The 72,089-nt window shown below is 34.6% G+C and overlaps 1 protein-coding gene, 1 long non-coding RNA gene and 1 other non-coding gene across 7 annotated transcripts; 1 reads left to right on the top strand and 2 right to left on the bottom strand.

The window, feature by feature from the left end:
- Positions 1–11,078: 11,078 nt before the first annotated feature.
- Positions 11,079–11,186, bottom strand: LOC113740506 (small nucleolar RNA R71). Its single transcript, XR_003460501.1, has one exon. It is a non-coding gene; the product is annotated as a small nucleolar RNA R71 (small nucleolar RNA).
- A 22,901-nt stretch (positions 11,187–34,087) lies between these two features.
- On the top strand, positions 34,088–36,870 carry LOC113739376 (uncharacterized). 5 transcript variants are annotated; one of them, XR_011813082.1, is made up of 5 exons: positions 34,089–34,285; positions 34,531–34,664; positions 34,786–36,130; positions 36,242–36,329; positions 36,415–36,868. It is a non-coding gene; the product is annotated as an uncharacterized lncRNA (long non-coding RNA). The 5 variants fall into 5 exon arrangements; XR_011813084.1 differs by having other exon boundaries at positions 36,233–36,329; XR_011813083.1 differs by having other exon boundaries at positions 34,091–34,285; positions 34,786–34,951; positions 35,252–36,329; positions 36,415–36,864.
- A 204-nt stretch (positions 36,871–37,074) lies between these two features.
- Positions 37,075–41,214, bottom strand: LOC113739375 (putative disease resistance protein At1g50180). Its single transcript, XM_027266591.2, has 2 exons — positions 38,188–41,214; positions 37,075–37,339 (listed from the first exon to the last, which is right to left on the bottom strand). The coding sequence occupies exon 1, from the start codon at positions 40,979–40,981 to the stop codon at positions 38,213–38,215; it is 2,769 nt and encodes a 922-aa protein (XP_027122392.1). The 5' UTR covers positions 40,982–41,214; the 3' UTR covers positions 37,075–37,339; positions 38,188–38,212.
- Positions 41,215–72,089: the final 30,875 nt, after the last annotated feature.

Here is a 72,089-nt window from a genome sequence, read left to right as displayed (position 1 = left end):
GAAATCCAGAGTGCTAGGACAGACAATAAGTTTGTGGTGAATGGACACCGTTTCAAACATTATTATGAAAGTTTTCCAAATGGAGAGGTGGAGACGATAAGTCTAGATGCACCGCCGTGTCTCAATTAATGACACTTTGCCATGTCTAACCAAAGACAATAAAGAAAGACGCTCATTGGGAGGCAACCCAATTTCTTTTATTTGTTTATTCGATTTTGTTCGATAGTTTAAATGTGTTTTCCTTGAGTTTGACTGATTTTTGGATTCAATTCTCATTTTTGATTATTTGTAGGTGTCTCTATGACATGACGTGCCCGCGTCAAATCATACAGAGAGCTCACGGTCAGAAGGGTTTTCACCCTTATGATGCGCCTGCGTTATGTTATATGGAGAGTTCATGGTCAGAAGGGTTCTTGCCCTTTTGATGCGCCCACGTCACGTTCGCGGGAAAGGTAAATATTCAAAAAACTCAAGAACGGTTATCGAATTTTTTTTATTAACCTCTAATTTTGAATTTCGGAAATAAATTTTATTCATATAAAAATAAAATAAATTATAAAAAAAATAAATAAATAAATAAATATAAATAAATCATAATAATAATAAACAATTGTTATAAAAAACAAAAAAAAAATTACTTTCGTTTGAACCGTGGCTTGGACTTTCAATTTCAAATCTTTAATTAAAAAAAACACTATTTTTTCCTTTTTCTTTTTTTTTTCTTTCTTCCTTTCCTTTTTTTTTCTTTCTTCCTCTTTTCTTCCTTTCTTCTCCACTGTTACTTCGTTCCCCTCTTGGCCGCATCTCAAACACAAGCCACCGCCCCCCCATCGAAGCCGCCGCCAACTCCTCTACCTTACTCGACGCAGCTGCCCATCTCGCGTTCTCCCTCAGCTCCGCCAGCGCTGACGGCCATCGGCAACCAGCAACGCCTCATAGCGCCATGCAGTCGCGCCGTCTCTTGCTGCAGCACCCCATCACGGCGCGCCACCACCATTAGCTCACGAAGCCCAAGCTCCGTGCGTCGCCACTCGCACATCACTGCCGGCGCAGAAGCACCGCGTGCCGTCCATCACGCGCGAGCCACCCTAGCAGCTCTTTTGTGGCTTCTTTCGCTCTCTGCCAGTGCCCACAACTCCGCCGCATGCCACCGCCACCACCACCGGCCGCTTGCGTTTCTCCCTCTCTCATTCCTCTCACGGCCGCTGTCCTCCCCAGTCCCGCAACTCTGCCTGCTGCTCTGTCCGCCGCCTGACGTGGTATTGGTGGAGGTATTTGGAATTTGTCCCCTAATTTCTAATATTGATTGGTGCTGTTTGGGTTTATCCATAATTGGTATTGTTGGCCGTTGGGGTTTATTTCTCCGATTATGTGGTAAACCAGTGGTACTGGTTATGGTATTTGCCTAGATTTTGTTGATTACTAGTTTGCCATATTCTTGAGAATATTTGTCGCACTTTTGGGTGGGTTTGAGTTCAATTGGTTTGGGTTTGTTGGGTGTTTGACAGTTTCCCTGCTCTTAGCTTGTTTGATTAGCATATTCGTTGATATTGGATGTGCGCTAACACATTGTTGGACGTCATTTACCTGTTGAGTCGGAGCATTGCCTTGTTTGGGGGATACATTAGTGTGGGTCTGCCATTTAAGTGTTTCAGCAACTATGTGGGTATTTTGGCTACAATTGATTCTTTCTCTCTTATTGGCTGATTAATTGGAAACTGAAAGCTTGGAATTCCTTTGCCACCATCAGAATTTGAATTGTTATTGCTTGAATTGCTAACTTTTTGGAACTTTCGCTACGATTTTGGTTGATTGAGTTGTGTATTCAATTTTCCACCAGTGATACTGGTTGAAGTATTTTTCCTTTGAAGTTGTTAACCCCGTTCGGTTGGATACCTGGTTGTCTGCTGAGGGTCTGTGATTGGGTTGTCATTTTTCAATTTCTGAACTGCTATCATTGGTATTGCCATATTATTGGGGTCTTTGTTACGATTTGACTGTTGGGGGCATTTGTTGAAAGTTTGAAGTGCATTTGTTGAGATTTTAGATGGACACAGCTGGCTGGCTAGCGACTTGACTTGGGTTATCCCTATGTGTCGAATTGCTTTTGCGGATTCCGTATTTGCTAGTTATTCTTGTCTCTGGTTGCCTGGAGTGATATTCGAAAATCATGGTGAGACCACAATCATCCTCTAAGCCTAGAGCTTCTCAATCTCAACCCTCACCCTAACCCTCAATTCCAGTAAATACACCTGCCAACCAACCTTCCTCTTCCGATGTCCGAACCTGCTTAGGCAGGAGTAGGGGTGCTCATGTGAATGCCCCCGCTCACTTTAGGGGGCATTTGAACTTCACTAGAACCGCTGATCAGCAGAGATACACTAAGGTCTGTGAGCAACGTATCATATCCTGCAAGAGTTGTAAGAAACTTACTATGATTGGCCTAGGTATCCGGGAAGAGGTCGATCAGATGTTTACTAACATCGGGTGACGCCCTTATCGTGATATCTTCTGCCATGCCTTTGTCGAGTTGATTAGGAAATTTTACTCTACCTTTGAGTTTGAGTTGCCTACGAGGTATACTGTAGAGACCCCAAATGTCATTCATTTCCGTTTAATGGGTCAGGAGTTCAATTTCGCCATTACCCAGTTTAATCTGGCATTTAGGTTTATTACTCAGGAGTATGCCGAGACTAGAGAGTACGCTGAGAGTGCCTGTGATTATGTAGAACCATTTCTCTCTTCCTACCACAATATTTGGAGGGACATATCTGTCGACAGGCACCGCTATGACCCTTCTAGATCTAGGAGCTTCTTTCTTAAGGATCCTAGTACCCGTTATGTCCAGCGATTTCTAGCCTACAGCTACTCGGATCGAAGGGATAGCTCTGGTATACTCTCCCGACCCGAGTTCTTCTTCATTTGGTGTATGAAGAGCAATGTCAAGGTGAATCTGGGGTGTTGGTTGGCTGCGCAGTTCAAGAACAAACCTCTGATTCATGGGTCTTACATTACACACTTGGCAGTGTAGGTGGGGGTTCTAAATCTACAGGATCACAACTTTCACTTGGCGTTTGAAATGGAATTTCTGGGTGCGGAATGCTTGGGGAAGATGGGAGTCCTCGAGTATGTCGATGGAGGCTACCGATTCAATGATCCAGGACCGTTTCGCGTCCCCCCGCGATCCTCTTTCGCCCGTTCTTACACTGCTGGTGGTGACCCTGACCCGTCTACCTCCTCTTAGGCTCCACCACCCCCAGGAGCTGCTAAATGGAATCAACTTCGGACTCAAGTTCAGAATTTGGAGGCTCGGATGACTAACATTGATGTTAATGTGCATAGCATGGCGCAGAATTTGGCAGCATTCATGCAGCATGCGGACTTTATGCCTCAATTTGGTTATCACCCCCCACTTTGACTCCACTTCAGGAAAGTTTTATTACCCTCTCTCCTACTTTTGATGTTTATTTGCTACATTGAGGGCAATGTACCGTTTAGGTATGGGGGGTTCAGTTGGGGTGTTAGTTTTTCTAATTTTTAGTAGTTTTTTTTTAGTGTTGGGTGTTTTTCCTTTATTTTTACTTTGTTATTGGTTTATTTCTGTTCAGTCTCTTTCTTTCTTTCTAGTGATGAGCTCTCATGTGAATGCCAAAGTTTGATGTTGGATTGTTGACTCTAAATCTACTCTTGCCAAGTTTTAATAATAAAAGTGTATCGAATTAATGTGGTCGAGTCCAAGACACCTCTTTGGTGAATATCAGTGACTGCTTGACTCTTCTGATTTCTTTGTTAACTTAATGACTGTTGGCATTTTCATGTGAATTGGTCCAATATTGACTCTATTTCTTCATGTTTTGCAATATGAGGCTAGCTGCTCCTATTTTTATTTTTAGCGGTGTTATTTTGCATTTTTGTGCTATATGGCTGTGAATATGGTTGACTGTACTCCGTTATTAATTACTACTGAATAACCGGGGGTTTTCACCTAAAGAGTCGATTCTCGCATCAAAAAGTAGCAATTTCTATAAGTACGTGATCGTATAGCGATAGGAGCTAAGTAACCGGGCTCCTTTATCTGAAAAATGTTGGAATTCATCAAAAGGCTTCAATGGCTAGAGATTAAGTCTTTTGTGCTATAAAAAAAATCAAAAAAAGGAAAAAAAAAAAGAAAAAGAATAAATAATAGAAAACGTGAAAAAGTGCAGGTTGTGTTAGTGTGTGTTAGAGGTCAGCTTGGTGATTTATGGACTTAATATGGAGATTTTGGTTAATATTTGGACCATTTGCTGATAAATGTTGTGCGCCATTCTTTCTTCTCGGATTAGTTAACTTGGAATAGAAGGAGTTTGTGGTTTAGAAACTAACCGGGGTGATATTTCTCAAATTTTTATCATTGATGCTTGATTTATGATTTTCTTGGTATCTTGGCAATTTGGTAGATAGAACAATAGCCATTGTCAAATATTGGTGTTTGTTTATTGTTCTTATGCTTGAGCACAAGCATGGTTTAGGTGTGGGGGGAATTGATAAGTTGCGATTTTATCATTTATTTTATTATTAATTTTCCCTATTGCCTGACTCGATGTGGATTAATTGCTGGATTCTACTCACTTTTAGTATTCTATATTTATTTCAGGGAGTAGAACGAAAATATGATAACAGGTGCCAATTTGATAGAAAAGGAGTCCAAATGATAGAGTTTATCCCAGGGACATTTTTGGAAAAGAAAACGTTACGCCCATTTTGGTAATTTCTGTGAAGGCAAGGACGGACGGAGGGTTGGAGTGTTCTTTTTACCTTGGAGGGCCGCCGCACAGAGCATCGAAAGAGGGGGGCTTAGATAGGAAATAAGAATAGCTAGCAGCACTTTAGATTGGGAGCTTTTTGATTTTTCCTTTTTTACCTTTTAGTGGGGGTTTTCCCCACATGTCAGCACGAATGAAGCATCAGCCATTGACTTTTCCGCTTTGTCTTTTTAGTAGTCTTCTTTTGTTTTCCTACTTCGCATGACCAGATGAAGGGAAGACATTAATTCATCCTCTGTAACTTTGCTTTTCTTTATTCTTTCGATCAAATTGAATTTGCCCATTTTCCAATCTATGGTTGCGGCTCTCTCTTTACTTTTGTATGGGTTTTACGCATTAAATATGAACTAATTTCTTCACTCTAGTCAAAGAACAACGGAGGTTTTGGTTCGCCTAAAACTTGTGAGATCGATTTAATTTAATTTTTTTCTTTTATTTATTGGTATTTTCATATTCCTTGATTGCAGTATTTATGATTATTTAATTAATTGATTGTCTTGGATCCGAATAATTAGTTAACTTAATAATCTATTGTCAATTAGAACATTAAATCCGTAATTGTTTAGTTGTAAAACCCATACAAAAGTAAAGATTTAAATCCCCAGTTGGGGGAGGTGTCCCCCGCCCCACCCCCGCTCCATTGCCACCCCTAGTCATTACCTTTTCAGTTGCAGATAATTCGGATCTCTTCCTGCAAGTCAAGAAGAAAAACATATAATCATTGAAACTATAATCGAACAGGTAATGTAAGCCTACAACAATAAAATTTTAAAATTTCCTGTCATTTGATGAATATTCAATTTAATTCCCTATGATTTAGAAATCTACACTATAACTCTCTATGATTGTAGTTAAATTAAAAATTGGATGAAACATATCCAATTTAATAGAAAAAAAGATAGAGCAAAATTGATATATTATGATTAATATATATATATATATATATACATATTTGTTTATTCTTATATATTCATATTTTGTGAAAATCCAAGTTGAAGTATGCGTCTGTCTGAGTTGTGTACCTATGGAACATATGCCATTAATGAACTTGGACTTCGCAAGCAACAGAGGCAAGATTCTGAAACAACCATATCTTGGTTTTACTTTTCAAGGAAATTTCAACGGACTATGATGAACAGTAAGAAATTTGGGCATCATTTGTCTATCAATTTCTACTATTACCTCACGTCTTTAAATTACTTCGTCTTGTCAACTAGGTGATCCCGTATTGATTAACATTATTTTTTTTCCGAGATCGAAAGAAAACACACACACGCACACAGTTAGATTACACTCGGAGACAACAGAGAAACCAACCCGAAAGCAGTTTAAGGGGACCCACAAAGAACTCATGTTCAGCCAATTGGTGACAGAACGAGACCCCTATAAACCTTAAATCCAAAGTAACTACCCCACGATCTTCCGATGTGGGATCGTATTGATTAACATTAGCTTTGACATTTTCTTGCATTTTCCCCATTCACTGACGTGATTCAGGTTTCGTGTCTGCTTTCCCAATTATCTTGACACCCTTTAGTAGCCATTGCAATAATTAGACGGTAACATTTTAGTTTACTCTTGTAGGTTGGTGATTTGTAGGCATGTTAATGGGTTGAGTCTTACCCAAATCTAATCCAAACTTAATATATTTGGGTAGGATTTGGATTTAATTTTTCATATCCAAATCTTTCCCAGATCCAGATCTTGTAAGAGAGTCATAGATCTGAGTAGAGTCTGATTTTCTAGAATTTATATCTAAATTCATATCCATATCAAACCCTACTCAGACCCATGTATATTTAATTAAAATATATATATGTAATAGTAAATTTATAAAATAATCTACTATTCTATGGCCATTGGATCTAATACAGTAGGACTTTATGGTATCAGAATTTGCATTTAGTGTCGGTGGTTGAGTGATTGATAAGACTCATGCCAAATTGCTTCCAAATATAGTTGAAAGTTGAAACATTAGTGACTACTGATAATTGGATTGAATCAAAGAAAAATTAAGTGTTTATAAATATTCTTATTCTGTTATTTATTTGCCATCGATCCTTAGTCAAATGACTTTTATCTGGTTCACTATTTTAGGGATGGATTGCAAGACACCTACCAACATTGAGATTTAAATTAGAAAGAGAGGAACAAAATTACATTTTTTCTAATAAGGCTCAATATTTATATATGTTATGGATGTTTTCTTTCTTTTTTTTTTAAAAAAACTAATTCTAGTTGTTATTATAATTGGTACAAACTTTTTCAGGAAAAGGAGAAAAGGTAAAGGCAAACACGTGAAAGATTGGATGTGAATCTTTGAAAATATATAGTAGTCAATAATAATTCTTTCTTTGAATTCACAATATTGGATTTAACTTGTTTAATGTTAATTTTATTATTTGAAAACAAAAATTGGAAGGTACCAAGTCTCATATTAAAAACCAAATAAAAGAACAAGTCTCATATTAAAAACCAAAAGGTTCCAAGTCTCATATTTAAGAAGCCAACCGCATTATCTTCATCATCATTATCATTGTCAGCTAATTAATTTTTATAATCCAACAAGAAGCCAAGAACTTGACTAATTTAACTAATTGAACTAAAAAAACAAAAACTAAGGAACAAAAAGCACTACAAACTCCTTTACCACCATAGCATCGTTAGCTTAGAAGCAATAAATACCAATAACAAGTTACAAAGGTAGTAGCAGAAATAATCAGAGAAATAGAAAGTGCATATCTACATATGCATTGATTTTTATTGAAAAACAAAATTAAAGGCGAAGTTCACTTGGAATTGGAAATTTTAACTCCACGTGATGAATTGGAGTTGGCTATCACATAAATTGTGGGGTGAGAGGTCAAGAGTTCAAATCTTATCTCTTGTCGATTTGCCACTATATATGTGATTTCTTCTAAATCCATACGGGTGCGTGGTGCACTCGTCTAGTCCGATGGTGATTCAATTTTTGTTGGTTTTCTCGGCTTGATTGGGCCAACCCTCCAGTGAGTAGGTTTATGTTAGACTAGATTAGATGTACCGTTACGCAAAAAGCTTGGATAATGGCACTAATAAGAGCCTCAACTCAACCTTATTTTATTTCCTTGGAGGTAGCAGTCCTTGTCGCCTCCAGACTGTGGAGAGTTAATATGTCAAACCAGGAAGTTTTTACTTTTTATTAGGAAGAGAAAATTATACTGTCTCTGCGTTTGATTACTGAAGCAGTAAATTACAGTAATAATAATTTTATTACTCCCCAAAAAATAAATAAATTAATAACAATTCCATCAGTGCAGGCAAGAGATAAAGCCGTCCCCAGGCAGCTTGGATAGTGGCACTAATAAAAGCCTGAAACATATTTTTACCTTTCTTCGATGGAGAAACGTGTCAAGTGTCAAGCAAGGAATTTTTTAGCAACTAGTAGGAAATTAATTTTCCAGGATGCTGCTGCAATTGAAATTTCTTGCTTTTTTATTTAATCAATATTATTTTAAGTGTTAGGTAGAACTTGATTTTCATCTTCTTGGTCTGTGAAAATAAATTATAGCGCAGGACAAGCATTTTGTACTATTCTTTTATATCTGCTTTGGACGGCTTGGTCACGTCACAGTAGTATTAAAAGAAAAAACCTATATCAACGGGTATAAAAAGTGTAATCAATGTATAAGGCTAATGCTCAATTGCTTGAACCTAAAACATATGTTCCTTCAAAATTAAAATCATGAAATATCAAAATGCTTGCCCCGGGGGTCAGCCAAAAATGCCTTTGAAAACACCTTGAGAGTGCTCAAATTCTTTCAATTTTATTGGTTGCAACTCAAAGTATCAATAACTCAAAGCAAGCATTCAAGTTATCAATAACTTTTCATAATTTCTTATTGTAATATGAGAATTCAAGTTTAGAATTAAAAAGACTTAAAATAAAACAAAATAAGAAGTCAAGAAGAAAGGCCCCCACATCGCGCACTTTGCTAAGCTTATAAAGATGATGCATTCCCCAACAATAGGGCAGCTAGCTAGCTTCAAGGGCTCCGCAAAATAAAAATCGCCAAACTTGGCTGATCTACAGTATTGGGAAATTGATTTAATTTCTTTTAGATAGATTTCTTATTTTACATGGAAGTAACTAGTTTTTTAATTGACTTTAGTTACATGAAGTAGTAGTTAAGAAATTTCCTATTTTGTTTAGAATTAGAAGTTATTTCATATTTTGTACAATTTTAGGAATGAGAATTGGTTTTCTATTGTTATTTGGTATTTTGGTCAAATAATATTCTCTATAAATAGGTGGGTTGATATACTACAAAGAGACATAAAAGGGCACACAAGAAGCGACATTTAGTCTTATACATGGGGTGAGAGAAGATTCTTGGGAAATGAGAGATAGTGTACAAGGTTGGGTTTGGGTTCAAATTGTATTCTTGTATAAAATTTTCCTCTCATAATAAAAACGAGTTTCTCTTCGTGAACGTAGCTCAATGGTGGAGCCGAACTACATTAAATGTTGTGTGCATCTTTCATGCTTTTGGCTTGTTTGCCATTAGGTCTTGTATCATTACTTACATATTAACTACTCTTTCTCCAATTCTCGGATCAATGTGGGATGTAATCTTTTTTACTCATGAACCTAACACAGAAAGTTTGAATAAGGAACTTTTAGATACAATAAGAAAAATTAGGGATGAGATTTAGGTAGATTTAAATTTTAAGAAAAACAAACAACAATAGACTCATATTTTAAGAAAATATGATATATATTTTTGAGTAAATTATTTATTTATGATACGTATGGAACCAAAGGATTATGTAAGTTTTTCAATATAAAATTATTATCTTATTCTTTATCGAAAATATTAATTTAACTTGTTAGTTCAAGTTGGGATCAAAGAAATTATTATTTAATAAAAATTATTAATTTATCAAATATTAATTTATAGAGATTTCACTGTACTCTAATAACGAACCAAAATATAAAAAGAAAATAATAGAGTCACTATTTCTTCTTTGTCTCCTTAGTTTAATTTAATCGAGTAGGTAATCCTTCTCATTCTTGAACAACTATGATCCACTACTTTGCTGCATTTATTTTTTAAAAATTTTATTTCCATCAAAATGCTAAATCCTTGATCAATGGAAAGAAAAATTTAATTTAATCGAGTAGGTAATCCGTCTCATTTTTGGATAGCTATGATCCACTACTTGGCTGCGTTTTTTTTATTTTTATTTTTAATGTAATGACATTTTAGAAAAATATTAGGCTAGATTTAATTTTTGAGTAAAGTTAACAAAATTTTTTTAATGCGTGCGAGAAAAAGTCAAGACTATCAACGTAACACGGAAAGAGCAATTAACTTCCTAGCTGTCCAAGCACGAAAGGGGTTACCCGCTCGGTTCCCAATGGCCTTTGTCCTCTTTCCAACAACTAATCGCGAAGAGCACCAAATAATTAATAATTTTTCATAGCTTTTTGAGGATACAAAAAGTAATAATAAACATTGTAGCTGTCCGAGATGAGCCAGAGATCACCAACTCGATTAAATTAAACTAAAGAGAAAGAAAGCAAATAGCGACTTGAATACCTTTTTTTTTTTTTTTTTAAATAAATTTGTATCGATATAAGAGTACAGAGGAAAACTATATTCGACTCAATTTTGAACTAATCCATTAGCCATTTAAAAAACGTAAATAATATTCTACGATCCACTTGTCATTTAAAAAAACAAATGAAGTTCTGGTACTCTTGGACAGCTATGATCTTTTTTTTTTTTTTTTTTTTTTTGGACATAGGGGTGTCCGGATCAATTCTTACGGGGCCCGACTAATCTCCATGTGACCCGGGCCCGGCGTGCCCAACCCGACCCGAACACGTTAAGTGCGCGGAGGAATCCAGCGGAACGGAGACTCGAATTTGTAATTTCAAGGTTCACTGGTGAGAGACGCTGCCGTTGGACCATTCACGCGGGGCTATAATCTACTACTACCTCTGTGTTATTATTATTATTTTTTTTTTACTTTTATTTCCATCAAAATGCTAAATCCTTTCCAGTGGTCATATTTTAAACGTAAATAAACATGAAATTTGTTCTGTGGTCCAGACTTTTCCTTTCAGTGGTATTTCTGACGATGACTTGCAGATGAGATGCTTCCCACACTGTCTAAAGGACCGTGCAAAATCCTGACTCTTGAATTTTACCACATGGTACTTTGAGAACTTGGAAAGATGTGTATAACATCTTTATGACCAAGTATTGCTCGGCACAAAAGACAATTGACTTGAGAAATAAGATCCGTTCATTTTCTCAGATGGAGGGGAAGCCAATTCACAAAGCATGGGAGAGATTTAAGCTGCTTTTGAGTCCATGCCTTCATCACTCAGTTTTTCTATGACGGGTTGACCTTTACAACCCAAACATGGTCAACTTTGATGCTGGAGGGTATTTCAGGGATAAAACTCTGGAGGAAATGGTTGCTATTTATGAGATGCTATCCAGCAACTTGCAACAAAAAGCAAGTCGGGGTAAAAGAGGAAGTGTGCATGAAGTGTCAACTAATAAAGATATGGGCGCTCAATTGGCTGAGTTAACTCGACAAATGCAACAAATGCAGTCAATGTTAAAGGGTGAATCTTAGTCTCCTAAGCCTTTGCTCCTATTGCAACATGTATGGACACGCTGCCGCTGGTTGTTACAATATATAGAAACGCCCCATCTATGGTGGAGGATGTGAATTTTACGGAAGTTCACGGTGGTCAAAGGATTTAGCAACGGAATGATTCCTTCTCTAACACTTATAATCCAGGGTGGTATAATCACCCTAATTTATCATGGAGGGAGCAACCTGTGGAATCACCAGAATTTCAAGGCTAGCAGCAAAAATCGCAATATCCTCCTCAACTAGTCCAAGAGAAGAGACCTAACATGGAAGAGATGATGTTTCAATACATGCAAAAAATGGATCAAATGGTCTTTTACCCGGTGTGCTTGCAGTAACTCGCAACTTCGCAAATGATAAATTATTACCACGATTGACCCTGTGCGCTTGCAGGAATTCGTCAATCAATTGTAATCAAACAACCTATTCATTTCACAATTGATGTGAGATAAATCTAACAAGTATGCCAGAAAATTCTATGGCCTATGTGCTAAGCAAGACAAAAGGGAAAGCTATGCTAAGCCATATTCACAAAAAGGAAAGCTAAATGAGCCCTCTATGCTAATTAGCTAACTAGAAACTTCTTTTGTTTTTTTCCATCCTCTTATATCGGTACAAAATAATTAAAAAAAAGGGTATTGAAGTCGCTATTGCCCTTCCTTCTCTTTAGTTTAATTTAATTGAGTTGGTGATCTCTGTCCCATTCTTGGACAGCTAGGATGTTTATCATTCTTGGACAGCTGGATCCTTGATCAGCATTTAAAAAATGTGTGGAGTGTTAGATTAATTATTAATTATTATTTATTTGGTGCCCCTTGCGATTAGTAGTTGGACTAGGAGGGTCAACACCGCTCGTTGCGGTGAGATTATAGGAGATTGGCGTGCCCCGCCGAATGAGATTATTCTGATACAAAATAAAAGGAGGAAAACACTAAGAGAAAGCTAAATAATATAAATATTAAAGTAAGTTGCAAATACATGCCAACTTCAATTTCAATAACAATGTTATATTAGCTTATTACATTTGCCTTGATTGTTCACATATTAGGAAAATTTTTATAAGTGATATAATTTACAACATTTTGGAATTAGATAAGATTGAAGAAGACAAATTCTTAAACTGGAGATACAATTCAAAATCCAAGAAGAATTGGTGCTAGAATGTGAATTTAAGGTTGTAATCTATCTTCTTCTTCTTTTTTTTTTTTTACCATAATCTGCCATCTAGTAAATTTAACTAATTGAAATTGCAATAAAAAATGTCATCAGAATGAAAGAATGTGGTAAATTCTAGCTTCAAGCATTCTTCTGTCATTCTTTCCTATCAAGAGATAGTAGCGCTCAAGGAAGGCAAGACCTCTAATAGCAAGGGACTATTAACGATGGAGTCGGAACTCCCTCTTCAATGTTGTATGCAACTATCACAATTGGAGACTTCCTAGTGTCGTTTCAAAATATCCTTGAACTATGCGATGTTTTAGGCAACCAAAAGCAATTGCGAATACAGAGGTTTCCTATCCTAAATACCACACACCAACAGATACAAATATGAAATCCAAAACTCCAATCGTGTTAAGGAGAAAATTTTCCACGATCAAATTCCATCCCCTCTACAGTGCGCAGGCTATTTTCACTATAGATCCATTTTTCACTTCTTATTAATTTACTTCCTACTTTTCAAAAGAGTCAGAAGCACCGTTTCCTATTGCAAAATCATTTCTTGCACTAACAATAGCAACATTTGCAAAGTCATGACCAGCAAACCTACAATCATCAGAAATTTAAAACTTAAAATGATTTTTCTACTTGCAATAGCACAAAGATGGCATATTGCCTCTCTGACGCCAATATCAGTTCTGAAACAAGCGTTTTGGTAGTTTTCTCAAATCCCATGTGTTAAGTTTATGAGTAAAAGGTTATATTCCACATTGGTCCGAGAGATAGAGACAGAGCTGTTAATATGTAATTAAGGGTCCAAAACCTAATAATTTAAGTTTTTGAGTCAGAATTGGGTTATTGACTTACATATTGAACTCTTTGGTGGACTCTTTCGAGGTGTTTCTCCCTATCACCATGTGACTTGACTTATATATTGAACTCTTTGACGGAGTCTTTCGAGATGTTTCTCCCTATCACCATGTGAGAGCTAAATAGGTTTCATCCTGAAAAAAAAATCCAATGAAAAGTGAAAATGGAACATTTTAAATTGCTTTGACATAATAATGGCAATTTTCAAAGCAATTGATAGCGATAGCAAAGTCACCTTTAACTTTGATAAATTTAATTAAAGAGATTAATGTAGACAATAGTAAAAAATAGGTCAAATTAGAGATCGAAAAAACCGTTGCACTGTCCTGCCTCACTCATTTAACTCCCACATACTCCAAAGCGTCCTCCATTCTATTTGTTCTGCGTAAGTAAATTACATGGAGTGCAAATAATAACAAATATAGGAATAAGATAATATTCCTATAACCATTTTGCTTTCCTTTGAGATGATAGATTGCAAATTTGCAAGCACCCTTAAGTCTCAAAAAACTACACCACATACGAAATTATGAATTTTGTTGCATTAGTATGCCAAAAAAATGCACTCTAATGTAGAATGACAGAAAGTACAGATGCAGATGTTGGACTTTAGGCTCAAATCTTCTTTAAAAAGTTCCAAATTATTTATCAAAATCAATTATGATACCTAGAGCATTTTTTATACCTTATTCCCCCTTCTCTTAATCATTATTTGATGGCTTTCCAAATGTAGTATACTTAATGATAATAAATAAATCTAAAAGATTCAGAAGAAAACAACAAGCAAATTGCACCTTCTTCCATTAAAAGTATGAGAATAACTGACAGCCAAATATAAGAAGAAGAAAATTTTTAAAACATCATGTTGTGGGATCTACCATAAGGTCACCTCAAAGTGAAATAAGTAGATTGTTGAGCCGATGCAAACACTATGATTGTTTCTTAGTAAAAAAGCAACAAACTTGCTAGCAATTTCAGCACTAATATTGCTTGTACATAGCAGACACATTGATATACCATGTAAGACTTGTTACTTCTTTAAAACACTTTCAATATCATTAACAATCTTGGGATGCAATTTAATCTGCAACACCAAAATTCTTCCTTTTCGAAGTTACTCCAACTACTTTTGCCACGAAGTCTACACATGCCTACACAATTAACAAGAAAACTTTACTAATCATTCACCACTTAAAAATATTATACAAGAAATAAGTAATAGATGTAAACCAGAAGCTTCTCCAGTGCCGAACCATTATGGTTAAAATAGAATTCTTTAGCCATAGCTATTGTGTTTAGCATAGAACTTAGAGTTTCAATTAAAGCTACAACAATATGGTTCATACATGTACATTGATGGCTTAGGGATAAACAGAACGCCTATGTTTTTTGTTTTGCTTTGTCAACACGAAAGTTTGTTAAAACAAAAAAGAAATCATCTAGTTATATATATGATCAATCCTCGTCAACAACCCTTTTAGAATCAGGGTACAGTTTTTGAGATGACCTTAGAGAAGGCACTTTTTAAAAAATTGATAAACAAGACCTATGAGACAGTGAGATAAAAATATCTTGCACGAAGCCGTTTTTTTTTTTTAAGCATTCATAAGATTATTAGTTGAAAGTTAACAATAATTATACCTATAATTGTGTTCCATATAACATGAATATGCTTGTTACTACCAACTTTTGGAAAACGTAAATCAAGTACGAAAAGCCACAATCAGTTTGAAATATATAACTTGTTTCTGTTCATAGCAGAAAAATGAAAAATGAAAGGGTAAATTACATTTTACCCCCCTGTGGTTTACCCTTTTTTTACATAACCCCCCTATGATTTCAAAAGCTATCCATAACCCCCTCATGGTTTGGATTAAAGTGTCAAAGTAACGGAAATAGTCACTCGTAATGGAACTTCTAAAAATGTCGAAATTATCATTATAAATACATGACACATTAACCCCCTATGATTTTTATATTTTACCATATAACCCCCTTATGGTTTAATACTTTACCATATAACCCCCTTATGATTTTCAAAATATACACATAACCCCCCTTGGTTAATACATAAATTTCAACCTTACATAAGGGTATTTTTGACATTTTAGGTGACGCCGTTACGAGTGACTATTTCCGTTACTTTGACACTTTAATCCAAACCATAAAGGGGTTATGTATAGCTTTTGAAACTATAGGGGGGTTATGTGAAAAATGCTAAATCACAGGGGGGTAAAGTGGAATTTGCCCAAAATGAAATGCAAAGCAGACATAGCAACCTCCTTGGGAACAGAAATAGCTATTTTGTCACATGCAATATTGTCTCCGGCTGTAAGGATAGCAAGCAAAGAAGCTTTGCATGGCATAGAGTGCAAATTAAATCATAATTTGATTTCTTTTCTTTTTGTTTTTTTTGCCGAGTCAAGTACACAATGGGGGAGAAAAGTGGATTTCATTTGGAAAATATACAGTCACCATAAAATAATAAGGGTAAATTCCACTTTACCCCCTTGTGGTTTAGCGTTTTTTCACATAACCCCCCAATGGTTTCAAAAGCTATACATAACCCCTTTATGGTTTGGATTAAAGTGTCAAAGTAACGGAAATTATTATTCGTAACGGTGTCACTTAAAATGTCGAAATTACCCTTATGTAAAGTTAAAAATTATTTATTAACCAAGGGGGGTTATGTGTATATTTTGAAAATCATAAGGGAGTTATATGGTAAAGTACTAAACCATAAGGGGGTTATATGGTAAAATATAAAAAACATACGGGGTTAATGTGTCATGTATTTATAAGGGTAATTTTGACATTTTTAGAAGTTCCGTTACGAGTGACTATTTCCGTCACTTTGACACTTTAATCCAAACCATGAGGGGGTTATGTATAGCTTTTGAAATCATAGGGGGGTTATGTAAAAAAAGGGTAAACCACAAGGGGGTAAAATGTAATTTGCCCAAATAATAATCTGTCCACAAAAGGTCAAGAACGACATAAATCTTCCATGAAAACATAAGTGAATGAGATGGTAATGCTTTCGTAGTACAGAGAGAAAAATGTTGCTAAAGACCAGAATATAGCAATAAAATTTCCTTCAAAGGATATGACCAATCCTCTTAAATATCCCAAATAACAGTAACATCATCTTCAAAATAACCTTCTTAACTTTCCATTTTTTTGCAGGGGCTCATGGAATTCAACATCACTGTAAAAACATCTTTTTTGAAGAATATTTTAGATTGTGATCTTGCAACAAAATTATCACTGACAATCTCTTTTCCAGCTAAAGCAAGGCCAAAAATTTCTTTGAAGATGAATAGAGGCATAAAATTTTGACAAGCTACCTTCCTTGAAAAAAATCAATAGTCATTCCCAAAACTTTGTCTTTTGTGCAAGCAACCTTACAATTTCAATATAGTTTCATTACCAGAAAAGTTTTACACCAATATGGAATAAACCCAATTAAAACAAGAAAAAGTGAATAACTCCGAAGACCCCAAGACCAGCGATGTTTACATTGACTGATTGGAAAGGTCCAATGTCTCAAGCTATTTGGTGATCGGTAAATGAAAGACAATAAACAAATTATACCTTAACATCAACTTCCAAAGGATTGCAGTAGAGTTAATTACTTGGATCCTACAATGAGAACCAAGAAAGCCAAAATAAGTCTTACAAACCAGACAAATGCTAGGAAATACAGTGTTATATTACCAAATTAAAGGTACCTTTGGTGACATCTGGTTGAAGATACAAAGTTGCTCTATCAATTTGCAATCATCAACAAGCCTTATGTGCGTGTTCCTTCCGACGTTAAAATTCATCTCACTCCGTTGGCCAATTAAGTTCCATTCTACGTTTTTCGTCTAACTTGATAACATATTTAGAATTAAAAAGTCACTACAATAAAACTCATCAAGAAAACCCGCCAAGCATAAGTTATATGATACATGCTAGAAAACTTATTATCATTAATTGTTTCCTATATATATATAAAGCGGAGTTGGTGTTTGACTGTTGGTTATTTTTCATCTACCTTTTTTAGGGGCAATTTAGGTAACATGTTGGCATAGCACAACTGATCCTGCTTTGAGTGCAAGCATGCTATACTTATTGCTATGTGAGTTGACAAGCGTACCCTTGGTGGGATGATGATTATATTCTCAAATTCTATGTATGTGGTTGTAGTGACAGTTTTACCTTTTTAACCATCCGTAGATCTATAGTTAACACAAAAAGGTAGTTGGGTGAACTTGGAATTATTGTAAATGATAAGTCAAGCAATTGAACTTGGCAAAGAGTGGGACTAATTAAATTCAATAATCGAAGCATCATTAAGACTATATGAATGTATCAAGATGATGATTAATTGACTACTCCATAGTGGAGGTGTAACTGTAGACGTTTTCCTCTCCTAAACTTCTACATGTGCAATTGAACTCATACAAATAGTGGGTTAATTAGAATGAATAATTATGGCATCTTTAAGATAGGAGTAATGCATGAGAGATGAGGAATCTCTAGGAAAGCATCTTTGAAGTGTAACCGCAAAACTTTTTCCCTTCTATAGCATTTGTTGAGCTGATTTTTGAGGTAGCTACAATAATGGGGGTTGTTCATACAAAACATCATTGGTTCAGTTGGTTATGGTTCATACCATAGGTTGTTCCTCTTTCCCTTTCCTTTCCTTGTGGTTTCCATTTCAATCCTTTGTGAAGGTATGCTTATTTTGCTACCCTCCTCCATCTTATGTTCCTTGATTAGATTTGTTAAAGTTTGTCTTTTGTTATTTAAGTTCTTTGATTCAAAAATCTGATGTTCTTTTTTCCATATTAGCATTGTTATATATGTATGATAAGATATCAATGGATTGTATTTTTTTTTTGGAAGCTACTTTTTTTTAATTGTTCCAGTTTTGGTGGAAGCAGGTTTAACTAATCATTGGATCCTGATGATCCCACTATTAAGGTTTGCTTTTCATATCCTCATATACTTATAATTTATTAAATAGTCTAAATATATATACAATTCTGATCTCCTTTTCATGTCTTACTTCAATTGGCTGTGGGATGATCAAGTCAAAAATTGTCTCTGAATGCTTGAAGGCCATAGTATTTGAGTCATGTGCTTTCATCCTAAATTTCCTATTATAATAATTGGTTCAGCTGATGATATTGTTCCAGGTATGCTGTGCAATGACCTACAGGTAATCTATACATTTGAGAACTCAACTTATTATTATTCACCTTGTGAGAGTGTCAATGCAACTGTTTCAAAAGTTTCATTTCATTCCAAAATAATTTGATGCAAGGGCTTTGTTTGGTATTATTATTATAATACCAATGTGATATCATCACTTTAGTAGCCTTGATCTTCTCTATTTGTTTTTTGGCACTAGGTTCCCTCATTTTTAAGAAAACAATGTTTTTGATTCTATACAAAATCATGCTTTATTTCATAGTGAATTTACCGATTAAAGCACTCACTTGTTATGAATAATGAGTTCTATATATTTAGAGAAACAAATTAGAGTATTACATTTTAACAATTTTCTTTTATTTTGTTCCATGTCCTTTTCAGCTAAATAGTAGAAATTTGTTGATTGTTACTCTAATTACTCATTCACAACACAGGTATTTCCTAGTAATAAGGACATAAAGGAGTATAAATTCCAAATTTCTAGTACTAACTTTTACATATCAGTTATGAAGGTTAATAACATGCGGATTCCTTGAATACATTTGGTCAAACAACTACATGACAATTCGGGGTAGAATTGCTAACATGCACAACTTAAAGTCATATCCGTTTTCTTTCCTGTGAGAAAAATTTCCTCACTCGTAAGTGCTTTAGCAGCCATCATGAGGGAAGAATGATAAAAAAGGTTGAAACAAAAGTGGATCACGCGATAACTTAACAAGTGAAAGCCAGATCAAGTGTTAGGATCCAAGTGCATAATAAACAACTATTGAGATATCAAGTATACAGCAATTTAATGGCAAACAAGCCACAAGCATGAAAGATAAACGATACACAATATTTAACGCTGTTCGACTCCACCATTGAGCCTACGTCCGCAGAGAGAAACCCATTCTTTATTATGAGAGGAAAATCCTATATAAGAATACAATTTGAATCCAAACCCAACCCTTGTATACCATCTCTCATCTCTCAAGAACCCTCTCTCACACCCCATGTATAAGGCTACATGTAAGGATGGCAATTGGATCCAAATCGGGTTGGCGGGTCGGGTTGAGACCCGAGTATAACAGAAAGCCAACCCGAAACAGGTCAGGATACTTGACACAAATCCGAAAATTTCGGGTTGGCAGGTTGACCCGAAATGACCCAAAACTTAATTTTAATTTATTAATTTACCACTGTAATTTCTAATAAAATCGATTTCGCACAAAACTAATTACATAATCAAGTAATAAAATTTTGAATAAATAATCCCAAACCAAATCTAAAATAAATTAAAACAGTATAAAAGTAAAAAATAATATAATACATTATTTGTCCAAATATAATAATTTCAACTTCACACAAGTTAAATAAATTCATTTAGAATTAAGTGATTAATGCCTTTGGAAAAAAAAGAGTAACTTAGTTTAGTTAGATAAAACAATTTTTATGTTTATTAAATTATTTTAATTCGTAAACGGGTCATATCGGGTTACCCACGAGTTGACATGAATTCGACCCATTTTCTTTTCGGATTCATCAGGTTCGACCCGATTCTGACCCGAACCCGCGAAACCTCAACCCAAACCCATTAATTTCGTGTTAAGTTCGTGTCGTGCCGGAATTGCCACCCCTTGCTACATGTTGCCCTTGTGTGCCCTTATATGTACCTTGTGTAGTATGTCAGCCCACCTATTTATAGGGAATATTATTTGGCCAAAACCCAAATAACAATAAGAAACCAATTCTAATTTCTAAATTTGTACAGAATAGGAAATAACTTCTAATCCAAAACTAAATAGATTATTCTTTGACTACTACTAGTAACTAAAACCAATTAGGAAACTAGTTATTTCCACACAAAACAAGAAATCTACCTAAAAGAAATTAAGCCAATTTTCTAACATCAAGAACCAAGAGCGTTGATCATTTCAGAACTAACTAAAACGTAAAAGGAACAAAATAGGAGCTCAAGCAACTAAACAAGAGTTGAACATATTCAGTATTCATTGTCAAAAAATGAAACATAAGATACAAAAATAAAAATAAAAAAGAAATTGGGAACATGAATTAAACAAATAAAAAAATGCAAAGGTAGATGAGAAAAAGAATTGAGTCTTAGAGATGGGAAAAATCATGGAAAACACTCACTCTGATCCGTAGTCATCTTTGAGGAACATTAGAGAAACACACAACCTTCCACCTACAACACCCTAAAAAGTACAATCAAGTAATTAAAAAAAACCTCGCCGATGATGATGATGCCAAGAATTTTTGGGAAGGGGAGTGCTAGCAGTTTAAAAGGAGAAGCAATCTTCATTTTTGTTTCTTTTATGATAGTGGGTAACCCAATTTATCCAAGATTCAGACGACGAGACTAGCAGGGCGGGAGAGGTAGAAGGACTCGGGGAGATGGAAGCGTAGAAGATGGTTGGAGAGAGAGAGAATAGGAGAAAAATTTTTGACGTTTGTCACGAAAATCTTAAGCCCATTCCCATTGCTACTGTCACTAAAAAAGTCAGGAACAAGTGATAGATGTCGAGCCTATGCAATAATTAAAACCTAACTACCACTAAAATCAGTCAACAATCAATCCCAGGTACTGGAGTAGGGACTTTAGATGTGCAATGGGTTATTTGATTCACCATGGCTCCGAAGAGTTTGCTTAATCCGATATACCAGAATTGACTCGCTGACAGAAAATTATTAACTCATATATAGTGGCAAGTAGGGTCGAATCCACAGCGACTGGAGATAATTCGTTTCTTCTAGAGTTCAGAATAAGGGGAATTTTTAGAAAATATAAAATAACTAATTAACTAACTTTTTGTTTTTAGTGTAAGTAAGATGAGTCGAACCCGAGACCTCACGCTTATACTCCCTCCCCCCATACCACCCAACCCATTCCTCCCCCAACTAATTAACCTACTAATAAAACGACTAAGAGAAATAAAGAGGAGTTAATCAATAACCAATACGACTCTAGTCAAAGGTGCAACTTTTCAGACACGGTCCATTCAACTAATCATCGATGCAAAGATAATTCAATTACTCATTAATAGATTAGTTATAGTTGTCATACACGCGATAAACAACCAACATTTCCATACTTTTTCGATAGTCAAGGTACGACCATTAACTATTTCCTTAACCAAGAAATAACCCTAAGTACGACCATAGGATTTAATTTCTTGATTGCAATAAGAATTATAAAAACCCAATTCTAACCAACAAACATGCTACGAGGGTTCATTTAAGTTAGATCATACGTTTCCCTAACATGAAACCAATCACGCTAGTCGCCACTGGTATTAACCAATTGAACAATTATGGATTCAATCAATAAATTTGGCAGTAGATTATTAGGTTAATTCGAATATCGGGCCCTTGACATTCAACTAACATAATAATCATAATAAGTTAAATCAGAAAATGTACAAATACCAATGAATAAAAGAAATAAGTAAAATAATTCGATCTCACAGATGTTTGGAACCGACTCCTCAAATTGACCTTAGACTAGAAAAGGAACTTAGTTACGCATAGCCAATTAAAGCAATTCACACCATTTTTCCAAAGCTAGCCGTATTAGTCTTTGATAAGAGAAAAACTGGAGAGAACAAAAGATTGGCCAAAAAGCCAAATGGCTCTGCCGTCCTCTACTTTGAGACCGACCCTGCAAAGATAACACACGGGATCCTCAGTGCCACTTTTCCAGTTGCAATTCAGTGTCACTTCTATATTTATATCAAGTGTCATGTTTATTTAATTTATCATGTGCTATTTATTTAAATTTCTTCTACCATCACATGATAAGTGGGATTGGCACTGGATTTGGCACCGAATAGTGGAATAGAGGATCCCAATTGCAAAGATAATAAGAATCCCTGAAAACGTTGTTGGCTCCCTCCCAATCACATGGAAATCTGGCTTTCTTTTTCTCCTTAGTTTCCTAATTGAAATCTACTACCAAATAAAACTAGTCTCCTAAATAGAAAAATAAACCTCAAAAGAAAGTATTTCAAGTTTCCTAATTCAACCATGAAACTAAAAATTAGAATTCAAGTCTTCCAAATCTTCCTCTAAGACTGTCCAGAGTTTGAATCGGACTTGGAAACAGGTCCCGAACGTGCCGCCATCAAATTAACTGGAAAATTGCCACTTTTAATCACGTTTGGATCCTTTTTCTATAATCAGCTCCATTAACCAAATATAAGTAGAATCCGACAATTAAAACAATATTTGACTAAAATCAAGGGAAGAATAATTATAAATTTAGCAACAAATTATGACCTATCAACAAGTAACCTAATTCCATATCTAATTTCCCCAATCAAATCAATCAAATCTGTGGTTAAAAAATGACCCCAAATTGCAAGCATCCAGTCATGTGACAACTTTTCAACCAATCCTGAAATGACGCGTCAATGGCAACCACAAACATTTTGACAAGTTTCCCAAACGCTTTGTATATATGTGTTAATAGAGGACAAAAGGGACAAAGGGCACAATGAACCGAGTAGGTAACCACTCGAGTAGGTAACCACTCTCAACCTAGTGGTCACCACCAACCTTTAGGCTAGTGGTCACCACCAAGGCTTTAAAGCTTTGGTGGGGTGGGAGGCAAGGTTCGGCAAGGGTTCGAACATTGCCTCCCACCAATTGCCACAATATGTGGTTCTTCAAAAGCGCATCCGTCTGGTTCGATGGTAGTTCTATCCCCATTAGTCCTCCGTAGGTTCAATTGGATCTCTTCCTAATTAGATTAGGATAGAGTAGGAGTAGAAATGATGATTGGCAAAAAAAAAAAAAAAAGAGTAGGTAACCGCTCTCATGCTTGGACAGCTAGGAAGTTAATTACTCATTCCGTTTTACTTTGATAGTCTTAATTTTTTTCTCACACACAATTTAAAAAAAAATTATTTAACTTTATTGAAAAAGTAAATTTAGCCTAATATTTTTCTAAAATACCATTATATTAATTTTTGGAGTATCACTAATCACTATACCTTTACATTAATTATAATAATAATAATCACAGTATATTGCACCATTCAAGACATATATCAAAGTAATTATTGATGAAAATTTGACTGTATTAAATAAAGTAATCTATATTTAGTAACAACGAAGTATATTAAATAATGAGTATTTTAGAGAAATTAAAAATTAACTATATTCTTGAATTGGAAAGTGAACTTTAATTTGAGACGAATGAAAAAAAAAAAAACAAGACTATTGAAGTCAAACAGAGAGAATAGAATTTTTTCCCCCTCAGCTTTGAGACTAATTCCTTTATTTATTTCCTAAAAAAGAAAAAATCGCAAGAATAATGGTTTGACAGGATCGGAATATAGAACTATGTCTGTCGAGCCTTTTTTTTTTCGGTAGCCAGCTGCTATTACAAATATTGTAAAAAATTGATCTAAACTAAGCAGACGAAGAGACTGTGAGGCATGAAAAAACACTTTTCTTAAGGTGTTATTTGTCTTTATACTAGACAAATTACCTCTAGGATACAACAAAATCTAATAACTTTAAAAAAAAAGTGATATAATTCTGTCAAAGTTTTATTATTTAAAGAATTGAGACACCTATTCAAAACACCATTATATGCAATTCTTATTAAAGAGGTGTATAGCTAGCTAGTTAACCATCTAATAGATGTGTCTATTAAATGTAACTGTCGTTAAGTACATTACCTAACGAAATATAAATTTAAATAACTTTCCTACCAAACTTTCCCTCCAAAGTAATATTTGAAACAAATTTCTTAAGGAAAGAAGACATCAATTTGTTTGTTTGGATACGAGTTTATTTGGATGATTTATTTGAGATAATTACTGCAGCACTTTTTGTGATGTAATGTATGTGAGATAAAAAGGTGAGATGCGGTTGATCCAGTTGACATCCTCAAGATCGTAGTAACTGTAGCCAGAGCTCTTGCTGTATATGGAACCCTTGCCCTAAAAGAGATTATTACAAATTGCATGTCACAGGAGCCTTCCTGGAAGGTAGTAAGATTGGACACATCCCTTGATAAATAGTTTCTCCATGAGATAAATAAAGGAAAGAGCTGAAAAGTTAAATAATATTTATTGCTTGCAAATTTTTTTCCTTTTTTGATGATGGTTGTCTACCTGTGTCAAACCGGTAGCCATCATAATTTTTTTAAAAAAATATTGCAGCTGGGTATGATTAGAAAAAAAAGGCTTGCCTATAGAGCATAATCAGCTCGGCAGGCACAGTTCTATACTTCGATCATGTTAGACCATTTTCTTGCAATTTTTTCTTTTTTGGCAATAAACAAAGGAATTAGCCCAGCTTTGGTCAGAGGGAAGAAATTTGTGGTGCTAGCGTTGGGATAATTATTGGATAAAAAACAAAAAAGCCCCCTGTAGTAAGTCTAATACACAGAAAAGCCCCCTATGGTTTCAAAATATACAATACGACATCTCATGTTTTGAACTAAATTGTAAAGGTGACGGAATCCGTTAAACTTAACAGAAATGATTTATTGGAACCTAAAAAAAATTTTATACCTAATTTTTATCAAATATACCTATTCTACCCCTTAACTCTCAATTCTCTTTATTTAGAGAATAAAACAAATATTTTTTTGAGCTGTCTTTTGTTAATTATATCAGGGCATTTTGGTCATTTCGTCCATTTCCGTTAAGTTTAACGGATTCCATCACCTTTACAATTTAGTTCAAAACATGGAGGGTCATGTTATATATTTTAAAACCATTGGGGGCTTTTCTGTGTATTAGGTTTACCACAGAGGATTTTTTTGTTTTTTACCCATAATTATTTAAGTTTCCCTATGTACATTAAAAATTGTGTCATGCGTACATTGGATGAAGTGTAAATTAGTTTTTTTGACCTTTTGAAGGTACCCTGTCTCGTACTTGGAGTATTGGACAGCCTTGATCAGCGAGAACAAGCTGTGGGTACCTAGTACAGCCCTACAAATATGTAATTTAACACTTAAATTTAATGTATTCAAATTTTAACATGTTCAAATGCATTTGATAATAAAAAATAAAACATCTAAATTAATTAAATAATACTAAATTTTCTAGATAAAATTTATTTTAAAAATAAGTAATAAACAATTCACTTATTTTACGTTTTCAGTAAACACATCATTTATCTCCCTCCTTATCTCACATATAACATCTTTCTACAAAATTTCAGAAAACTACATCATTAGCAATAGCCTGAGATGTGAGAACTGGTGGATGGCATTTAACCTATAAGGATAACTTTTAGCCTATATTATATCCTTTAGTTATATGGATAAAAAAAAAAGGGAATGTTATTAACACTCCGTTTTCGGTGAACCACAGTCCAATTACCTATTTTGTCTCACCAAAGCAACTAATCTATCATCGTCTAACCTTCTTCCATGCCCAGTTTTCTAGGACCATATTAGAATTAGGCAGGATAAAGAATGTCCAGTAGGGACACAATGATCTCTTGGTGAGAAAAAATGGAAAGTAGAAGCATTTTGTTAACAAAAGTGGGAGTGCTCATAATATTTCTCAAAAAAAAAAAAAAAAAAAAAAACCCCACAGCCAGAATATTGCAATTATCCTGTACAGTCCACGTCAGATCACCAAACTAATTACAAGCTATAAACTATCTTCAATTAATGCACATATCACAATTATAAATTCAACTCGATTGCTATTGCTATCATAACTGACCACAAACTTCCCCAAACTAATATCCAAGTTTGTACTTGATTAAACTATTGTCTTATCATTACAAACTAGTAAACTACAAATCATCTTGCCTTTGGATTTTAACTACAAATTCATTAAGTCATTACTTTACTTGCTTGATTCATCGGAAGTCTCCAGTGTGATGGCGTGCATGTTAGTGTTTGATGCAGAAGATTTGTTATCCCAAATGTTATAGCATGTCTTTGTTTGATTAGTTGTTAATCTCACAATGCTCCTATTACTATTTTATGATTCTATGGTCCATTTATAAATTTGATTTTGATCCTAATAGGATCCTATAAGTTGTAAAATTACATTAAATTATTAGAATTTTTTTAGTTTAATTGCATATATATACTAACTAAGAGGTGTCTTAATAATTTTGAAAACAAAGTTTTATATTGGGTAAATTCCACTTTACCCCCTTGTGGTTTAGCGTTTTTTCACATAACCCCCCAATGGTTTCAAAAGCTATACATAACCCCCTTATGGTTTGGATTAAAGTGTCAAAGTAACGGAAATTATCATTCGTAACGGCGTCACCTAAAATGTCAAAATTACCCTTATGTAAAATTAAAAATTATTTATTAACCAAGGGGGGTTATGTGTATATTTTGAAAATCATAAGGAGGTTATATGGTAAAGTACTAAACCATAAGGGGGTTATATGGTAAAATATAAAAAGCATACGGGGTTAATGTGTCATGTATTTATAAGGGTAATTTCGATATTTTTAGAAGTTCCGTTACGAGTGACTATTTCCGTCACTTTGACACTTTAATCCAAACCATGAGGGGGTTATGTATAGCTTTTGAAACCATAGAGGGGTTATGTAAAAAAAGGGTAAACCACAGGGGGGTAAAATGTAATTTGCCCTTTTATATTCAATAATTTTAGATCAATGATATCTATTTTCTTTTAATTTCTAGCAAAAATAATAAATAAATTTCATAGTCATTTAAATTTTTATCTATTAGCACATACTGCTAGTTTTGTACATTTTCATTTTCACTTTTTTTTTTTTTGTTGCCTAGAACGGGATCACAATATACCAATCAACTACTTTAGCGTTAAGCCGATTTATTCAATTTTCATCTTTTCCTTGTTTTGACGCTCTTAATTTATTTTTGGGTAAATTACACTTTAGCCCCTATAGTTTAGTGCATTTTAATATAATTTCCCCCGTAGTTTCAAGAGCTATACATAACCTCTCATAATTTTAATTAAAGTGTTAAAGTGACAAAATTTGCATTCCATAATGGAATCAACTAAAATGTCAAAAGTGTCCTTATGTAAATTTGGAATTTCTTTATTAATCACGGGAGGGTTATGTATCTATTTTGAAAATTGCATGGAGGTTTATATGGTAAAACACTAAATTATAAGAGGATTATATGGTAAAATACAAAATTATAAGGGGTTAAAGTGTCATGCATATTATATTTATATATTTTGGTTACTTCAATCATTTTAGTTTTTAAACAAAGGTAATCTCAACATCTCAATGGGTTCCATTACAGAGGATTATTTTTGCCACTTTGATACTTTAGTTCAAACGACAAACAAGTTATGTATAGATTTTGAAATTATAAAAAGATTATATGAAAAAATATCTAAACTATAGGGAGTAAAATGCATTTGACACTTTATTTTTTCTATTGTCCTTCCTCATGCTACTAGCTACTTCCTTCCTTTTTTGTATTGTTGTTTGTCTACTTCGAATGAATTTCTTTAATTTCTTAACTGATTGTTTTGTATTTGTTAGCATAGAGGATTATGATTGATATTAAAAAGGTTTACCTTCAAATACATGACTCAATCACAAAATCAATATGCCCTAATACAGTCATATTACATGCTTTCTATTCAAGAACAGACAAAAGAAACTGAGGGAATTAAGATAACATAGACATCCTTCATTCACCATGACCGCTGAATCATGACGCGCCAAACTCTAGCTGCCCTATTACTTTTCTTGGTGCAGTGCATGTTGTTCAGGATCGGGACCATTTTCAGCATTGTTTTGCAATCCTAAAGGCTTCCAGAAGACTGTCTTGCTCCACAGTTGTTGGTAGATGTTGATGCAATCTGTCAATCAAAGCCTTGAAGCCCTAGGCGTGGAGCACAAGCATCAACGATGTCCTGAGGATATTCACCAATTTTCATTTCAAAAGCAGCCAAAAAAAAAAAAAAATCCCCTGTGCAGTCCCCCCAGTGGATGCTTTTTCCCGTTAGGATGAGATAACCTGGCCACAGTTAATACAAGTCATTTTGAGAATGCAGCCGGTAGAAGGTTGAAAGGATTATTTGAGGGGAAGTACTCTTGATGACTTCGTCAGAATACTTTATACCAAATTTTTGTTGCTACTTTGACAAAAGCATGAGAATGACTACTACTTGATCCTTTCTTTCGGACTACTCTTCTCAAAATATTGAATCATGACCTGTTTGAGTTCCAGCCAGGGAGTTCCAATACTGCCCCTTGGCAATCGCATAAGGGGAATATGTTTAGGAGTGTACGCCCAAGAGATCAAGCGCACCTTTGAAGCAGAGCGTTAAAAACATACGCCTCACAAATTATCTTACAAAAAGAAAAAAAGATTAACTTCATCAATTAAGTTTTTAACTTTTTAGTATTCAGTTTTGTTACTAATTTACTATCTATTATATCGAGACATTGAGTGAATTTGATATGAATTTATTTGAAATATAAGATATGGTTAGCCAAGAAAGATGAAGGAAAAGAGATTGTTACCCATAGATTGGATCTTATAATGTGACGGAAATTTCAGAACTACCACTATTAGAAGAAAATTACCAAGTGTATATACACTAAATGAAGATGATGACATGGATGATATTGACATTGATGAGTAGTATCATTTTATTTGTCAGTTTGTTTCTAATTATTGGTACTATTCCTTGTTATGTATTATAAGCAATATGGTTGCTAACTTGGTATTTTATTTTTTATACTAGTTAAGTGTGTTTATTGAAACAATTAAACTTTGAAGTTTGTGTTTACTTGAATTTATGTGTTGTGCTTGATAATGTGGTGACTGTTAAGTTGTGACTAGTTTGTTTTTAAGATTGACATTTTTGTAATGTTATTTATTCTTTTTTTTTGTGCAGCTAATATTAATATGTATGTTTCTTAAATTATTAGTCAGAGTTATACAATAACAATTCTTTATCCGTATAAATTTCCATAATTTTATTATGTTTATTTATATCTTCAAATGAATTTTTATAGTATATATCATATATATATATTTAAAAAAATAAAAATTCATAGAGCTTATGCCTCATGCCTTGGGGCTTTCACCCCATTGGGACGGATATTAAACGTCCCGCCAACGCTTTCATCTTTTAAAACATTGGTTCCAACTAGCCATCAGCTTTGTCAGAAAACCACAACATCATTACACATTAATTCTGAAAGATATATAACTCAAACACAAGGAGAATGTGAGCAAACAATGTTGATGAATGTTGCACATTAAAGTGCAAAAATTTACGCAACGAAATATCACTAAAGAAAAAGGGTGCGATGATCTTGAGGCTTGTTGATTACACTATCCTTACAATCAGTAGTTTACTTCTGGATTATGGCAATATAGCTCTAGGATATGACAAGATTAGAGAATGTTTGACAGCAAAATCAAAGTATATTCTCACTAAAAAAATGATCAAATGGCAAAGTTAGTTTAATTTATTTGGCAGTTATTTGTTTATTTATAGGAATACAACTGTAGATTGATTATTTGGGATAATTTATTTACTGTAGATTTATTTATTGTTTGGCAGTTAGTTTAATTTGGGACTATTACAATGTTTCCACAAGTAGTCATAATTGATTAGACATGACTTCAATGCAGAAACAACTTTTGGCTGCAAAATAACCACATTTGAAGTGAGAAAAGATGCCAAGAGAGTTTTGCCAAAAATCTACGTGTTAGCAAAGATCGGGCCCTGGAATCAAGAGATGCGACAAGAGTGTGAAGTGTGAAAAGATTCCAACAGAATCACTGAAACTATAATCGAACAGGTTTAATGAAAGCCTACATCAATAAAATTTTAAATTGATAGGTTAGTAGCATGAAAGAGTTTGGCATATAGAATGAGATTAGAACTAAGCGTTTGTTCAAGGACGAAAATGCAAGCGCAAGAAACAAGTTGATACATGTATTTATCAAGGGTAATTAGCACATCCTTCAAAACTCAGTTGCATATGAATCTACAGCTTCAAAATATGGCACAAAATGACACTTGAAAAAAAAGGAATTGTTAACTCCACTCCTGTGGACAGAATTGATAAAGTGCATGAATGTTGCCAATACAACAGGGCAAACGACTCGAAATCTATAAAGCTGGTTGACCAAACTCCAGAATAACTTGTTCATTATAGTAAGTAATTAATATAGTATAAATTTAGGAAAAAATGTAGTTTTAGTCCTTAATGTTTAGCCTGTGTACCAAACTGGTCTCCAATATTTCAGCCAAAATAAATTTAGTCCTCAAAGTTTTTTACGTCAGGCATATTTAGGACAATTGACCAAAATTCAACATTGACCAATAGTAACAAAAAAGAGAGACTTTGCATTTTTGGTCTCCAATATTTGGAATTTGAATCATTATAGTCGATTAGTCTCATACGATTTAGATAGTGGTATTGATATTTATCGAATGAAACGAGATGCGAATTAGAATAAGTTTATATAAAATGGGTAATAGGAATTTCAATTAAACTTCTTTTTGCTCTTTCTTTATTTTTTATAGCATTTATTTATGCCACTAATTTCTCATATACTTCTTTCTCTTTTGCATAGTTAGTATCAATTTGGTCTAATAGAAGTAATTATTATTTTATACTATTAAATAATTAGTTGATAATGAGTTTAGTCATTTTGATCCATTTATAAAATTGATGTTGATCCTAATAGGATCCTAAAAGTTGTAAAATTATATTAAATTAATAGAATTTTTAGTTTAATTACATATATATACTAACTAAGAGGTGTTTTAATAGTTTCGAAATCAAAGTTTTATATTCAACAACTTTAGATCAATGATATGTATTTTCTTTTAATTTCTAGCAAAAAATAATGAATAAATTTAATAGTCACTTAAACTTTTATCCATTAGCATATTCACTTTTTTTTTTTTTTTTGCTAAAATGGGATCTCAATATACCAATCAAGTATTTTAGCATTAAGGCTATTTATTTTATCCTCATCTTTTCCTTGTTTTAAGGGTAAAATACCAGAAAACTTCCTGTCTTTTGCCAAATATTCAATTTAATTCCCTTTTGTTTGAAAATCTACACTATAACTCCCTATGGTTGCGACTAATTAAATTGAAAATTGGACAGAAAGCATCCAATCTAATGGAAAGAAGATAGAGCAAAATTGATATATTATGATTAATATATATATATATATATATGTATGTATGTATGTACACATATTTGTTTATAGTTATATATATATATATTTTGTGAAAATCCAAGTTGAAGTATGCGTCTGTCTAAGTTGTGTACCTATGGAACACTAGTAAGGCCAAGCTGTGCTACGCACAGCCAATGCCCGCCCTAAAGTGTTTAAGGGTAATAAAATTTGAAGGATTGTTTATAAGTTGAGTGTTATGTGTAAATATATTATAAAGAGCATAGATAGGAAAAGTGTATATTATGTTTGGTGGCAATTCCAGTTGGTTTATATAGGTTTAATTGGTGCTAAATATTTTAAAATAATTTAATGTATTAATGAATAAAAGTGAAAGAGAAGAATGTACAGTGCATTTGGCAGCAATAATAATCTTAGTCTTGTAATAAGTCGGATTCAATTTTAAATATTTTTTTTCTGTTTTTGAAATTACATCCATTTATTTATATGCAATAATATAAAGTTGAGATAATTTAATAAACTTTTCAATTTGTAGATTTTGGAGGGATATAATTCAATTGGAATACCATTTACATGATTATTTCAAGTTATATTTGACAAATTAACTTAAGTTTTAATCGGATTATAATGTTGTTGTTGTTGTTGTTGTTCTTATTATTATTATTATTATTATTATTATTATTTGAATTTATATTTATTTCCACAGTTTCAACGTTCATTGCTAGAGTTTTCAATCATAAGTTACACAGTGTATATAATTCAATAGTAAGCAGGTAGTAATAGTTTACTCATGAAACTTTTGAATATCAATGAAACTTAACCACCATTTTATCAAACATTAAGCATGCTAATTATAAGTGAAGTTACTAACTTGGAGTAAAGTGAAAGGCAAAACAAAAATTTGAGTACTGAAAGTAATGCTGCAAAAGGAAAACACAAAACATGTAAAAGAAAATATATGTTACTATAGCAAGAAATAAATTCATATATTTGCTAAAGTAAAAAGTAATAAAAATTGTATTACCAAACCTGAGAAAACAAGAAAGTGAAGGAAACTCTCTTTGCTATGTGAGAATGAGAAGGAAATGAAGCACAATAAAAGCTGATAGCATACTGCACTATTCAATTAGTTTGTTGATAATAATTTCATCTAAAAAGGTAATCTATGAAAGCTAAACTAAGCTATTACTTTCTCTTTCAATCTAATGGTTATAAACAGATGAAATACAATTGATAATTCATCAAAAGGTTGACTTTTGTGTGAAAGACAACCTAATTTTGAAGAAAAATGTAAGTATCTGATCTAATTAGGCAATTAAGAAAAAGTTGAATAATTGAAGAATGATTACATTATTTGACTTATGACTTATTACAAGCAAAACAGAGGAAAAATATGAGAGTCAAGCAATATGTAAGCTGACTTGTTGAATAATCTAATAATGCAATCAGTTTGGAAAAATGTTTTTCTCTCCAAATTAGAACTTATAATAAATAAGCTTTATTGAATAATTTAATAATTTGAAAGCATTGAAAATAAGGGAAAAAATGCAAATTTAACTGTTACCATGAAAACAACAAAGAGCATTTTAATGAAATATAATAGAGATACACATATTTTTGTCATTTAGACGTTAATGTATTCCTTTGATTAAGAAAGGGAAAATTAACTGTAATAAAAAAACACATATTAATCTATAAATCAATTAAAATAGATTTGATAACAAAAATACATGAACATAAAGTGAAATGCTACCAAATATTTTAATATGAACAAATTAAAATAAACTTGAAACAGAAAAATGCACACTACATTATGCAGCAGTAATAATATTTTTCTTTTATAGTAAGATGAAATTAGTTTTAAATGATCTTTTTCGTTACATTAACAAAATAACAAAATATCAAACAATATAACAATTTGAAAAAAATTCATGCAATTCGATGATTTTTAACAATTGCAACTTAATTTGTCAAATATAACTTTAAATGATAATTTATATTGAAATAAATCTAAATATAAATTCAAATAATAATAATGATAATAACGTTGTAATCCGATTAAAACTTAAGTTAATTTATCAAATATAATTTGAAATAATCATGTAAATGATACTTCAATTGAATTATATCTTTCAAAAATTTACAGTTTGAAAAGTCTATTAAAAGTATTTCAACCTTATAAGCATAAGCGAAGGATCTTATTCCTTTAGTTAACCTTATAAAGCAATACCAAATCTGCAAGGTAATACCAAATCCATAGAGAAAGCAAAAGAGAAAACTCAAAATTCATCCATAGTGCCACGTATCAGCAAGAGAAGCTGCAATAGTAACTTTTGGCCTTTGCTTATCTTATAGTAAGATAAGATAAGATGTGCTTTGAATGAACTTGGACTCCGCAAGCAACAGAGGCAAGATTCTGAAACAACCATATCTTGGTTTTACTTTTCAAGGAAATTTCAATGGACTATGATGAACGGTAAGGCAAGAAAATTGGGCATCAGTTGTCTGTCAATTTCTGCTATTACCTCAAGTCTTTAAATTACTTCATCTTATCATCAACTATGTGATCCCGTATTGATTAACATTAGCTTCGACATTTTCTTCCATTTTTTCCCCTTCACTGACATGATTCAGGTTTCGTGTCTGCTCTCCTAATTATCTTGATACCTTTTAGTAGCCATTGCGATAATTAGACTGCAACATTTTCCTTTTCTGTTGTAGGTTGGTGATTTCACTGATTTGGGATTGTCAGAGGTAAAATGTCAGATACACTTAGGTGGTGTCCGTGGCACCCTCCATTGGATGGCACCAGAGCCTTTTAATGAGAGTAGCAGCCTTGCATAGTGTCTGAAAAGGTTTTTGATTCTTAAAGTTTTTCTTGTATTGGCTTATTGGCTCATTTCCTCCCCTCCCCCCAAAAAAAAAGGGGTGAAATAGAGTTTATTAAGTTTCTAAATTGTGGAATGCTCATTGTAGGAGTCCAAATACGGAACTCAGATTCTGAGCCAAGTCCCAAGGAGCCCCAAATTGATTGTTCGGATTACTTCTCTCAGTTGTCTTCTCGAGATCTCTTAGATCCTTTGTAGGGGGGAAGGAGGCCCACATTAAGACTGATTTGACGACTTTAGCAGGAAAACTTTAGGTATATTTTTTTTGGAAAATAAATCTGATTCTTGTGATATTTTAAAGTGTTTTAAAATTGAAGTAATCAAACAAACAGAGATTATGTAATAGTAATCAAACAAACAAAGATTATGTATCTACATATGCGTTGATTTTTAATTGGGAAAAAAATTAACTAATAGTAGAACTTGAACAAATTAACTAGTAGCAGAAATAATAAAAAACAAACAGAGATTATGTATCTACATATGCGTTGAATTTTAATTGAAAAAAAAAATAAAATGTGGAGTTAACTTGGAATTAGAAATTTTGAATCCAGGCCGGTGAAGAATACAAAAAACGCAATTGAGCTCTAAAGAAATGAAATTCAGTTGTAGTTCATTTGAAAAGTGCAGCTATAAAGTTCCCAAACCTGCTTCAATTGACAGCTCTCCGAATCTTCAAGCTATAAGCAACATTTGAGGTTCAAGAATGCCGGTCAGGATAATGTTTGAGACATGACTGACCTTGTACGAATCTATTCCTTGAATCCTAATGAAGGATTCTTTTGGCATGTCAACAACCTCTAGCTTTTCAAGAGCTTTCATGAACTTCCAACTCTTCAGGAAGCATTTCCAAAGACTAGCACTTGCTGATCCGCAAGAGCCCGACCTGCGGCATTGCTCCTTTTCTGATTTTGATCTCTATCAAATTAGGCAGGCAGCTCGTCAAGCTGAAGGAATGTGAGGTTGTGACACTGGTTTTCTGAAGTTACTAGTTCTTTTCCTGCATTGGCATTATTTTAGTTTCAGAGTGGAAAAGGTGTTCCTAACTTCTCCAGTGTTGGAATGGGGTTTTCTGCAAGATCTGTGGCAAGCAGCGTCGAATGATAAGAGTCTTGGGGGGAAATTATGAGCGCCAGGTAAGTCAGACAACCTGCCAGACAACTTTAAACGTTTGACATAATTGAGATGGGAATGGCCAATCAAAGATGGAAACCCCTCTTCTTCATCCATCAATAATACCAGGGGAGACAATTAGGTTCTCAAGCTTAGTTAGCAATTGAACTAAGAAGTTCATCAATTCTTGATCTTCCTTCGATCCGTGCACCCAATTTCCTAATGCTAGCTAATTGGCAGCGCTAGTTTGTTATCAATCAGAGTATTTAAATGCACATTACACAGAGTTCGGAGATTCTTCAGAGCATCAAACTTCAGTGGTAAACTTTTATTATTTGTTGCACGAATAAATTAATGCCCAGATTTTTAACCTTCCATGGCATATTGGGGACCTCCACTAAGTCGAAAATGTATATGTCAAGCATTTGTAGATTTTGGAAGCAACCTAGAGAGAGTGGATGCCTTTTGATCTTAAACAAAGATACTTCTTTAGAAGACGAAGTTCACCAATTTCTTCAGGTAAATACAATATGTTCATATTTTCCAGGTCAAGCCCTCTTCAGTAGTTTGATTCTTGCAAAACTCAAATTAAATTCATGTTCAGCTTCCGCAAGATTAAAGAAGATCAAGATTCTCTCCAGCAAACGACAAAACTAGCCAAGTCTTTGAGGATAGTTAAATCTTTCAGAGCAAGAATGAACAACGAGATGCTGGCATTTAGGATGTTCCACATAACTTTATCTTTCTAAATTTATTGAGATGTGAAAGGCCAATCAACGGAGGAAACCCTCTTCTCCAGCAAACGTCGACAATTTCAGGGAGAACATTAGGCTTTCAAGCATGGCAATATAACTGAAAAGTTCTTCATATCTTGAGCATCTAGGTACAAAGGGACACACCTTATGGGTATGCAACTTAAGGTAAAAAAATTAAGTTGTTCATTTTTTTTTCAAAGCAGTGCAAGTTATTTGCAGTTTTATTTTTTTGTTGCAAAAAAAAAAAAAAAAGTTATGATTTTTTTTCTTTTTTTGTAAACCGCAGAAAAGGTTATTGGAAGTTATTAGAAGTTACTGAATTTTAGCAGTTAACTTTAGTAAATCTTTACTTTTATAAAGGTAAAATTGAAAAAAAAGATGACAAAAGATTTTAACACTAAACCCATGCCACAAGTGTTATATACGGAAAGATTTCGGACATTGGATAAAGAACAAAGAATTTTGTACTTAATACACTCAAATACTCAAGAAATTTCACAACATGAAAATTTCACATGCAACTCATACTTAGTTTTTTATAAGATTCTACCAAACTTCAAATCCATTTACACACCTTTTCTTTTGTAAACTTGCTTACACAAACATTTAATTGTTTCGCAATATGAAAATTAAGTATTTGCCTGCTCCACACATTACCAATGTGCTTTTGTGAATCATGAGAACTTCAATATTCTTTCTCGCACAATATTTGCTGTTGCCATGGCTTGGACACTCTGAAAAATTATAACCCTTCGCCACTCTTGTTCCAAGGTCCTGTTCATGATTTACCCCAAAAAAAAAGAGTACTTCAACTTTTTGTAAGAAATCATAATTACACACAAAAAAAAACTGATTTTTTACTTTCGCCATTGATCCAATGTAGTGAGATAATGTAAGAAAATTGAGGTAAGATTCCAAAGAACACAAAAAATGCATATGATCTATCATTGAGCAAAATTACATGTAATCCTATAACTTAGATCATTTATTCTCCAACAACCAGAAAAGCTATATGAAGCAAAAAAATAAAGAATCAACTTTTTATGTACTGACAATGTAGTGATTTTTTTACATTAATAGGAATGGATATTTGCCATATATGCATTATTTGAATTTCAAATTTGAATACATATTATATAAAATAATCTAAACCTATTATTATAAAAAAAATGTACACTAATAGTGTACAAAATACTCACTCAAAAATCGATTGCCACATGACATATATAAAAATGTTTGCTACTTGTACCAGGAGCTTTTTCATTCATAACCATACTTAAATTAACCTAGGTGTTTTTTTTCTAGCAAATCGACCTGAGTTGAAACTTCTACTTAAAAAAATAAAAAAGATAAAACATGATTGTAACATAGGAGCAAGAATAAGCCAATCATTTGACTGATTCCTATTAATAGAAAATGGACCATTTCTCAAAACTTGTGATTCTCAAAATCAACTAAGGAACAAAAAGTAATACTAACTCCTTTATCACCAAAGCATCGTTAGCTTAGAAGCAATAATACAAAAGCAGCAGCAGAAATAATCAGAGCAATAGAAACTACATATCTACATATGCATTGATTGTTTATTGAACAAAAAAAAAAAATTTAAACGCGAAGTTCACTTGGAATTGGAAATTTTGACTCCAGCTATGAAGTTCTCTTGCCCCTTGTTACGAACGCGTCTGCGAACCTTCGAGCCACGAGCTTCCCTCCCAACATTGTAGGGTCAAGAGTGCCGGTCACGATAATGTTTGGGACATGACTGACCTTGTATGAATCCATTCCATGAAGCCTAGTGATGAATCTTTTTGGCATGTCCTCTACCTCCTCCTTTTCAAGAGCTTCCATGAACCGCAGCTCTTCAGGAAGCATTTCTACAAAGTAGCAGTTGCTGATTCGCAAGCACCTGAGCTGTGGTATTGCCCCTCTTCCGATTTTGATCTCAATCAAATTAGGCAGGTGCTCAAGCTGAAGGACTGTGAGATTGGGAAACTGGTTTTCTGAAATAACTAGTTCTTTTCCCGCGTAGGCATTTTTCAGTTTCAGAATGGAAAGGTGTTCTAACTTCTCCAGTGTTGGCATGGGGTCTTCTGCAAGTCTTGTGGCACGCAACGACAAATGAGAGAGTCTTGGGGGAAAATTATGAGGGCTAGGTAGCTCAGTCAACCTGCCAGATATCTTTAGCCGTTTGACATAATTAAGGTGGGAAAGGCCAATCAAAGATGGAAACCCCTCTTCTCCATACCTTTTCAATACCAGCCAGACAAGGTTCTCAAGCTTAGCAATTGAACTAAAAAGTTCATCAATTCTTGAGCTTCTTTCTATCCACACGCCCAATTTCCTCATGCTGGTTAACAGCGTTATCTTGTTACCAATCAGAGTATCTAGATATACATCACACAGAGTTTGGAGATTCTTCAAAGTATCAAACTTCAGTGGTACACGTTTAGTTGTTTCGCGAACATATAAATGCCGGAGATTTTTAAGCATCCATAAAACATTGGGGAACTCCACTGCTGAGGTGAAAGTATATATGTCAAGCGTTTGCAGATTTTGCAAGCAACCTAGAGAGAGTGGAAGCCTTTCGATCCTCGTGTATCTTAAACAAAGATACGTTAGAAGACTAAGTTCACCAATTTCGTCAGGTAGACATGAGATATTCATATTTTGCAGGTCAAGAACTCTAAGTAATTTGAACACTACAAAACTCAAATTAAACTCGTGTTCAACTTCAGCAAGATTGAAGAAGATCAAGGAACGAAGAGGAGGGGTTGAATGCTCAAATTCTCCAGGATAGTTTAGTCTCTCACAGCAAGAATTAACAACAAGATGCCGGCATTTAGATGAGGGATAACTACTACTTTCTTCAAAGATTTTAAGAAACATTACCTCCTTTGCTTTTTCAACAGCTAAATCACGCAATAGATCATGGACTCGACAACTTTTGACCATCCCATTAGCCGTCACTGCTACCTCCTGGACCAAGTTCCTGTATATCAACTCATCCAAACGATCTGCTGCTACATCCTCCAATACTTCTTCTCCTTTTTGATGAATTAAGCCCTCAGCGATCCACATATGGACCAACTTACGTGTTGGGATGACAAAGTCTTCTGGAAAGATAGCAAAGGACAAGAAACAAGTCTTGAGATCAGGTGGAAGGTCGTTGTAACTTGATGCCAAAACAGCTGAAACTCCTTTCCGGCCCCTTGACCAATGGGAGGTGAGAGTGTCCAGCACGCTTTTCCACTCACTCTCCAAGGTTCTTTTTCCCCGTAAGTGGCGCCCTATGACTGAAATTGCCAGAGGAAGACCACCACATTTTTCAACGATTTCCCTTCCGATGCGTACTAGCTCTGGGGACAACTTGGATTCTGAGTTCAAACTATGAGCATGTGCCTTCTTGAGAAACAATTGCCAGCCATCTTCCTCTCCCAAGATTTCCAACTTATAAGGTTTGCTTAGATCATCTGCATGCTGAGGAACCTTCTCATAGCGACTAGTCATTACAAGTCTGCTGCCATTATTTACATTAGGAAATGCTGCTGCCAGAGAATCCCAAGCTTCTTCTTCCCAGATATCGTCAAGAACTACAAGGTAACATTTGTCTTGGAGTTTCTCCTGAACCGTCCTCTCCAGATCTGCCTCTTGCATTCCTTCCAACAACTCAAGTGATTCCTTGGTTTGTTTTTCAACTTGCTTTATGATTCCCACCAGTACTTCCTGGGCACTGCACTTCTGAGAAACATAAACCCAAGCGCGGCAATTAAAATATCCAATCACGTCAACATGATTGTAAACTTTTCTGGCAAGAGTTGTTTTGCCAACTCCTGCCATACCAACAATTGATATTACACAGCGGCTGCTGTCCTGCACCAGAAGTTGTGCAACCAGCGAGTTTGTTTTTTCCTCCAGGCCCACCAAATCCTTGTCCTCGGTGAAAGGTGAGGATCTCAGCAATTTCCGCAGCTCCTCTCCTCTTGTGCTCGTCCCTTCTCCAAGAATTTGATCAATACCAAAAGTCAGGCGACTTTTCTCAATATCGAGCATCTTTTTCTGGATGGATTCAATGTTCTTCCCCACCTTGCAGAGACATAATAACCGTTTGGGAAAGCAAGACAAATTTTTCAAGAAGCCCTTCTTCTTTAAGGCCTGCATCTTAACAATAAACGTCTCAATGACATCCTCAGATTCATAAGCTGCATCTCTAAGTTTAGACACCCAGTTGCCGATCATTGGGTTATCATCTTGTTGTTCATCTGCAAACTTCAAGAAGCACTGAATGTCGATCAGCAGTGTTTTCAGTCGTTCAATTTGTCCAGGAACATTTTTGAGGAATACGATCTGCTGAATGGTTTGCTGAATCAAGAGGTTGCTCAGCTTGTCAATCACCAGAGAAACAGCGGCTTCAGCCATATCCAATCTTTTCTACACTAGTCTTGAACTCTTGATATCAGTGTAAAATCTAGGAAGCCTTTTTGTACTTGATCAAACGGTAATATATGATGGACTTTTTTGAACCAAGATTACAGGCAGGTGATGCAATTGACTAACAAAGATGAAACAAAAAACTGTAGGAAGCAGATGAAATTTTATGGAAGACTCAATAATCAAAGTAGTAATAGTAATGAAACAAGAAAGCCTGCTGTGGCTGTCTTCTTTGAGTAACTATATATATTCATACGTAGAGGCATTGATAACAAACAGTGAATTTACGACGTCAACATGCATTAATTTATTTTTCTTTTTATCAGTGTCCATACGTTTAAAGTTTACAATACATAAATCTATTCGATATAAATATGCTTTGCCTGTCCTTTGCTGTGCTAAGATAAGCATTCGAGCTTCACGCGCACACAAACACATATAAATGAGTTTAAACTTGTCAAGTTATTCGACTTGCTTGAGCTTAGTTAAAGCCGGGCTTGAATTCAAACAATGATTGAGCAAGCTGCTGATGAATAGCTCGACTAAGCTGAACTCACTGCAGCACTATGTCCACCCTTTCTCGTACTTTTTGTCCAAATTTAGTCACCTAACATTCTGGAGTTTAAAAAAACTGATATATGTAATTACTAAGTGAAAATTATATAATTCACCGGTGGCTGCGTAGGCATCCATTTGGATCGATGGTGATTCACCAGATTTCCGTTGACCTCTTTAGATTCTTTTCCCCCTAGTATAGAGTAGGAATAGTTATAACACAGAACTATAGTGTCGACAAAAAGAAAATAATTATTAAGGAAAAATGTGTAAATAGATACTGTTTTGTACAGTTGTCTCTGACAATTATTGATCTTTCACCTTGAAATGCTGAACACATTAAGCAAAGTACTTAATCAACACTTCCTCCAGAGGAGTTGGCTACCACATAAATTATGAGGTGGAAGATCAAGAGTTCAAATCTTACCTTCCATCAATGTACTACTATATATGTGGCTTCTTATAAACCCATACGGGTGTGTGGTGCACCTGTCTAGTCTGATAGTGAGTGATTCAGTTCTTGTCGGTTCTAGCAGTATGTTAGACTAGATTATATATACCATTATGCAAAAAAAAAATAAAAAATTAAGCAAAGTACTTTGATAAATGATGCAGTAAAATATGATAATGTTAGCATACGAAACTCATTTTACTCCCTTACCAAACCATATTCGTGGCAAGAGATAAAGCCGTCTCCAGGCAGCCTGGATAATGGCACTAATAAGAGACTCAACCTTATTTTCTTTCCTTGGATGTAGCAGTCCTTGTCGCCTCCGGATCCTGGAGAGTTAATATGTCAAACCAGGAAGTTTTTACTTTTGATTAGGAATAGAAAAATATACTGTCTCTGAGTTTGATTACTGAAGCAGTAAATTACGGTAATAATAATTTTTTTTACTCCCCAACAAAATAAATAAATTAATAACAATTCCATCAGTGCAGGCAAGAGATAAAGCCGTTGATAGATTGTAATTTTATTATTTATTTTATAATTAATTTTTTCTATTACCTGATTCGATGTGGATTAATTATCAAATTTTACTTATTTTTGACAATTCGTATTTGTTACAGGGAGTGGAATATAAATACCATAAAAAGATATCAATTTGACAGTTATCAAGAAAGAATATTGGCAGCGGTCAAAAAGGGGAGAATACTTCAGCAGGGCTTAATTACTCCAGGGGCATTCTTGGAATATGGACTAGACCCCTTTTTGGTAATTGCGGGAGACAGCATTCAAGTAGAGCATGGGAGTCTTCTTTTTCGGCCTGGAGGACGCCGCACAGTAGGGAGATAGGTAGAAGTAGGAATTAGATAGAAATTGGAAATAGCAGAGAAGTAGTAGTACTTGGTAGATTAGCTTTTTGACTTTTTCGACTTCGTTCTCTAGTGGGGCTCTCAGTAGTTTGTCCCCTCACATGTCAGGATGCCTTCTGAAGAATTGAATCATTCTCTGTAGTTTCTTGTTTTTCTTTCATTCATTCGATCGAATTGAATCTTTGCGATCTTTGCGAGCAAGGACGATGGCTGCAATTGTTGCTTCAACTTGGTGTGGGTCTTTTTTATCCGGGATGAACTAAATTCTCTTTTCTAGTCAAGAAACAATGGAGGATTTAGTTCATTTAAAAATTGTGAAATCGATTTAATTTTATCTTGTCCCCTTATTTATTGGTATTTGCATATTCCCTGATTGTGGTGCTTATGGTTATTCAATTAATTGATTATCTTGGATCAGGATAATGAGTTGATTTAATAATCTATTGTCAATTGGGATATTAAATGCATAATTGTTTAATTGTCTCGAAATAGTGACAACTGGCATGATTAGGTTTGTGTCAGAGGAATACGCAGGCTAATCTAAAATAACCTTAGTAGTGCGTTATTTGGTTAGAATAGGGCTCCTCTAATACGTAAAGAAATTGAAAAATTAAATCTTACGGGCGTACCTAAAATTATTTCTCAATTAGAACAGTGATTAACGGGCGTACCTTAATCACCGACACAGTAAGGAGGGGTTGACTGTCATCGCTTGTTTGACAGTTATAATCTATTTATTAGTAAACAATTGAAATTGCCTTTGCATCAATGATCAATTAGGTGAACCATTACTGAAATTATTTCTTGGCTAGATCTTTAATTATTATTACTCTAATTTTAGTGAATTTTCATTTAATTTCTAGTAAGCTATTTATTTTTATTTGAACTCCTTTGATTGTCATCGTTTATACAAAAACACCCCCTTGTTACTGTGGATTCGAAAGGAAACAAATTTCTCTCTAGTCCCTGAGGAGACGATCCTACTTGCCACTGTCTACTAGTTAGTGAATTCAGTCAGATAATTAATTCTGATATATTGGATTAAGCAAACTCTTCGAGAATATGGTGAATCAAGTAACTCATTGCACACCTAGGGTCCCTACTCCAGTACTGGAATTGATTATTGACTATTTTAGGTGGTAGTTAGGTTTTATTATTATTATTGCACAGGTTCAGCATCTGTCAATTTTTGACGCAGTTGCCGGGGACTGGTGTTAATTATTTGTTTCTTTTTTAAGTTCATTTTTTTTCTAATTTTCTGGTACTTTTCGATTGTATGTCTTGTTCTTCTCGCACAGGTGAATTAACTTTCGACCCCGAGGTAGAGAAGACTGCGCGCGTACAACAAGGAAAAAGACCAGACAACTCAGACAAGAGCACTCCAGTGCTGCATCTCAGAGACCTGAGCCAGAAGTTGAACTAACAGATTCACTCAGTGATACTTCAAGTGATTCAGACCAAGAGAAAGTCACCATAACTAATGCACGAACACTAAGGGAGTTGGCTGCTCCTGATTCAATGTCATTTGCAACAGTATGAAGCCTTCGAAAATTACAGAAGAGCAGATAAAAATGAAGGCCTTCCCCTTCTCTTTGAAAGATTCCGCGAAAGACTAGCTGTACTACCTACCACCAGATAGTATCACCACGTGGGACTAGTTGAAGAAAAAATTCTTAGACAAATACTTTCCAGCGTCTCGGACAGCCAGTTTAAAGAAAGAGATATGTGGCATCAAGCAACACCCAGGCGTGTCCCTCTATAAGTATTGGAAAAGGTTCAAAAAGCTGTTTATCAAATGCCCTCAGCATCAGATAAGTGAGCAACTGTTCATCCAATATTTCTATGAGGGGTTACTCTTCAGGGACAGAAGTATAATCGATACTACAAGTGGAGGGGCATTGGTGAACAGACTCCTCGAGAAACGTGAGAGCTAATTGAAGGAATGGCTGAGAATTCGCAGCAGTTTGGTACGAGGGAGAATGTCCTGACACGCAAAGTGAATAAGCTAGAGACATCTTCTATCCAACAACAGTTGACTGAATTAACATCTTTTGTTAGGCAATTGGCTACAGGAAATGCATCACGAGCCAAGGTGTATGGAATTTACACTGCTATGGGTTATTCTATAGAGATGTGTCTGCTGATTCAAGAAAAAAGTGCGGAATAAGTGAACATGGTTGGTCACGTGCCCGCGCCAAGAAAGCAATATGATCCGTATTCGAATATCTACAATCCTGGTTAGAGGGACCATCCCAACCTCAACTATGGAGGAAATAGGCAGTCCAATTTTATGCCAAGTGGACAACAAGGGTATCAGCAGCAGTACCAACCTCGACCACCACCTCCTTTGCCGAGCTCCAGTCCATCTTTGGAAGAGATGATGAAACCGTTGATGGTTAGTATTGTGCAACATTAACAAAAGATGAACTCCGAACTGCAGAACATAAGGAATCAAATAAACCAGATGCAAGCACAGTAAAATCAGATGAGTCAGATAGCAGTGGCAATCATCCATCTGGAATCCCAAGTCTATGGAAAATTGCCGTCTCAACCTGAACTAAACCTGAAGAATGTAAGTGCAATGACCTTAAGGAGCGGGAAGAAAATTCAGGGATCTGAACTTGTGATTCCAAAGGATAAAAATGAAGATCGAATTGACAAAGAGCTTGAGGAGAAAGGAATGAGAAATGTGAATCCAAAGGTAATTCCTGATTCTATAATTAGAGTTGGAACTAATTCACCGCCTTTTCCAAGCAGGTTAGAGAAACCAAAAAAGTAAGATAAGAAAAAGGAGATTTTAGAGGTGTTTCGAAAGGTGACAATCAACATTCCCCTACTAGATGCAATCAAGCAAGTGCCAAAATATGCTAAATGTTTGAAAACATTGTACGTCAACAAGAAGAAGTTGAGGAGGGATGAGCATATTGTGGTAGGTGAGAACGTTTCAGGGATTTTACAAAGGAAACTACCATCTAAATGTGGAGATCCAAGTATGTTTTCTATCCCCTATAAAATTGGACATTCTAAGATTAAAAATGCCATACTAGATTTAGGAGTTTCTATTAATGTGATACCCAAATCAATCTATGATTCCCTAAATTTAGGACCTATGAAAGAAACAGGGATAATAATTCAATTGGTTGATCGTACATTTGCTTATCCAGATGAGGTAATTAAGGATATTTTAGTGCAAGTAAGTGAATTAATTTTTCCTGCTGATTTTTATATGCTTTACATGGATGATAAAAGTGTCCCAAATCCATCACCCATTATATTAGGAAGGCCATTCTTGAGTACTGTCCAAACAAAGATTGAAGTTAGTAAAGGTACTCTGACAATAAAATTTAATGGAGAAATAGTCCACTTTAATATTTTTGATACAATGAAACATCCTCTTAACTTTCACTCTGTGTTTGCTATTCATGCTATCAATCCCTCTGTGCAAGAATTTTCTGAGTTTGCTTGTAAGGGTAAATTCAAAGTTGCTGCGAACAAGTATTAGGGGACGAAAGTAATTTATGAGGTGAAAATGAGTAGAAAATTAAGAAAGGAGACTGCACTCAATGGCTATTTGGATCCCGGAGGAGGGCCACCACCGATTACAAGGAAAATTGAGTTACACCTAGATTGAAGAGTGGTGTTCAACATCTAACCAAAGACATTAAAGAAAGACGCTCATTGGGAGGCAACCCAATTTTGATGTTTAGTAGGTATTTCTCTGACATGACGTGCCCGCGTCAACTGGGCATGTGGCAAGGTGCAAATTCCTGGAGCTTGGTCAGAAGGGTTTCCACCCTCATAACGTCTCGTCAGAAGGGTTTTTGCCTTCTTGACGTGCCCGCGTCATGTTCGTGGGAAAGGTAGGCATTCAAACCTCGAGAACAGTTTTCGATTTCCTGTTAATCTGAAATTTTGAATTTCGAAAATACATTTTGTTCCAAAAAAAATTTCATTTGGCCGTAACTTCAAAAATGAAAAAAATGGAAAAAAAAATCAAAAACTATTTTGTTTTTCTTTTTCTCTTTTCTTTTTCTTTCTTTCTTTTTTTTTCTTTCTTTACCCATGTTTCCTCTTTCCTCTCTTGACCGCATCTCAAACTCAAACCGCCACCTCTTCATCTTCCACCAACACTGCCCACCAATATCGCAACCACTCGTGGCCGCCGCCTTCCGCCATCGCCTCTCTCGCTTTCCTCGACGTCTCGGCCGTCACGCGCCGCACGCCGCCCCTTTCTCCTTTGCGCGTACGGCAATGCCTCAACCAGCACGCGATCTACCAGAGCCACGTGTCTCTCTTCCCCTCTCTCGTTCAGCCCGCAACGCGTGCCGCTGTCCAACCCACCAACGTCCGCCGTTCCGCTCTCCCTCTTGCCCAAGTGCAGCCCAGGACCACGCGTGGCCACCCCGTGGGCAGCCCTGCTTCCCCTCACGCATGGCGTCAACCACACTCCACCAGCTCTCACCATCTCCGCAGCCGTACGCCGCCGCCCATGCCGCGCCATCACCACCTGTCTAATTTTGACTGGTAGAGGTATTGTATTTTCCCTACCGTTAATTAATTCTTTGGAACATCAATTTCTAAAATATCATTAGTTAATTGTTGTTGCCTTTTTTTACTTGGTTGCCCTGTACTGCACTGGTGGGGTTGATTTGTTTGATTTTCCACCTGTTATTTGGGAATTATTTGGGAGTTATGTGCAAATTGATTGCCATTTTGGTTTCCTCTAAATGCTGGTACTGTTTGGTGTTAATTGGGATTTCTCAATAGTTTGGGTTGACCGGTTGAATTGTTTATTATCTGTGCGTACACCAGTGGTACTGGTTATGGTAGTTTGCATATCATTTATTAATCTTATGTGATTGGCTGCCTAATTGACTGCTGGGCATCTGTGACCGAGTTGTTCTTGTCCAATTGGAGACACTTGGAGAGGTTTTGGGTGGAAAAATTTTGTCATTCTCTGTTGTTATTTGGGAAGCACTTCTGACCGTACTTTACTTATTCAAATTGGTTGAATTCACTGCTTTGTTGGGGTCATTTTTCGTATTATTCGAGTTTTATTTTGCTGATTTCTGCCTTGAGTCCCCAGAATCTGGCAGCCTTTATGCAGCACGTGGGTTTTTCACCTCCATTTGGGCCTAACCCGCCACTGTTTTGACGAATTCAAGGAAGTCCCGTTGCCCTTCTTCTTGCTATTACTGTTTATTTGTCACATTGAAGGCAATGTGTCATTTAGGTGTGGGGAGGATCAGCTGTGGTGCTAGTTTTTCTAGTTTTAGTTTGCAGATTTTTTTTGTTTGTTTGTTATTTGTCTAGTTTTCATTTACTTTTTTGTCATTTATCTATCTAGTTCTCCTATGACTGCCAAAGTTTGTTGTTGGATTGTTGATTCTAATTCTACTATTGCTAAGTTTGAATAAAAAAAGTGTATCGAGTTAATGTGGTTGAATCCAAAAACATCTTTTTGGTGAATATTGGTAATTATTTGACTCTTTTGATTTTGTTTTTGGTTAACATTTTTAGGCATAGGGAATGATTGTTGGCATTTTCATGTGAATTGGTTCAGTTATTAATTTTAGTTCTTCATGTTTGGTGAGATGAGGCTAGCGGCTGCTATTTTTGTTTTCTTTTGCTGTGTTATTTTGAGTTATTGTATTATCTAGCTGTGAAATAATGTTGATTGCACTCTGCTATTTGTTACTACTGAGTAATAGGGGATTTTTAGCTAAAGTGTCGATTCTCGCATCAAAAAGTAGTAATTTCTATGAGTACGTGGTCGTATAGCTATAGGAGCTAAGTAACCGAGCCTTCATCTAACAAATGTTGGAACTCGCGTCAAAAGGTTCCAATGGCTAGAGACTAAGTCTTTCGTTACTATTGAAAAAGAAAAAAAAAAAGAAACAAAAAGAGAGAAAAATAAAAGATGTGAAAAAAAAAGTGAATATTGTGTTAGTGTGTGATAAAAGTCAACTTGCCGATTTATGGATTTAATGTTGAGATTTTGGTTAATAGTAGGACCATTTGCTGATAAATGTTGTGCGCCATTCCTTTTTCTTAGATTAGTTAACCTGGAATTGAAGGAGTTTGTGATTTAGAAACTAACCGGGGTGATGTTTCTTGGATCTTGACCACCGATGCTTGATATATGTTTTTTTTTGTATCTAGACAATATGGTAGATAGAGCAATGACCATTGTTGAATATTGGTGTTTGTTTGTTGTTCTCACACTTGAGGGCAAGCATGATTTAGGTGTGGAAAGAATTGATAGGTTGTAATTTATCATTTATTTTATAATTAATTTACCCTATTATCTGACTCGGCGTGGATTAATTATCAAATTCTACTTATTTTTGGCAATTCGTATTTATTGCAAGGAGTGGAATACAAATAGCATAAAAAGATTTCAATTTGACAGTTATCAAGGAAGAGTATTGGCAGCAGTCAAAAATGGGAGAATACTTCAGTTGGGCTTAATTACTCCAGGGGCATTCTTGGAATATGGACTAGACCCCTTTTTGGTAATTGCGGGAGACAGCATTCAAGTAGAGCATAGGAGTCTTCTTTTTCGACCTGGAGGACGCCGCACAGTAGGGAGATAGGTAGAAGTAGGAATTAGATAGAAATTGGAAATAACAGAGAACTAGTAGAACTTGGTAGATTAGCTTTTTGACTTTTCCGACTTCGTTCTCTAGTGGGGCTCTTAGTGGTTTGTCCCCTCACATGTCAGGATGCCTCTTGAAGAATTGAATCATTCTCTGTAGTTTCTTGTTTTTCTTTCATTCATTCGACTGAATTGAATCCTTGCGAGCAAGGACGATGGCCGCAATTGTTGCTTCAACTTGGTATAGGTTTTTCTTATTCGGGATGAACTAAATTTCCTTTTCTAGTCAAGAAATAACGGAAGTTTTGGTTCATCTAAAAATTGTGAGATCGATTTAATTTTATCTTGTCCTCTTATTTGTTGGTATTTGCATATTCCCTGATTATGGTGCTTTTGGTTATTCAATTAATTGATTGTCTTGGATCTGGATAATGAGTTGATTTAATAATCTATTGTCAATTGGTGTATTAAATTCGTAATTGTTTAATTGTCTCGAAATAGTGACAACTGGCATGATTAGATTTGTGTCAGGGAAATACGCAGACTAATCTAAAATAACCTTAGTAGTGCGTTATTTGGTTAGAATAGGGCTCCTCTAATGCGTAAAGCAATTGAAAAATTAAATCTTACGGGCGTACCTAAGATTATTTCTCCTATTAGAGCAGTGATTAACGGGCGTACCTTAATCACTGACACAATAAGGAGGGGTTGACGGTCATCGCTTGTTTGACAGTTATAACCTATTTATTAGTAAACAATTGGAATTGCCTTTGCATCAATGATGAATTAGGTGAACCATTATTGAAATTATTTCTTGGCTAGACCTTTAATTATTATTACTCTAATTTTAGTGAGTTCTCATTTAATTTCTAGTTAGCTATTTATTTTTATTTGAACTTCTTTGATTGTCATCATTTATACAAAACACCCCCTTGTTACTGTGGATTCGAAGGGAAACAAATTTCTCTCCAGTCCCTGAGGAGACGATCCTGCTTGCCACTATCTACTAGTTAGTGAATTCAGTCAGATAATTAATTCTGGTATATCAAATTAAACAAATTCTTCGGGAATAGGGTGAATCAAGTAACTCATTGCACACCTAGGGTCCCTGTTCCAGTACTGAAATTGATTATTGACTGCTTTAGGTGGTAGTTAGATTTTATTATTATTATTATACAGGTTCAGCACCTGTCAATTTTTGACGCAGTTATCGGGGACTGGTGTTAATTATTTGTTTCTTTTTTAAGTTCATTTTTTCTAATTTTCTGGTACTTTTCGATTGTATGTCTCATTCTTCTCGCACAGGTGAATTAACTTTTGACCCCGAGGTAGAGAAGACTGCGCGTACAACAAGGAAAAAGACCAGACAACTCAGAGAAGAGCACTCCAGTGCTGCATCTCAGAGACCTGAGCCAGAAGTTGAACTAACAGATTCACTCAGTGATACTTCAACTGATTCAGACCAAGAGAAAGTCACCATAACTAATGCACGAACACTAATGGAGTTGGCTGCTCCTGATTTAAATCAGCAGCCTTTACGCATTACTTTCCCACATTTAAATGATACCCCATTTGAGTTGAAATCTGACCTCATTCATCTTTTGCCATCTTTCTATGGTTTATCAGGTGAGGAGCCCTACAAGCATTTGCAAGAGTTCAATGTCGTTTGCAACAGTATGAAGCCTCCGGGAATTACAGAAGAGCAGATAAAAATGAGGGCCTTCCACTTCTCTTTGAAAGATTCCGCGAAAGACTGGCTATACTACCTACCATCAGGTAGTATCACCACGTGGGACCCGTTGAAGAAAAAATTCTTATGCAAATACTTTCCGGCGTCTCGGACGGCCAGTTTAAAGAAAGAGATATGTGATATCAAGCAACACCCAGGCGAGTCCCTCTATAAGTATTGGAAAAGGTTCAAAAAACTGTGTATCAAATGCCCTCAGCATCAGATAAGTGAGCAACTGCTCATTCAATATTTCTATGAGGGGTTACTCTTCAGGGACAGAAGCATAATCGATGCTGCATGTGGAGGGACATTGGTGAACAAGACTCCTCGAGAAGCTTGGGAGCTAATTGAAGGAATGGCTGAGAATTCGTAGCAGTTTGGTACGAGGGAGGATGTCGTGACACGTAAAGTGAATGAGTTAGAGACATCTTCTATCCAACGGCAGTTGACTGAATTAACATCTTTTGTTAGGCAATTGGCTTTAGAAAATGCATCACGAGCCAAGGTGTATGGAATTTGCACTGTTATGGGTCATTCTACAGAGATGTGCCTGCTGATTCAAGAAAAAAGTGCGGAGCAAGTGAACATAGCTGGTCACGCGCCCGCGCCAAGAAAGCAATATTACCCGTATTCGAATATCTACAATCCTGGTTGGAGGGACCATCCCAACCTCAACTATGGAGGAAATAGGCAATCCAATTTTATGCCAAGTGGAAAATAAGGGTATCAACATCAGTACCAATCTAGACCACCACCTCCTTTGTTGAGCTCCAGTCCATCTTTGGAAGACATAATGAAACAATTGATGGTTAGTACTGCGCAACATTAACAAAAGATGGACTCCGAACTGCAGAACATAAGGAATTAAATGAGCCAGATGCAAGCACTGCAAAATCAGATGAGTCAGATGGCAGTGGCAATCAACCATCTGGAATCCCAAGTCTATGAAAAATTGCCATCTCAATCTGAACTGAACCTAAAGAATGTAAGTGCAATGACCTTAAGGAGCGAGAAGGAAATTCAGGGACCTGAACTTCTGATTCCAAAGGATAAAAATGAAGATCGAATTGACAAAGAGTTTGAGGATAAAGGAATGAGAAATGTGAATCCAAAGGTAATTCCTGTTTCTACAATTAGAGTTGGAACTAATTCACCGCCTTTTCCAAGCAGGTTAGAGAAACCAAAAAAGGAAGGTGAGAAAAACGAGATTTTAGAGGTATTTCAAAAGGTGGCAATCAACATTTCTCTACTAGATGCAATCAAGCAAGTGCCAAAATACGCTAAATGTTTGAAAAACTTGTACGTCAACAAGAAGAAGTTGAGGGGGATGAGCATATTGTGGTAGATGAGAACATTTCATCGATTCTACAAAGGAAACTACCACTTAAATGTGGAGATCCAGGTATGTTTTCTATCCCCTATAAGATTGGACATTCTAAAATTGAAAATGCCATGCTAGATTTAGGAGCTTCTATTACTGTGATGCGTAAATCAATCTATGATTCCCTAAATTTAGGACCTTTGAAAGAAACAGGGACAATAATTCAATTGGCTGATCATACATTTGCTTATCCAGATGGGGTAATTGAGGATGCTTTAGTGCAAATAGGTGGATTAATTTTTCCTACTGATTTTTATGTGCTTTACATGGATGATAAAAGTGTCTCAAATTCATCACCCATTATATTAGGAAGGTCATTCTTGAGTACTACCCAAACAAAGATTGATGTTAGTAAAGGTACTCTCACAATGAAATTTGATGGAGAAATAGTCCACTTTAATATTTTTGATACAATGAAACATCCTGTTAACTTTCACTCTGTATTTGCTATTCATGCTATCAATTCCTCTCTGCAAGAATTTTCTGAGTTTGCTTGTAGGGGTAAATTCAAAGTTGCTGTGAACAAATATTAGGGGATGAAAGCAATTTATGAGGTAAAAATGAGTAGAAAATTAAGAAAGAAGGCTACACTCAATGGCTATTTGGATCTCGGAGGAGGGCCACCGATTACAAGGAAAATTGAGTTACACCCAGATTGAAGAGTGGTGTTCAACATCTAACCAAAGACATTAAAGAAAGGTGCTCATTGGGAGGCAACCCAATTTCTTTTAGTTGTTTGTTCAGTTTTTTTTGATAGTTTAAATATGTTTTTCCTTGAGTTTGACTGATTTCTGGGTTCAATCTTCATTTTTTATGTTTAGTGGGTATTTCTCTGACATGACGTGTCCGCATCAACTGGACACGTGGCAAGGTGCAAATTCCTGGTGCTTGGTCAGAAGGGTTTCCACTCTCATAACGTCTTGTCAGAAGGGTTTTTGCCTTCTTGACGTGCCCGCGTCATGTTCGCGAGAAAGGTAGACATTCAAACCTCGAGAACAATTTTCGATTTCCTGTTAATCTCAAATTTTGAATTTCGAAAATACATTTTGTAAAAAAAAAAAAAAAATCGTTTGGCCGTAACTTCAAAAATGAAAAAAATTGGAAAAAAAATCAAAAACTATTTTGTTTTTCTTTTTCTTTCTTTCTTTTTTTTTCTTTCTTCTCCCTTGTTTCTTCTTTCCTCTCTTGACTGCATCTCAAACTCACGCCGCCACCTCTTCATCTTCCACCAACGCTGCCCACCGATATCGCAACCACTCGTGGCCGCCGCCTTCTGCCACCACCTCTCTCACTCTCCTCGACGTCTCCGCCATCGCGCGCCGCACACCGCCCCTTTCTCCTTTGCGCGCATGGCAACCCCTCAACCAGCGCGCGATCCACCAGAGTCGCGTGTCTCTCTTCCCCTCTCTCGTTCAGCCCGCGACGCGTGCCGCTGCCCAGCCCACCAACGTCCGCCGTTCCTCTCTCTCTCTCGCCCAAGCGCAGCCCAGGACCATGCGTGGCCACCCCGTGGGCAGCCCTGCTCCCCCTCACGCATGGCGTCAACCACACTCCACCAGCTCTCACCATCTCCGCGGCCGTACGCCGCCGCCCATGCCGCGCCATCACTACCTGTCTAATTTTGACAGGTGGAGGTATTGTATTTTCCCTACTGTTAATTAATTCTCGGGGACATCAATTTCTAAAATATCATTAGTTAATTGTTGTTGCCTTTTTTTTACTTGGTTGCCCTGTACTGCACTAGTGGGGGTTGATTTGTTTGATTTCCCACCTGTTATTTGGGAATTATTTGGGAGTTATGTGCAAATTGATTGCCATTTTGGTTTCCTCTAAATGCTGGTACTGTTTGGTGTTGATTGGGATTTCTCAGTAGTTTGGATTGACCGGTTGAATTGTTTATTACCTGTGCGTACACCAGTGGTACTGGTTATGGTAGTTTGCATATCATTTATTAATCTTATGTGATTGGCTGCCTAATTGACTGCTGGGCATCTGTGACTGAGTTGTTCTTGTCCAATTGGAGACACTTGGAGAGGTTTTGGGTGGAAAAATTTTGTCATTCTCTGTTGTTATTTGGGAAGCACTTCTGACCGTATTTTACTTATTCAAATTGGTTGAATTCACTACTTTGTTAGGGTCATTTTTGGTATTATTTGAGTTCTATTTTGCTGATTTCAGCCTTGAGTCCCCAGAATCTAGCAACCTTTATGCAGCACGTGGGTTTTCCGCCTTTGTTTGGGCCTAACCCGCCACTGTTTTGACGACTTCAAGGAAGTCCCGTTGCCCTTCTTCTTGCTATTACTGTTTATTTGTCACATTGAGGGCAATGTGTCATTTAGATGTGGGAGGGATCAGCTGTGGTGCTAGTTTTTCTAGTTTTTAGTTTGCAGATTTTTTTTTTTTTTAGTTTGTTATTTGTCTAGTTTTCGTTTACTTTTTTGTCATTTATCTATCTAGTTCTCCTATGACTATCAAAGTTTGATATTGGATTGTTGATTCTAATTCTACTATTGCTAAATTTTAGTAATAAAAGTGTATCGAGTTAATGTGGTTGAATCCAAAAATATCTCTTTGGTGAATATCGGTGATTGTTTGACTCTTTTGATTTTGTTTTTGGTTAACTTTTTTAGGCATAGGGAATGATTGTTGGCATTTTCATGTGAATTGGTCCAATTATTAATTTTAGTTCTCCATGTTTGGTGAGATGAGGCTAGCGGCTGCTATTTTTGTTTTCTTTTGCTGTGTTATTTTGAGTTATTGTGTTATCTAGCTGTGAAATAAGGTTAACTATACTCGGCTATTTGTTACTACTGAGTAATCGGGAATTTTCACCTAAAGTGTCGGTTCTCGCGTCAAAAAGTAGTAATTTCTATGAGTACGTGGTCGTATAACTATAGGAGCTAAGTAACCGGGCTCCTTCATCTAACAAATGTTGGAGCTCGCGTCAAAAGGCTCCAATGGCTAGAGACTAAATCTTTTGTTACTATTAAAAAAGAAAAAAAAAGAAACAAAAAGAGAGAAAAATAGAAGACGTGAAAAAAAAGTGAAGGTTGTGTTAGTGTGTGATAAAAGTCAGCTTGCCGATTTATGGATTTAATATTGAGATTTTGGTTAATAGTAGGACCATTTGCTGATAAATGTTGTGCGCCATTCCTTTTTTTTTAGATTAGTTAACCTGGAATTGAAGGAGTTTGTGGTTTAGAAACTAATCGGGGTGATGTTTCTTGGATCTTGACCACTGATACTTGATATATCTTTTTTTTGGTATCTAGGCAGTATGGTAGATAGAGCAATGACCATTGTTGAATATGGGTATTTGTTTGCTGTTCTCACACTTGAGGGCAAGCATGATTTAGGTGTGGGAGGAATTGATAGGTTGTAATTTTATCATTTATTTTATAATTAATTTCCCCTATTATCTGACTCGATGTGGATTAATTATCAAATTCTACTTATTTTTGGCAATTCATATTTATTACAGGGAGTGGAATACAAATACCATAAAAAGATATCAATTTGACAGTTATCAAGGAAGAGTATTGACAGCAGTCAAAAAGGGGAGAATACTTCAGTTCGGCTTAATTACTCCAGGGGCATTCTTGGAATATGGACTAGACCCCTTTTTGGTAATTGCGGGAGACAGCATTCAAGTAGAGCACGGGAGTCTTCTTTTTTGGCCTGGAGGACGCCGCACAGTAGGGAGATAGGTAGAAGTAGGAATTAGATAGAAATTGGAAATAGCAGAGAACTACTAGAACTTGGTAGATTAGCTTTTTGACTTTTCCGACTTCGTTCTCTTGTGGGGCTCTTAGTAGTTTGTCCCCTCACATGTCAGGATGCCTTTTGAAGAATTGAATCATTCTCTGTAGTTTCTTGTTTTTCTTTCATTCATTCGACTGAATTGAATCCTCACGAGCAAGGACGATGGCCGCAATTGTTGCTTCAACTTGGTGTGGGTCTTTCTTATTCGGGATGAGTTAAATTTTCTTTTCTAGTCAAGAAATAACGGAAGTTTTGGTTCATCTAAAAATTGTGAAATCAATTTAATTTTATCTTGTCCTCTTATTTATTGGTATTTGCATATTCCCAGATTGTGGTGCTTATGGTTATTTAATTAATTGATTGTCTTGGATCCGGATAATGAGTTGATTTAATAATATATTGTCAATTGGGGTATTAAATCCGTAATTGTTTAATTGTCTCGAAATAGTGACAACTGGCATGATTAGATTAGTGTTAGGGGAATACGCAGGCTAATCTAAAATAACCTTAGTAGTGCGTTATTTGGTTAGAATAGGGCTCCTCTAATACGTAAAGCAATTGGAAAATTAAATTTTACGGGCATACCTAAGATTATTTCTCAATTAGAGCAGTGATTAACGGACATACCTTAATCACCAATACAGTAAGGAAGGGTTGACTGTCATCGCTTGTTTGACAATTATAACCTATTTATTAGTAAACAATTGGAATTGCCTTTGCATCGATGATTAATTAGGTGAACCATTGTTGAAATTATTTTTTTGCTAGACCTTTAATTATTATTACTCTAACTTTAGTGAATTGTTAGTTAATTTCTAGTTAGTTATTTATTTTTATTTGAACTCCTTTGATTGTCATCGTTCATACAAAAACAACCCCTTGTTACTATGGATTCGAAAGGAAACAAATTTCTCTCCAGTCCCTGAGGAGACGACCCTGTTTGTCACTGTCTACTAGTTAGTGAATTCAGTCAGATAATTAATTCTGGTATATCGGATTAAGCAAATTTTTCGAGAACAGGGTGAATCAAGTAACCCATTGCACACCTAGGGTCCCTGCTCCAGTACTGGAATTGATTATTGACTGCTTTAGGTGATAGTTAGATTTTATTATTATTATTGCACAGATTTGACACCTGTCAGCCGTTCCTAGGCAGCTTGGATAGTGGCACTAATAAAAGCCTGAAACATATTTTTACCTTTCCTCGATGGAGAAACCTGTCAAGTGTCAAACAAGGAATTTTTAAGCAACTAGTAGGAAATTAATTTTCTAGGATGCTGCTACAATGGAAATTTCTTGCTTTTTTATTTAATCAATATTATTTTAAGTGTTAGGTAGAACTTGATTTTCATCTTCTTGGTCTCTGAAAATAAATTATAGCGCAGGACAAGCATTTTGTATATTCTTTTGTCTCTGCTTTGGACGGCTTGGTCACGTCACAGTAGTATTAAAAGAAAAAACCTATATCAGCGGCCATAAAAAGTGTAATCAATGTATAAGGCTAATGCTCATATGTTTCTTCAAAATTAAAATCATGAAGTATCAAAAAGCCAAAAATGCCTTTGAAAACACTGCTTGAGTGTGCTCAAATTCTCTCAGTTTTGTTGGCTGTTTCTGCGTAACGGTGATAGGTAGAGCCCTAGCGGTAGGCAGGAGCACTCTACCAGACAAAAAGAGAAAACTAACGGAGCACTCTATGCTGAGCAAGAAAAATGAGGGATGAGATTTAGGAAGATTTAAATTTTAAGAAAAAAACAAACAACAATAGACTCATATTTTAGGAAAATATGATATATAATTTTAGTAAATTATTTATTTATGATACGCATGGGACCAAAGAGTTTTGTAAGTTTTTCAAAAGAAAATTATTATCTTATTCTTTATCGAAATTATTAATTTAACTTGTTAGCCTAAGTTAGGATCAAAAAAATTATTATTTAATAAAGATTATTAATTTATTGAGTAGTACTTTATAGAGATTTACTATACTCTAATAAAGAACCAAAAAATAAAAAGAAAACAATTAAGTCACTATTTCTTCTTGTCTTTGTCTTCTTAGTTTAATATAATCGAGTAGGTAATACGTCTCATTCTTCAACAGCTATGATCCACTACTCGGCTGCGTTTATTTTTTTTTTTAATTTTTATTTCCATCAAAATGCTAATTCCTTCATCAATGGAAAGAAAAATTTAATTTAATTGAATAGATAATCCGTCTCATTCTTGGACAGCTATAATCCACCAGTCGGCTGCGTTTATTTTTTATTTTTAATGTAAGAGTATTTTAGAAAAATATTAATTTAGATTTAATTTTTCAATAAAATTAACAAAATTTTCTTAAAGTGTGTGAGAAAAAATTAAGACTATCAAAGTGAATCGGAAGGAGCAATTAACTTCCTGGCTGTCCAAGCACGAGAGGGGTTACCTGCTCAGTTCACAATGTCCTTTGTCCTTTATCCAACAACTAATCGCGAAGGGCACCAAATAATTAATAATTAATCTAACACACCACACATTTAATAATTTTGTATCGATATAAGAGTACAGAAAAAAAAAACAAAAGAAGTTTCTATTTAGCTAATTAGCATAGAGGGCTCATTTAGCTTTCCTTTTGCGAATATGGCTTAGCATAGCTTTCCCTTTTGTCCTGCTTAGCATAGGCCATAGAGTTTTCTGGCATATTTGTTAGATTTATCTCGCATCAATTGTGAAAAACGATATGATGTTTGATTACAATGTAATTAAAAAAAAAAATCTCACTCCTTTTGAGTTAGTTTTTAAGGTGGAAAGACCCAAACGTTCTTTCCATTATCAATATGTAATTTTTTATAAGCTATTATACAGACAGAACTTACAAGAATAGAATGTTAAATTTGAGATGCATGCAAAGTATTTTGTAAAGGCTAATATTACCTTAATTGGAGGAGTTAAAACGTAAATGAATTTTATCTTACACTTTGTAAACCCTTAAAAAAAATTTTTTTTTTTTTTTGGGTGTAATCCTATGACGTAACCAATCCATCCAATGTGAGGATATACTTCTTGATATTACTTAATTATTCACTTAATTGTTCACCACGTAAGTGCAAACTTGAAGGACCCACTGATCAAGGATTTAGCATTTTTATGCAAATAAAAAAAAAATAAACGCAGCAACCGAATAGTGGATGATAGCTGTCCAAGAATAAAACGGATTATCTACTCGATTAAATTAAAATTTTCTTTCCACTAATCAAGGATTTAGCATTTTGATGTAAATAACAATTAAAAATAATAATAAACGCAGCCGAGTAGTGGATCATGGTTGTCGAAGAATGAGACTGATTACCTACTCGATTATATTAAACTAAGGAGACGAAGAAGAAATATGGCTTAATTATTTTCTTTTTATTTTTGGTTCGTTATTAGAGTATTGTAAAATTTCTATAAAGTAATACTTGATAAATTAATAATCTTTATCAAATAATAAATGTTCTGATCCTGGCTTAGGCTAATGAGTTAAATTAATAATTTCGATAAAGAATCAGATAGTAATTTTCTTTTGAAAAACTTACATAACTCATTGGTCCCATGCGTATCATAAATAAATAATTTACTGAAATTATATATCATATTTTGTTAAAATATGAATCTAGTGTTGTTTGTTTTTTCTTAAAATTTAAATCTACCTAAATCTCATCCTTAATTTTTCTTGCTCAGCATACAGTGCTTCATTAGTTTTTTCTTTTTGTCTGGTAGAGTGCTCCTGCCTATCGTCAGGGCTCTACCTGTCACCGTTATGCAGAAGCAGCCAATAAAACTGAGAGAATTTGAGCACTCTCAAGCAGTGTTTTCAAAGGCATTTTTGGCTTTTTGATACTTCATGATTATAATTTTGAAAGAACATATGTTTTAGGTTCAAGCAATTGAGCATTAGCCTTATACATTGATTACACTTTTTATACCCGTTGATATAGGTTTTTTCTTTTAATACTACTGTGACGTGACCAAGCCGTCCTGCGCTATAATTTATTCTCACAGACCAAGAAGATGAAAATCAAGTTCTACCTAACACTTAAAATATATTTATATGTGTGTTTGGACTGGATAGTATTTACCCAAATATATTTGCTTACATCATTATTACAATTTCCAATACACCTTTTTATCTTTCCAATTACCTTTTTATCTCACATACATCACATCACAAAAAGTGCTACAGTAAAAATATCTCAAATAATTTACAATCCAAACACAAAAAGCAAGAAATTTCCATTGTAGCAGCATCCTAGAAAATTAATTTCCTACTAGTTGCTTAAAAATCCCTTGCTTGACACTTGACACTAGTTCTCACATCTTAGGCTATTCTTTATACATTTTTTGAAGTTTTGTAGAAAAATGCTATATGTGAGAAAATAAGGTAAATAAGAAATGTGTTCACAAAAAATATAAAAAATTATATAAAAGAAAATTATTATTTTATGCTTTATCAAAATTATTAATTTAATTCGTTAGTCTAAGTCGGGATCAAAAAATTTATTATTTAATAAAGATTATTAATTTATCGAGTATTAATTTATAAAGATTTTACTATACACTAATAACGAAAAATAAAAAGAAATACTTTTAAGTCACTATTTCTTCTTTGTCTCCTTAGTTTAATTTAATCGAGTAAGTAATAAGACTGCAAATGAGGTAAGTCGAGTCAAGTTTTAATCTAATCAAGTCTAATCTTGATTTAATTTTATCAATCTCGAGCTCTCAATATAAAGGTCGAGCTTAAAAACATAAAAAATAATTATTTTATTTTTTTAAAATTAATAAAATTTAATCGAGTAGGTAATCCGTCTCATTCCTGGACAGCTATGATCCGCTATTCGGCTGCTGCATCTTTTTTATTTGCATCAAAATGCTAAAATCCTTGATCAGCGGAAAGAAATTTGGACGGTGGGTCCTTCATGTTTGCACTTACGTGGTGAACAATTAAGTGAATAATTAACTAACATCAAGACGTGTATCCTCACTTTTTTGTGTCATAGGATTACACCCCAAAAAACATTTTTTTTTTTAAGAGTTTACAAAGTGTAAGATAAAATTCATTTATGTTTTATTCACTCCTCCAATTCAGTTAATATAATATTAGCCATTAAGGGGTAGAATGAGTTTCTAAATTACCGAGAAATTACACTCTTTTTACTACCTGTAGTGTTTTGCCTTAAATCACAGTGTAGTGTTTGCCTTAAATCATGGTATAATTAAATATGAGATCTCCACAAATACTTTACCTGCATCTCAAATTTTACATTCTACTTTTGTAAAGTCTTTCGGTACAATAACTTATAAAAAGTTACATATTGATAACAAAAAGAGCACTTGGGTCTTTCCACCTCAAATGCTAACTCAAAAGAAGTGAGATTTTTTTTTCTTACATTGTAATCAAACAATGTATCATTTTTCACAATTAATCTGAGATAAATCTAACAAATATGCTAGAAAACTCTATGTCCTATGCTAAGCAAGACAAAAGGGAAAGCTATGCTAAGCCATAGTCACAAAAGGAAAGCTAAATGAGCCCTTTATGCTAATTAGCTAATCATAAACTTTTTTTTTTTGTTTTTTTTCTGTACTCTTATATCGATACAAAATTATTTAAAGAAAAAGTATTGAAGTCTCTATTTCCTTGTCTCATTCTTGGACAGCTAGGATGTTTATTATTACTTTTCTATCCTCAAAATGCTGGGTCCTTGATGAGCATGAAAAAAAATGTGTGGTGTGTTAGATTAATTATTAATTATTAATTATTTGGTGCCCTTGGCGATTAGTTGTTGGATAAAGGACAAAGGACACAGTGAAGCGAGTAGGTAACCTCCCTCGTGCTTGGACAACTAGGAAGTTAATTTCACTTTGATAGTCTTGATTTTTCTCACACAATTTAAGAAAATTTTGTTAACTTTATTGAAAAATTAAATCTAGGCTATTATTTTTCTGAAATACCCTTACATTAATATTTGGAGTATCACAAATTACTATATCTTTACATTAATTATAACAATACTAATCATTGTATATTGCACCATTCAAGACATATATATAAAGCAATTATTGATGAAAAAGTTGACTGTATTAAATAAGGTAGTCTATATTTAGTGATAAAAAAGTATATTAAATAAAGGTATTTTAGAGAAATTAAGAATTAATTATATTATTGAATTAGAAGGTGAATTATAATTTGAGATGAATCAAAAAGAAAAAAAGACTATCAAAATGGGACGGAAAGAATTATTTTTTTTCCCCTCAGCTTTGATAAGAGGGAAGAAATTTGTGGTGATAGTGTTGGAATAATTATTTAAGTTTCCCTACGTGCATTCAAAATTGTATCCTCCGTACATTGGATGAAGTGCAAATTAGTTTTTGACCTATTGAAGGTACATTGTCTCGCACTTGGAGTATTGGACAGCTGTCTTGGAAGTATATTGGTACATTTTTTAACTCAATATGCTGAAGCCTTGATCAGCGAACAAATTGCGGTACCTAGTATAGTACCATTTCATAGGTGAATTCAGTACGTAAATTTTATTTTATTTATTCAAATTTTAACATATTCATACACATTTGACAATAAAAAATAGAACATCTGAGCTAATTAAGTGATTTTGAATTTTCTAAACAAAATTTGATCTAAACAAAAGTGATAAGTTATTCACTTATTACTTAATGTGATATACATTCAAATGTATCATATTTAGTACTTAACAATTCAATAATTTAACGATTTAGATTTTAAATTTCATATTTTAATTTTATCAAAAGCACCCTTAGTCTTAGTTAGATTATTAAATGTGGTATCTTTCATGTTATATGAGGTAAGCAATCAACTAAGTGTTTGGATTGCAATTTTCTGTCAAAAAAACTTTTACATTTTTCGTGAACACATTTCTTATTTACCTTATTATCTCACATATAGCATTTTCCTACAAAAATTCAAAAACTAACAGTATAAAGAATAGCTTGAGATGTGAGAACTAGTGGATGGCATTTAACCTATAAGGATAACTTTTAGCCTCTATTATATCCTTTAGCTATATGGATAAAAAAAAAAACGAATGTTATTGACACTGCGTTTTTGGTGAATACCTATTTTGTCTCACCAAAGAGACTAATCAATCATTGTCTAATCTATCATTCCTATGCCCAGTTTTCTAGGACCATGGTAGAATTAGGCAGGATAAAGAATGTCCAGTAGGGACACAATGATCTCTTGGTGAGAAAAAATGGAAAGCAGAAGCTTTTTGTTAACAAAGTGGGAGTGCTTATAATATTTCTCTCAAAAAATAAAAAACCCCACAGCCATAATATTGCAATTATCCGGTACAGTCCTCATCAGATCACCAAACTAAATACAAGTTATAGACTATCTTCACTTACTGCACATGTCACAATTATAAATTCAACCCAATTGATATTACTATAAGCAAACTACCTCAGACGATTACCGAAGTTTGTACTTGATTAAACCATTGTCTTATCCATCACAAACTAGTAAACTACAAATCATTAAGTCATTACTTTACTTGCTTGATTCAACTGAAGTCTCTAGTGTAATGGCATGCATGTTAGTGGTTGATGCAGAAGATTTGTTATCCCAAATGTTATAGCATGTCTTTGTTTGATGCATTAGTTGTTAACAGCCCAATGCTGCTATTGCTATTGTAAGATTCTTTGGTCCATTTATAAATTTGATTTTAATCCTTATAGCATCCAAAATGTAGTAAAAATAAATGATATCTATTAATAGATTTTTTTTAGTTTAATTACATATATATACTAACTAAGAGGTGTCTTAGTGATTTCAACAACAAAGTTTTATATTCAACAATTTTATATCATTGATATCTATTTTTTTTAATTTCTAGCTAAAATAATAAATAAATTTCATAGTGACTTAAACTTTTATCTATTAGCATATAGTGCTAGTTTTAAACATTTTAGTTGAAGATTTTCACTTTTTTGGCTAAAACAAGATCTCAATATATCAATAAACTACTTAACCATTAAGCCTATTTATTTTATTTTCATCTTTTCCTTGTTTTAATGCCCTTAATTTATTTTTGGTCAAATTACACTTTAGCCCCCATAGTTTAGTGCATTTTTCATAATCCACCATGTAGTTTCAAAAGTTATACATAACCCCCTCATGGATTTAACTAAAGTGTCAAAATGATAGAATTTGCATTCCATAATATAATCAACTAAAATGTCAAAAGTATCCCTATGCAAATTTGAAAAATCTTTATTAACCACAGGTGGGTTATGTATCTATTTTGAAAATTACATGGAGGTTTACGTAGTAAAATAACAAATTATAAGAGGATTATATGGTAAAACACAAAATTATAAGAGATTAAAGTGTTATACTTATTATGTTTATGTATTTTGGTCATTTCAATTATTCTAGTTTTTAAATAAAGGTAATCTCAACATCTCCGTGGGTTTCATTACAGAGGATTATTTTTGTCACCTTAATACTTTAGTTCAAATCATGAACGAGTTATGTATAGGTTTTTAAACCATTAGAAGATTATGTGAAAAAGCGCTAAACTATAAGGAGTGAAGTGCATTTTACACTTTATTTTTTCTATTGTCCTTCTTCATGCTACGAGCTACTTCCTTTCCTTTTCTTTTGTTGTTTGTCTACTTCGAATGAGTTTCTTTAATTTCTTAACTTATTGTTGTATATTTGTTGTAGTTTTTTTCAAAAAAAAAAAAGAAGAAAGAACAGAGCAGAGAGGATTATGATTGATATAAAAAAAGGTTACATCCTTACCAGAGTTTACCTTCAAATGCACGACTCAATCACAAAATCTATAGACCTTAATACAGTCATATTACATGCTTCTAATCAAGAACAGACAAAAGAAACTGAAGGAATTAAGATAACATAGACATCCTTCATTCACCATCACTGCTGAATCATGACGCGCCAAAACTCTAGCTGCCCTATTACTTTTCTTGCTCAAGTGTTTTTGGATTGGGATCATTTTCAGCATTGTTTTGCAATCCTAAAGGCTCCCAGAAGGCTGTCTTGCTCCACAGTTGTTGGTAGATGTTGATGCAATCTGTCAATCAAAACACATGCACCAATTTTCACAAGCATCAACAGTGTCCTGAGGATGTTCACCAATTTTCATTTCAAAAGCAGCCAAAAAAAAAAAAAAATCCCCTGTGCAGTTCTTAAAGTAGACCCAGTAGCTGCTTTTCCCATTAGGATGACATAACCTAGCCACAGTTAATACATGCCATTTTGAGAATAATGACTACTTGATCCTTTCTTTCGGACTACTCTTCTCAAACTATTGAATCATGACATGTTTGAGTTACAACTAGGCCACCGGCTTTGTCAGAAACCACAACATCAATACCCATTAATTCTCAAAGATATATGACTCAAATACGGGGAGAATGTGAGCAACCAATGTTGATGAATGGTGCACATTAAAGTGCAAACATTTACACTAAAGAAGAAGGGTGTGATGATCTTGAGACGTTGATTACACTATCCTTACGATTTTTATTGCCTCCACTACAATCAGTAGTTGACAGGTGTTGGGTCTCTATAATAATAATAAAAAAAAACCTAACTATCACCAAAAGCAGTCAATAATCAATTCCCGGTACTGAAGCAGAGACTCTAGATGTGCAATGGGTTACTTGATTCACCCTGATTCCAAAGAGTTTGCTTATTCCGATATACCAAAATTAATTAACTGACAGAATTTTGCTAACTATTAGACAGTGACAAGTAGCGTCGTCTTCCCAGGGATTGGGGAAAATTTCGTTTCCTTTTGAGTCAAGACAAATGGGAGGTTTGAGGATTAAATGCTACTGAATTGCCAACTAAATGAATTAAACGCAAAAAATAATTAATTGAGAGAAATAATTGGAGAAACTCTAGCCAAGGATACACTTCAGAAATGGGTTCATGCAACTGATCATCGATTCAAATATAATTCCAACATTCATTAATAGATTGGCTATAGTTGTCATACACACGATAAACAACCAACTTTTCCTTACTTTTTTGATAGTTAGTGTACGACAGTTAACTATTTCTCTAACAAAAAAATAACTCTAGATACGACCGTAGGATTTAATTTCTAGATTGCATTAAGAATTAGAAAAATCTAACCCTAACTAACAAACACGCTACGAAGGTTTGTTTAAATTAGATCGTATGTTTTCCTGACATAAATCCAATTATGCCAGTTGCTACCGGGGCGGAAGTTATCGAACAATTATGGATTCAACTACCCCCAATTAGCAAATAAGCTACGTGAATAATTAAATATTGCGCATCTATTGAATCATACACGATAGCTATGACAATTAAAAGTAGAAAATATACAAATACCAATAAATGAAGGAAACGGTGAAAATAATTTAGATCTCACAGTTATTGTTGAACCAAATCTTTAGTTGTTCCCTTGACTAGAAATAAGAAGTCAGTTCACCATTGATGGAGAACAAGCCATGCGGAAAAGCTATTCAAAGCTTACAATTGTTGTCTCCCCAAAAGTCGCCAAAAAGGAAAAGTAAAAGACGAAAAAATAAAAACGAAAGCAATTGTCCTCCTCTGTCCTTTCCCAGTCGACAAAAGGAGAAAGTAAAGACCAAGTCCAATGCCCTCACGTCTCTAGCCACACAAAAGATGGAAACAAATTGTTTGACGATTTCTTTCCTACTTTGACTCCTAATTGGTTGGTATTCTAATACCAATCAATTTCTTAGAATAAAGTCCTATTACAAGTCAACTTCCTCAGCTTTCCTTTTTTCTTGGGAGTAGCGCACTAGCTTCCTAATTTGTAGCCAACTACTTGATGTATTTTTGGAAGCTTCTCACGTGCACTAAATCCCTAGAATTTGGACTTGAATGTGCCACCATCAAATTAGTTGGAAATTGCCGCTTTAATCATATTTTGATTATTTTTCTACAATTAGCACCATTAACTAAATATAAGTAGAATCCGTCAATTAATACAATATTTGGCTAATATAAAAGGGAAAATAAACATAAATTGGATAACAATTTCACATCCTATCAATTTTTTCCACATCTAACCCATGCTTGTCCTCAAGTATGAGAACAACAAATCAAACAATGGCTATTATTCAAAGCCAAGATACAATATGTCAAGTATTAGTCGCAATTTTCAAGAAATATCTCCAGTTAACTTTCAAGATCAAGGACTCTTTTAATTTATGACTAACTAATCTAAGAATATAAAATATTCAACCAACATCCGTAAGTAAATGGTTCAACTATTAAGCAAAATCTCAACATTAAAATTCATGGATCAGCAGGTTAACAATTCATTTAAACACTTCCACATTTTTCACTATTAACACATTTTTTTTCTAAAATATCCCCACACTTGATTGATTTTTTTTTTTTCAATGGGAATGCTTAGTTTTTAGCCATTTAAGCATTTTGACGCGAATTCCGACATTGGCCACATGAAAGAGCCCGGTTACTCAGCCATCATCACTTAAAAACCACATACTCATAACTATTATCGCTTTTTGACGCGAAAATCGACACTTGTAGTGAAAACCGCCGGTTACTAGGCAACGATACTAGTGAAATACAGTTGAATACTATTCATAAATAAGCACCAAATTAAAATTAACAATTACACAAACTCACTTTCTTAAACATGGAGAACTAAGATTAATAGTTGAACCAATTTTCATAAAAATAATGCTAGACAAATATTTACAATACTTAGAAAAGTTAACCAAAAAGTGCAAAGGTCACAAAATCTCAAATATTCACCAAAAAGATACTCTTAGATTTAACTATGTGATATTTAATACCTTAGAGTGTAAAATCTTAGCAATAGAAAATTTTGAAATATCTAACCATCGTTTATCAGGAACAATCACAAATATGCACCAAGATAGGCAAAAATTGGATAAAATTCGACAAAGTCAAACAAAAAATTTCAACAAAAATGCCTACATTTGCACTTTTTCAATAAAATACCAATATACTACCATATGCTATCCCCCCCACACCTAAATCTTAGATTGTTCCCAATGTAAGTAATAAAGAAAAAAAATACAAAACAAAAAGGGACAAGAAAACTTCCTTGATCATCAAAGGGGGGTTGTGGCACAGCTATAGATGAGAGACAAAAGGCATGTAAAGTTCGATGGCAAAACTAATGAAAATGAAGGCTATGATCAGCAGCTAAGGATGTCAGGTGGTTCATGATGGATGAGGAAGAATTACGCACGATGAGCAGCGATAATCAGGAATCGACGACCCACGATGAACAGCGCAATGGAAGCGGTGGAATTTGAGGTCCTTTGGTTGCGGTCTTGTGACTGGAAAAGAAAAGAAAGGAATAAAAAGGAAAGGAAGAGAAGAAGAAAGGAGATAAAGAAAGAAGAACGAAAAAGACGAGAAAAAGAAAGAAAGAAAAAGAAAGGAAAAAAAAATTTTCATTTTGTTTGGAACCACTACATTAGACGTGGGCACGCCCAATTACCCTTGAGTTTTCTTACCAACCCACAGAAATTAAGATCCTTAAATGTGACCACCTAATGTGGGTATGCCTAACTGCCCTTGAGTCTTCTGACCAACCCATGAAAATTAAGATCCTTAATCATGACTACCTGACGTGGGCACACCTAACTACTAGCGAGTTTTCTGACCAATTTTCAAAAATTGAGTTCCTTAAGTGTGACCACCTAGCGTGAGCATGTCTAACTCATGGAGAGTCTTCTGCCCGCGGACGAGAATTGCCTTTCTTAAGCGTAGCCACTTGACGTGGGCATTTCTTACTGTCAGCTTCTTGCCACAAAAGCAACAATTCACTAAGCGCAACTAACACTTAACAAAAACTCCAAAAACATAAGAAAACCAAACAAAGAGCCTTGGGTTGCCTTCCAAGCAGCACCTCTCTTTAATGTCTTTGGTTAGACATTGCCTTATTTATTCATAGGATAAAATCTTGTGCTTCGTTTCAATGTTTCATCCTCTATATAGTCCTGATAACCCTCATAAATAGAGTAATCATTGAGGACATGAGGTACGATCTTCCATGGATTTATAGATGGTGCCAACCAAATAGGTAATGACCTTAATTCTTCACTCACTCCTCCATCACGAGCACTTATTGGTTCGAAATATTTTGCTATCGTGACTCTTAACTTATTCCTGTCATGAAATTCAAAATCTTCTAGTATAATAAAATCAATCTCACTAACAGAAATTAAAGAATAAGAATCATAAGAATATTGATTAATGAATGGAGGAGATGTCACCGCATTTGGAGATTGTTCATTGGATTCTAGTTCTAGAGTCGGTCATGCTGTACTTGCTCTATATATAAATTAGAGATTTCTCGTGAATAAATTCTGGTTTATCGGGTTAAACAAACTCTTCAAAACCAGGGTGAATCAAATAACCCATTGCACATTTAGAATCCCTGCTCCAGTACTAGAATTGACACGAAACTGCTTTGTTGGCACTTAAGATTATTATTATTATTATTGCACAGGCACGACACCTGTCACTAATAGGATCCTAAAAGTCGTAAAATTATTTTAAATTAACAGAATTTTTTTAGTTTAATTACATATATATACTAAGTAAGAGGTGTTTTAATAATTTCGAAATCAAAGTTTTATATTCAACAATTTTAGCTCAATGATAGGTATTCTCTTTCAATTTCTAGCAAAAAATAATAAATAAAATTAATAGTCACTTAAACTTTTATCTATAAGCATATACTGCTAGTTTTATACATTTTAGTTGAAGATTTTCGCTTTTTTTTTTTTGGCTAAACTGGGATCTCAATATACCAATAAGCTATTTTAGCATTAAGGCTGATAAGTGACTAATTTACGTAATAATTGTATGATATTTTATATTATTTTTAGTCACTTTAGTTATATTACTGGAAGAATATGAATCATTTTGGCTATAATTGGTGAAAAATGTTTTTAAATAATTAAATGAGGTTTTTATCACTTTTTACTTGGATTTTGTGTATTTTGACAGTTTTGACATATTTTTGTATTTCGGCTATAACTTGAGGTACAATGATCAGGTTGGGATGATTCCTGAACCCATTTGAAGATAAGAGAAGGATCTACAACTTCGGTGAAGACATCTGAATCCAGTTTGAAGGTTTTCCAAGTCAAAAAACCGAATTACAATAGCCAATTTCTACTGATCGAAGCTGAAACAGGGCAATGAGTAGTCAAGGGTTTTTCGGTCGTTTCTCAGTGACGGGCTTTTTATATCAATGCAAGTTTAATTCCGATTTTACACCCGTTGGACTGCAAGTATACAGGTCGCAATTGTAATGTAGGGTATGTATCGGGTCGATCCCACGAGGAGCAATTGAAACAAATACTAGACCCTTATTTTTCTCTATTATTTAGACTTACAATGAATTTGAGCAGGGAAAGTTTATTGCTATAATTTACAAATATGGTCTGCAAATCTAGTTTAACAAATGCTAAATGCAAATGAAGAGTTCTTACTCAAGAAAGACTCTAGGGATGTAAATTCCACTTATGGTATAATCAACACAAATGAATGGATTTACCTCTTGTTATTATTCTTGTTTAACCAGAGATTCATTTCCAAGATTACCAAATCTCATTCTCCTGATGAAATGGCCTAGAGTAGTTCAGTTTTTCCTATTTTCATGGTAAAATACTACTACAACTCTATTTTCTTTCATGAAATGTTAAGTAATCCACTTAAATGTATTTCTATTTTCATGAACATACAACTTAAGCTCTACTCATGTGTTTCCATTGTTACTACCAATTCTCATTGAATAATAACACTATAACATGCTATTGGTGATCAATCAATAACAAGTAATCACAGCTACACAAGTAGACAAGTTAATACAAGATATAATAAGTGTAAATCACATTCAATTAGTATTAATTAGCCATAAGTTTCATTTACTCCCTAGATTAAGGAGTTTAGCTACTCATGAATGATTTAACAATCAAACTCACAGTTTATTAATGCAAAACATCATGAAGTACAAGTTCAAGAAAGATAAAAGAAAGCTTAGCCAATTGATAGTGAAGCCCTCAAATTCCTGCTATGTTCTTGTACAAGATAGTTACAAGTGAAAACTCCAAATGTCTCTCCAAGAACTCTTAGCTAGAGAGAAAACTTGTTACAAGAAGGAAAACTAGTTACGTATGGTCTGTCCGGCTTCTCCCCTGTGTTTCTGCATAAAAACTACTCAAAGGCTCCATTTTTCCAAGTCAAATTCAAACCTTTGATTCCCAAATCTCCACTTTGTTAGCATAGTCAAAAACCAATATTTTTGACTTGAAAATAAGCCCCTTTTCTTGCCCTTTGGTCTTCTGAAGTATGTGCACCGAATTTCTTTGCAACTATTAGCTGGAAAGTAGTCTAAACACAAGAGGAATGGCTGAGCAGATCGCAGATTTTCGGCTACAAAATGCGCCTACACAAAACGCAGCATATAATCGCGTTTTGTATACTCGCGTTTTCACTCTGGCTTTACTTCAACTACGATTTTCTCCATGATAAAGGCCAAACTAGCTTTTGTGCGAAACACAAAAGTTGTAGCCCTTTGAGTTAGCTTTCCAATGCTTTAAGAATCATTCAAATCGGAGCTTTGTACCCTGAGATATGATCGAAATACTATCACCTGATCAAACCTCTGTTTTAACTTCCGACCACAGAATGCAGCTTCTGTATTCCAACTTT

This window comes from Coffea arabica, chromosome 4c (genome assembly GCF_036785885.1).
Source record: "Coffea arabica cultivar ET-39 chromosome 4c, Coffea Arabica ET-39 HiFi, whole genome shotgun sequence".
Lineage (NCBI taxonomy): Eukaryota > Viridiplantae > Streptophyta > Magnoliopsida > Gentianales > Rubiaceae > Coffea > Coffea arabica.
This window is presented reverse-complemented; position numbering and strand designations above follow the sequence as displayed.

Coding starts and splice junctions, on each gene's coding strand:
- LOC113739375 (XM_027266591.2), bottom strand. CDS start 40,981: ATGGCTGAAGCCGCTGTTTCTCTGGTGATTGACAAGCTGAGCAACCTC.